Source organism: Oxyura jamaicensis, chromosome 26 (assembly GCF_011077185.1).
Source record: "Oxyura jamaicensis isolate SHBP4307 breed ruddy duck chromosome 26, BPBGC_Ojam_1.0, whole genome shotgun sequence".
NCBI classification, from domain to species: domain Eukaryota; kingdom Metazoa; phylum Chordata; class Aves; order Anseriformes; family Anatidae; genus Oxyura; species Oxyura jamaicensis.
Window position 1 is genome coordinate 5,742,551 of NC_048918.1, and position 56,401 is coordinate 5,798,951.

The following is a 56,401-nucleotide window of genomic DNA, read 5'->3' on the forward strand; positions in this document are numbered from 1 at the left end:
AATTTAATCAGAAAACCCTTAGCAGAACCATAAGCAAGAGAATTCCTGGCCCAAGGGACACCTAAGAGAAATGGCAGCATGCTGAGCTCGGGGATGAGAAGATGATGAAAGGTGGAGATCTGCCCGGACAGGGGGCTTCAGCCCAAGCACCCCATCCCCCTTGGTGCTCCTGGGGCTGAGGGTGCAGGTGATGCTATCGAGCCATGGGCTGAAAGGAAGGCCCCGTAGTTCAAGGGCAATCTAGACGGGGTCCTTGTGTTGTAAAGGACCACGTATAGTCCACAACTGCCCTGCGTTCATAGCAAGGAGAAATTCTCAGGAAAGCCTGGACAACTTTCATGCCCCAGGTACCACCCCCCCACCCTCCCCAATTAATGGCTGGGTGAACCTTCCCTCAGGGGGCCCAAGTAGGGGACTGTGGAGCCCGAAAGCCCAAATGTGCCAGCCCTGGGAAGTCCATGTTCCTTCCCAGCGTCTGTTCTTTTCCAACATCTGCCTGGATAGAAGTAGTTGAGCTCGCTGGCTGCTGCTCTGAGCAGACCATCAGAATTAACCCCTTCCTCTCTGCCTTGCAGGGACCTTTCTGCTCTCACAATGCATCCCAGAACAACAAGTTTGTAATTAAAACAGCAGACAACCATAAATCACACCCTGTCACAGCAAGATATTCAACAGCTGAAGAGATAAGTGTAAATATATCCTGACTGAAGTTCGCAGCAATAGGCAAAGGCAATGGGTGAGGATAGTGCCGTAGACAGTGAATTATCTTTGCCATCTGCTTTCTGCTAACACCCATTTATAGAAGAAACTAACATTTGGAAACACTGAGTGCTGATTGTTGTGCCTGTGGAATAATTTTCCACTGGATATAATCAATCATTAAGCCAATGGAAGACTTACCCTAGCATTGCTCCAGCTGCATCTGAAACACCTGCTGGAGCTCCAAGTTCAGCCAGCAGCAAGTTCTCAGAGGCTCAGCCACTTACGTGAGGCTTCCCAGAAACTCCAGGGTTCCCCTCAGAAGTGGAGAGGGGAGCTGGGATGGCAACGCGTGCTCTGCAGGGAGCGGAGAGCTATAGGGAATTACAGGAAAAATGCCGTGGTTTCTGCTGGTGTGGCTGGCTGATATATCTTGTCCCAAAATTTGAGGTTGGAAGAGGCTTGGCAGCAGGCTTGGCTGGGCAGGGGGTGCAGGCAGCCCCGCACACGAGGCCCCAAACACAAGAGGAACAAACCCACCTCTGCTCTAAGCATCTGGAGTACACCAGGCAGGCCTAGGAGCAGCAAGCGGTAATCACAATCAATTACAGTTGATTAAAAGCCTTGAGAATCCAATATATTGCAAAGCAAAACAAATAGCAACTCTGAAAAAAAGGTAATCAATAGCTAGCCAAGCAGCAAACAATTAAAGGGGGAAAACATCCCAGATTTGTGTCATGTCCTTTCTTCAGCTTCTCAGTGAGTTTAGCAGTTCCCAGCATTAGGGGCTGATGTGTGCGGGCTGCTTGAGGAGAGCTGGGGCCGGGTGGTGGGACAGGAGGGCTCCTGCCTGCCCTGTGTTTCCAGAAGGCTCCTGGATGCTTCGAGGAACAGAAAGAAAAAGAAAATCTGTGCTCGTACAGCCCAGAGAGAAAGAAGGAAAGGAAGATTAGGAGTTTGCTGAAACACTTCTCAGAGAGAGCTTTCATAGCAGAATCTTGTCTAAGATTTCTGATTTTGGAATCTACAAAATAAATTGCATCCTCGCCAACGAGACCCCAGGTTGTTGTTGGAGGCTGCGCTCAGCCTGGTGTGTAGGTGCAAGAGATGAGGCTGCACAAAGCGTGCCCACAGGCTTGGGTTGAGCCCTTTCTACCCAACAGCCTGGGCTGCCTGGCTTAATTAACGTGATGGAGGGGTTTAATCTCTGCCATAAAATGACAAAGAGAATTTTCTATGAAGAAAACTGAAAGTGAACAAGACATTATAGAAACCATTTTTTATTTTTATTTTTTTTTCGTTAGCAACAGCTTCTGGCAAGATGAATAATTTGGAAGTGGAAATCATATTTTGAGACAGAGCAGGAGCCCTTGATCTGAAACTAATTTGTTGTCAAAACTGGTTAAGGGATTTTAAGTTGGGCTTTACCCTGAGCAGAATAACGCAATGTAAATACGTAAAGCCGCAGAGCTTCTGCACTCTGCCACAACAACTCTTTGCTACTCCAAATCCTCTTTAAAATGGCATGAAACCAGTGAGACAGGTCCAGCATGCGTTCGTTCCTTTCAGCTCCATCCCTGAGCTCCAGCTCCGTGGTGAAGAACCACAGAGGTGACCCCAGGCAGGTTTGAACAAGCACAAAGCCACGTAGTACAGGGGTCTCGGTCCGCAGTGGGGTTGCACTGGGCTGAATTGCGGGGTGAGGATTAGAGGTCCAGCATGCACGGAGCTTGGCCATTTGTCCAGCCGTGGGGCAGCCCTCCGGGGCTGCAGACCCTGTGCTCTGTTCACCTGGGGAGCTGTGTGTGGACCCCCCCAGGCTGTGAGGGTGGGGGCTCCCCCGCCTGAGCTGCCTCCGGTGCCATGGTTTGAAACCTCCCTAGAATATGAGCAAAGGAATTGGTGGGGGTTTGCCAGGCTATTTATTGCCAACAGTTAACACAAATTATTTTGATATTTTTTGTTCCATACATTATTTGCAATTCTGTTTTTTTGGTCATTATTTGTCCAGCCATATAAACAGCAGCATAACGCTCAATGATGAATTCAATGTTCCCCACCTTTCAGCCTCAGCTGTACATAAGTAAATGCTGCCCTTGTTCCCTCACTTCTGTAATGAATATTGATTGACCAGAGAGTCACCTGCATCTTTATTCACAAGCAGCAGAGCTCCCATTTGGCCGAGATTTCCAGGAAGGAAAAACTGATTGCAGAACCAAGGCTGAGATGAATTTTTCGCAGGCAATGAATACAGCCGGCACACACTTCTAATCACATTCAGTCCCCTCTTAGGATAGCACAGCAGCATCGTAGCTTGGGCAAGTCATTTAACCAGCGCACGCTGCCTGCTAGGGACGTTGGTGGCCGAGGGGTGTCCTCCCTGTCCTCATGCAGGCGGATCCAATGGACATCGGGGCTCTGCTGGGCCGAACGGTGTCTCTCCGCCAAAGTTACTGCAAAGGTAATGCCCAAGCGCGGAGCTCCTTGCCTGATGGGGATGGATAGTGCTTCGCCACCCTGCCTCGGGTACAGCATCGGCTAGGTGTCAGGGTTCCTCTGCTGCTGAAGTCGCCGCTCTCTTTGCCTGGAGCCAGGAGCTCCGGTGCTCCATTGCAGGAGCTCGTCCTGTGAGGCTGCTCTGCGGCGTGAACCCTTCCTGGGCTGTGACAGAGCTGTCACATCCCTCTGTGTGCTGAGTAAACAGGATCACGTAATGACGACTTAATTATAAAACCTAATGGTGTAAGTCTATTATGATTTGTGGAAAATTGGTCATTAACTGCGGGAGTTTAAGAAACAAACATTTCTCCCTGACACTTCCACTCAGCCACACTGAACAAACACATGCTGGAAAATTTAGAAGTGTAACACATTGTTCAAAGCGGTTAAACATGAGGAGCTCAGTTTTGCAGGGCTGACCTGAGTTTGGCTGACAAATCTCAGCCCCGATCACCCTGCAGATCCAAGCAGCTTTCCACAAGGCGCAGAGCAGGGCACGTGGGCAACCTGTCCGAGCCCCAGGCACCCACGGCTGCCTCCACTGCCGTGAGAACGGCTCCCCACCTCTCCTCCTGCTTTGAAATAAAGCAGAAAACTTCCCAGCTGGCATCAGCTGGAACGATGCGTGCTGATGCTCCCAATTAGCCTCCCAGATTCAAGTTTGTATCCAACTAAACATAGTATTAATGAGAATTAGGTCACTTTTAATTAGCTGCAGTTAACGTAGTTGATTTTCCTCTCCCAAATACATCCCTTCTGATATTAACCATCAAGTAGTCTTTCTCGGAGCAATAATTCCATCAAAATTGGTTGCTCTCATGGTTAACGGTTTTCATAGTAATGCATTAATTGCCCCTGGCTTACCCACTGTCTAATCAGCAAGGTGGGTATTAGTTTCTGGATGTGATTGATTTCAAGGGACTTAGTGCTTAATTACATTTTAGCAAAGTCTGTTTTGAATCCTTAGAGGAGAGAGACACTTTCTGTTTGGCTTTGAGCTTATCATGTTGGAGGGATCTAAGTAACTAAATTATTCCATTCATTCTTAAGCACTCTCGTCACCAGATTGTGGAGTTTTGTCATTTCTGATTCATCTTGCCCAGAAGAGCTCACCCCAATTGTAGGGTTTGCATTAATAAGTAAGTTTGCTTTAAAAAATAATGATTACATTATATATATCTGCATGTCAGGGATGGATGGAGCGATCTCTCAAAATGTAATTTGTATATCAATCAGTTAACTCAATGGTTTGGGATGAAATGTGCTATATAAATGCAAGACCATAATTTATCTTCTTTCTTCCTGTGTCTCAACATAATTGCACCTTTATTGCCCACTCTCACTCACCAGAAACAAGAGCTACAAGGCTGGGTCAGAGCAAGTGTCCATCTAACGCGGGGCCTGTCCCTGGCAGTGCTCATCAGAGGAAGCTACGGAAACCTTGTGGCCAGTTGGGGAATATTTTTTTTAAAAATCAAGGTACCATCACAGTGGTTGTGGAGAGTCTACTTTCCTCCTAGTCTTGTGTGCCACTTGTATTTGTCAGCCCCTGGGCTCAGTACCCCCTTGGTAGTTGGTTTCTCTGCACAGCGTGAACTCATTTCTTTCACTCCGTTTTGCCACTTTCTAATTGCATTGACAGTTCCCATTGTGCTTGTATTGTTGTTGTGGTACAAGGAAGGACAAATATATTTCCCTTGACGGTCATTGCTGCTAGTCCAGATGTAAGTTCCTCATACACAATCTGGGGTAAAAATAGATAACTTTGTTTAAATGAGAAAGCATACAAGCCTTTCAGGACATTTGGTTGAGAGAGAGTACATGGGGGATTTAACCAAAAAATTCCTTACTACTACAAGGACACAGAAAGGCATCTGTGACCTTCTCCTCCTTTACTCCTGCTGTTCTGCTAGCCTGGGGTTGTAGCGGCGTGTTGGAAAAAGGCTTGCAGAGGATGGCATTGGTGCAGCCGGTGTTCTGAGGCTGTTCCGGAGCTATCTCCACCACCTTGCTGCCTCCCTGAGGAGCCGTGCTCAGCGATGCCTGTTGTGCTTCCAGGCTCTTCCCCACAGAGAGCTGCTGCTATGAATTTTCCAATAGCAGAAACTGTCCCAGCAATGGGCAGGCATCAGTTTCTGGTTCTCCTTTCCTGCTTTTGAAATTAACTTTTGCTGCGACTAGAAGTATGTTGGTATTCCTTACCTGCAGCCCTGCAGCAAGAGATCTCCAGCTCACGCCGTGATTCCTAATGACACGAGCAGCTTGCAGAGGGGGTGAGGGACGTGGGGAAGCGAGCGCACTTTTGTTTACAACTTGTAGGAATTTCTTTACAGCTGGGGCCTTTTATGAAAGAGGAGAGGAGTACAGACAGATCTCTCTGTTCCTGTCACATTTCTGCCACGGGCTTATTATTTCTTCTTAGAAATGGCCTCGTTAATCAAATGTTCTGGGAATGCATGTCATCAGTGGTATCAAAATCACTGATCTTTATTAAGAAATGATGAAAATTCATTTTTGCCCACAATGTGCTAGACCTTACATCAGATGACATTCTCCCCATCTTCTGCCTGTTTCTAGGCCAACCTGCTTTGAGCAGAATTACATAGGAATCAGGTAAGAACATCAGTGTGTGCCAAACGTCCTGACAGGGACAAAGCCAAGGTCTGTGGAGGCAAGCGTAGAGCTTGAGAGTCTCATTTCTGCTCACTTGTACTTGAGGTATCAAGCTACTTTCATCCTGGAACAGGGGTGTTCAGAATTAGTCCGAGTCTGTGTTGAAAACTGGGATTTCCAACTCTGTGCCGTTTCTACTCTGTGCCATTCTGGGTGGGTGCTTACACTTAAATTCTCTATGGCTAAATTGCTTCAACTAGTTTTAATTTACTTGGATCAAGCAACTAAATCACACAAGAGACTGAGGCATACAAGAAATTAAGCAACCCGTGGCAAAGGAAATCATCCCTTTTCTCTGCACAAGTACACCTATCTAAAGATTTCTTCTGGCAAAGGCCAGGAAGAGACTGCACTGACTGCTGTGCCGACCTCTGGCACTCTGCGTACCGTGGTGTCGAAGCTACATGCTGGCAGCCCGGCATCACGACCATGAGGGTGCTTTGCCCAGCCCCAGCACCGTGCTCCACTGCTTCCCGGTGGCCACGGCAGCCCCCAGGGACCTGCGAGACTGCGCAGGTGGTGGCCAGGCAGTCGGAGCTCCCCGGATGAAACGGGCTTCAGAAATTCAAAGTGTGATCATCTCCAACCCTCCCTCGTGTAATTACTAACAGGGCTTTAGCTCTCATCTGCCATGCTTGAGTTGTCAGGCAGTCAAGAGCTAATACCTGATTAAACAACACTCAGCACAGAGAGGCTCATTATGTGGAAAGGAACGGAGGGATACCTGTGGTTGTCTCTGCGCTTTGACTGCATTTTAAAGAACCTGTAGAAGATGAGGGGCTGGAGAAAATGTTTTCGTACTTGAAAAATGATCAAACTTTGATAACTTCAAGCCAGCTCAAACAGTAGACAGGCAGCTCAGACAAACGTATAAAACATCAAAAGATGTGAAATGGCAAGCAGTGCCTGGGAGCTCCAAATATAGCTTTCTGCAACATAACTCATTCCTGAAGCAGAAAGGAGAAACTTCCATAGCACCTTGTGCCACAGCCTTATTTCTGCACGTCCACGTGCAGTCACAGACTTGGTAAAACTTCTCCTCTCCCAAGGCAGGCAGCAGATGGAGGCCTGATTCCTGTCTCCACCGAAACACGTGCTCAGTGGAATCTGAGTCCTGTTGACCTCAATTACTTAAAAAATAAATAAATCAGCAGAACTTGAGAATGTGCTCACAGCTCCCTGTGCCCTTACAGGTCCTGCTCTTTTTTTTTTTTTTTTTTTTTTTTTTTTTTTCTCAGCTTGGACTTTGGCCCCACAGAAGGGCCCCGGGGAGCGTTGTGTGATGCCCAGACCCCTCGCTGCCCCTTTTGGATGAAATTTGCCGCTATGACAGTGCTGACTGCAACTCATTAGCAGCCAGGGCAAGCAGCAGCATTAGAGATTTCCCAGGCAGAGGGAAGAGCTTGTGCAGGGTCCAGCAGCAGCAGGAGGAGCCAAGAACTGGATAGAGGACCAGATACCCTATGGTATGACAATTATACATTTGACTTTTCTGGAATTACCAGCTAATGTATTCCGTCTGATTTGGGCAATTCTTTTCAATAAGCTGTAAATATTACTAATTCATCTGGCTTTCATTTCTGTATCATTAAACAGGAGAAGGTCTCTGGATAAGCAAGTGGGTGTAGTAAAAATCTGATTATTAGTTAATACTAATTAATGTCCACTTAAACTAACTATTAACCGGGATTAATAACTTGTAATACTGATCTCACTAAATAACCAGAAATTATTGCAGGGAATGCTTAGCCGAGAACTCAATTAACCATGTGTTGCATAGGTCTTCCATGTGCATTGCACGGCAGTATCCTATATGCTGGTCATAAGCAGCACTTCTTTGCTAATTAATATCTGTATAGCTGTTATTAAATTGAAATTAAAGGTTTAATTAGGCTGTTTAAAACACTGCAATGTATCGCTACCCAAGAGGCAAACATAATGAAGACAGTTTCTCAGTGGTTTGCTTGGGAAGAGCACCAGGACAGGGCAAACATCTCCTTCAGCACAGGGTCCTGTCATTGGCAGCCCCCTGGGCTCACCCCCCCTCAGAGAAGGTTTTCAGAAGCGTAAATAGGCCAGGTAGGACTGAGGCTGTATTTCTGGAGTAGCCTGGGCATTTCAAACCTGGTGCACAAGCACCAAAGCATTTGTTCTGTAACATACCCAGTCTGGACTTCACAATGGTGAGGTTATCTTCACCGAAGCCATTAGGATCACGTAACAGGGAGTTAGGGAGCTCTCATCAGCGCTGTGGGGTTGAGGAATAAGCGTGCACCTAATCTGTAAGCAGAAAGCTTCTGCAGTGATCATTTCTTGTTCTATCGGCATGATTGTTAAATATACAAATTATGTGAAGATTAAAAAAATCATTAAAATGCAATTATTTCAGCAATGTAAGTTTATGGCTATATAAGTACATTAAAAGACCAACTTTGTAGGTCTTTATGTGCTTAATAAAACTGAATAATTTGCTAAAATAATCTTTGGTGGCAGTAGCAAGTAAATTTTGTATTTCTGTTGGACTTGAAGCATATTCCAGGTATATTAAAAAAAGATTACTGTATTTCGAACCATATGTCCCCATACTGGGTGTGAAGAACAACACTGCTGGTGCAGGAAAAAATAAAAAGTAAAGTAAAAAACGAGAATGATGAGTATATAATCTCTTCTGCATACCAGTATTACAGGTTGAAACTGCCGCCAGTGGAAAGTTGTTCAGCCAAAGATGGAGAAGGGCAGGAAAGCCCCAAAACACACCTTGTCATCAGGCTGTTCACAGCGTTTCCTACCTCCGCCCTCCTGCATCACTGAGACACGCAAGGTGCAAACTAGGTGAGCAGTGGTCTTAGGAGGCTGAGAGCAGCACCGCTGATGGGAGCTGTTGTCTGTGCCATCCAAACCAATGGAAATGATCGGGTCCAGGTAATGGCGACAAAAGCTTGTGATTGTTTTTAAAGTAAAAAGCAGAAAGAAATCATAACTCTTGACCTTACTGTGTGAGGCAGAAGCATGTGGCAAAAGGAAAAGTGCAAAAAAAAAAGATGTTTTTATTTCTCCATGCAGTATTTTCAGAGAAGTTGGCTGGAAATTTTCATTAGCTGTTAATCATTTAACAAGCAGTGTGGCATTTCCAAGTCAAATGTAACCCAGGATAAATAAATACATTGTGGTGAGACTACAGCTTTGTGTTCATCCTTGTATGAAAGGCAATTATAAAGCATTCACATTGCCCCAATATATAAAACCTGCAATTCACCACTGTTAATAGAGATTACAGTGTGTTCTCTGGTCATATTTTAGAGAGCAACACCAATCCTGGTATTTATTTCTGCATACCAATGTGGGTGTAAATGTAAGGATCTGTCTCTTTGCAGCCAACTGGAAGAGGAAGAGACAAATGGAAAGTGATGGAAAAGTGGAGGTACATTAGTGCAGTAAGAAAAAACGTGCAAGGGCCCACGCTCCTCTTTAAATTGAAATGGGATAAAAATTGGCACAATCAAACCTTCCTCTTTGCTTTTTCCCAATGTGCTGACTGGGAAATGGACGTTTCAGATCCCCTCCCAAAGCCCCCGTGCTAAGCACTTCCTCAGCACCTGGCCTTACTCCTCATTTTAATCCTTTTTCATCCTCCTTCTCCCAGGATGAAAGAGAAGAAAAAGTTCTCTGATCAGATTCAAAAGAGAAGAAAACGTTCTCTGATCAGATTCATTTGTTACGAGTAGAAGTTGCTCAGATAGGGCCCTATTTTCGAGAAAGTGGGCCCTGCGAACGTGTGTCTCAATGTCAGTACAGCCATTAAAAGGCCTTGTAGCACAATAGAAAACATTCATTGCAAAATCCAAATGTTCATTAAAATACTGAAAGGTGCTTAACAATCTGTAATGGCGCTTCTTGCACTCCTCTGCCAGTTTCAACACTTACTTTGACTTCTCTCTGTCCTTGTTCCTTTACAGTGAGACAACTCAGGACATTTTACCACCGCCTGCATTACCTTGTGATGGCAGGTGTTGAACGTGGACAAAGCTGATGTTGGGGGCTGCCTGGAAGCGAACAGGGGTGAAGATACCCAAACACACTGGGGTATTTATCCCCTTCAGGAGATGTCCTTCCTTTTCCATTCCCCATTCAGCACTCTTTTCCCCACCCAGCTCGTCTTTGACTTCATTTTGTTTATATAGTAATGAAACCAGTAAGGCATGGTTCTGAGATGATATATCGAATGTCCCCATCGTTAAGGATTAGAGAACTTTATAGTAAAGCAGATTATTACTTAAATATCAGCGTGTTTGTGGTTGAATAATTGCTATACCTGAAATCCTTTTCAATCAGCAGCCTGTGCTGGAAATGTCGTGCATCATAAAGAGAGGTTTTTAACCTGGCTCTTTTGCCACTGTCCCTGGAGATGGTACAAGGAATCAATAATAAATTTAAGACCTGGCAGGTTTCAGGCTGCTTGAGCTCCTGAAATTAGAAACCCACATTACCTGAGACACAAAACTCTAAGAATAAGCAAACGCCAATGAAAATGTTGTTTCCACATTCATTTCACTTGAGGATAAAAGGCACAAAAGGCTGAGATTAATGTCCCACTTCTCGCATCCACCCTTGCAGGTATGGAGGTGCAGACTGAAAGAAACCTTTTCAAATTATGATTATTCTGGCTTGTCTGCAGAAGATAAACGTGCTTGGTACAAAAACAGTTCGAGCGGCTGTCAGACAGGCTGTCAGACTGAGGGCTGGCAGAAATGAAAAGTAGAAGGGCTGTGCCTTCCAAACGCTTTAGAAAGGACTAGGCACCTCAAAAGCCATATTTCCAAGTCCTCAGGAGCTCAGGCAGGTATTAGATATATATTTAGCTCCATCTTCATAAGTAGACTGACATTTTATGCAGGGAATCTCGTTAAGCTTGAGGAAACGAGACCAAGTACGTGTACTTGAGCACACAGAAACACTGAAGCAGTAGTGCTTAAAGGCACAAGAGGATCCGTGTGTGTGAGCATCAGGGTATGGCTCCAAATAGAAGAGAGATTTATCAGGTATGACTGTTTAACAGAAAGGAGGGGAAAAATGAGAGAGATGCTTAAGACTGGGGATCAATATAACTCTCTGAGAAGTGTGCGGGTCTATGCACGTGACAGTAAATGGGAGCTGGCAGCCAGGAAAGCACAGCCTGTTTGTTTCAGCAGGTACCCATTTTCCACTCCTTTTTATTTTCCTTTATGCTATTTGTGGTCTCTTAAACCTGTGAGACGATCATTCAAAGCTTTTTTTCTTTTCCTAACTGGAACACCTGAATTCTTAATACATCCCTGTTAGCTCTCCCGCAGGTGCCACTGGTCCTTTCCCTCCCCGCTGCGGGTCTGGGCAGCTCCACCATGGCCATCATTATTCCAGAGGGGCATTTCTCCTCAGGTGCCATGGGCGTGCTGAAGCCATACCCTACCTCAGCTAACCCTCCTCTGTGGTCTCTGGCCGAGGAAGGGACCCTGTTTTAAAGACTGCCTGCCTTTCATTCCGCTGTCCTCTCGAGAGAAGTGCTGTGCTGAGCACAGGTGCCCTCTTGTCAGGTGCTGGAAATGGCCGCGAGCAGGAGCTTCTCCACTCGCGTCCTCCCCGGAGGTCAGTGGTTTCATTGCATCCCTGGAGCTCACCCAGGGATTTCAGAGAAACGTCTTAACCACTTTAAGCTATTTTAAGAATAAAGGGAAAAAACAGGAGCTACAAGTTACTAATGCAACTCATCCAGGCTGTAACCTTGATGGTTAAAGCCGAGGTTGCAGCACGCAAACACCAAGAGCCCATTCAGCATTGCTAGGAGCTGTTTCCTCTTCCTCTCTTCCTCTTACTGATTTACATTATTGCTGAGGAATGAAGTGTTAAAAGTAAATCAATAAATTGCAGCGAGGCTGTCTGTGGCCAGCAGCGGCTCTTTGTCACGTTGCAGTGTAGGGGCATGCAGCAGCCCAGGACTAGCCTCTATGTGTGCCAAGCTGCTGGTGCGATGCTGGAGCCGTGTGGTGCTGGAGCTGCAGCTTCTGCTTCATCGGAAACCCGCAGCCATGTGCGTGCTGCGCTGCAGACAGCAGAAAAGATCTGAAGGCATCTGGAGTAGTGCTTCCAAAAATAGCTTATTGACATTAACAGGCCAGATCAAAGCAGGAAGGGCTGGAAAACAGCCCAGATGAAAGAACACGTAAAAGGTAGAGTGAAATAAGGCTGGTCAGGGAAGGACGAGTGGGCAGGCAGATGGGAGCTCACCAAACACAAGGCGTTGGTACAGGAACTGCTTCGGCTGTGGGGAGCAAAACACCAGCCCAGGAGAGGTGAGACAAAGGCTTCTGATGATGCCTTTGGCTGGGAGAGAGGCTTCTCAGCGAGCCCACAGTGTATTTACTGCTGCTGCCTACCTGCTGCTTTCCAAGGGTGGGGACAGAAAGTCATTTTGCAAAAATGAGTCAGTAATTTCTTCTTCTTGGAGCCCATCCTACTCACAGTTCAAAGGCTGCTGCAGCCCAGCTCTCCAGAGTGAGAGGTGCCCAGTGGCAGCATGGGCACCTTGGGAGCTCCCCCAGCATCCTCACAGTCATCCCGGTACCCTCCAGCATTCCTCTCACTGCTTTCCTTACCTTGTAGCACTGAGAAAATGACCTTTAGTGCTTGACTGTACACACTCAGCAAGGGCGTTGGTATCCTAGGGGCTGTGGAAATTATACAATGGTTGAAAGCTTGCTCTTGCCCCTCCTTCCCCAAAATTCCTGTCCTTTTTAAACCCACAGCAAAACAATTTAAATAGATCAAGACTTGCTTCCAGCATAGCTTGCAGTGTGACTTTCCTCAAAATAGAGGACGTTGCTTCAAAATACATTATGCCGTGTCATTTGTTCAGATTCTTTTCCATTGACAGACGTCAGCCTAGACAGATAGCCCTCCCTGCTCCATCCGCTGGCATCAATCTGCGCTGAAGTCGGTGCTGCACGCGGCGGTGCAGCCGAGGCTCTGACCTTCACCTTGCAGCACCACGGAGGCATCGACACCCAAGCACTCTGATTTCATCTGAGGAAGGCAAAAGTCATCTTCGTTTCAGATGTATGGAAAGGTAAGCACAGAGAGGTTAACAGTATTGCTGACACCCTGTTCACCAGCAGAAATTGGCACAGGTAGGATGCTCGGACACACGGACACAGCACTCAGACCTGCATCCCCCCCTGCGTGAGCTCAGCCCTGGGCACCGGCACTGTGAGTCCAACCCCGAGCTGGCTGTGGCACGTTGCAGGAGACAGACATTTCCTGCTTCGGTGTGAAGATCTGAGTATTTAATTCTTGGGAGTTAAATGCTGTTCAGGCCAAGCTATTGTTGACTCCTTCCACCCAGCACGGTTTTCATTTCTGTCCTCCCCGATTACTTGAATTTGACAGCTTTTATTCATCCTGTGTCTGTGGCCAGAAACCTTGGCATCTAGCTCAGTGCTTTTTCTCCAGAGGATGGTATTAATTAGACACCAAAGCTGAGACTGTGTCAGGAAATCTTCCCAGCCGGTGACCTGTGCTGGCCCTGGTGTGCCGTGACCCCGGCAGCTTCGCTGTGCCCGCTGCTCTCGTGGCGGCCGGGGACAGACCAGACCACACTGCCAGGGAGCTGCAGCCAGAGCTGTCCCTGCTGCCCCGGCTGCAGCACCAGGGTGGCCAGAGACATCAGCAGGTATGGGGTTTGCAGACCTCTCAGGACAAGAGCAGGTGCTGGTCCTTGCCAAGCCCGATGACACCGCTCCCCTGTTTGTCTGTGTTCAGATGCAGCTGTGAGCCCCAGCGGGTGGTGTAACCGAGCCAACACAGAGCTTGCAGCAGTCCCTGGGCCCCAGAGCTGGTTGTTCAGCTTCCCCAGCTCTGGCCGAATTCAGCCCTTGTTCTGATGCATCGCAGCCTTCTTGAGAATTACAAATCCAAATGGAGTTGGAGACTCAGTGATCTCATGATAATGAATGATTACATGGATTTTCAATCAACTTTGGTATTTCTTTCGATTAATTACAAGCATACAATAGTTTAGCTATAGCATGCTCAAATCCCACCATTATTTTCACCTTTAAAAAAGAAAAATAAAAGAAGGCTGTGAAAATATTTTCATTTTTAACAATGTTTCTTTGATATTTCAGCTCTTCGCATCTGTAAATCAAAAAGAAATGCTCAGCTATATTCATCTCACTGTATTGCTTGAGAAGAGAGCTTAGTTTTACACACAAGTATTCTGTTAAATGTACCAAAAAAGAGGCAATCCAAAGCCTTTTCTCATTTGAATCATGGTCCATTGTCCTTTGTTACAGGGAGCAAAACCATAGTATGAGTTGGTGACTAATACAATAGTAAATAAAAGGAAGGAGGGGAGAGGTACAGCAAATGGGCTGTCAGAGATGCGGTCCTGTTTCTGCCTCATGCAGTAACAAACTTGATGCATCCCGCAGCGCTCAGTTAAGATCATAAGGGATGTTGCAGCAGAAATCACAAGGAATGAGTGCCAGCTGGGGAACAGGCATCAAGAACTGTATAAGAATGAAGAATTTTCATTTCCAATTTCATAACTGTCATAAAAATAGAATATGTACAGACATCTGAGGGACTTAGGGTGGTCTTATTGCTTGCCACAGGCAAACAAAAAGATTATTCCATATAACTAGATTCAGCTTGGGATGTCTGTCTGTTTTGTTTTGGAAATATTCCGAACTTTTACCCAGCAGAGTACTTTAGCCTTTTGTATTTGGTGCATTTGGAAAATCAATTGACTACATTTCACAAGGCAAACACTGTTGTGTTTTTTTTTCAATTTGTTTGCAGGTCTTCCTCAGTTCTTAGAAACTGAAATGCATGCAGACTTCTGTTTTTTGGTGGTGGCTGTATACACATGCACACCCATACTGCTCTGTGCAGAGGCTATTGCAGGTACTGGGTATTCGTGTCTACAAGCAGAACACATCTTTAAGCAGCAGAGCTTGTGAAGGCACACCAGGAAAACAGTCTGATCTAATCAGTTCACATGGCATCAAGTTTTTGTGTTGTTTAATATCTCCCTGAGAGGCATGCCCCTCATAAGGCTCAACAAGTCTTGGAAATATAAAGACAAAGCCCTCTCTTTCCTCCAGCAAGATGTTGCTGCTATTTAAGGTCTATTATCCTCCCTCTGCTCACACATTGCTACCATTAGTGTTATAAATGGGCCGGGCATACAGAGAAGAGAAGAGACCCCCAGGGTAGCAATTACTAGAACTGAATTGTCTGATGCAAAAGGCAGCATTACCCTGGTGTAATTTGATCATAAAATAAATTGCATTGCCCATAAACTTGCTGAATGGTAGAGTTTCCCCCACAGTTGTTTCCATGCGTTTGGAGCCAGAAGTACTGCAGGGAAATAGCCCAGCTCTGGCCTGCTGTGGCCACAGCAGTACCGAGACTCCAAGGAAAACCGTCACAGAATATGAACAAATGAATATTCATAATGAGATTAAACTCATTGTTGACTTGGTGCCAATGCTAATCTTCCCCAAACAGGCCTGGGTGAAAATCATGTGGAAAAACGTACCCGATCACAACTCCTGGGTCTCCTGCGTGAAGGTTTTTGCCAGCTGTGGGTGCTGGGGCTGCTGTCCAGGAGCCCCCACACTTGCAGAAGGTCCCCGTGAGCCAGAGAGGAGCAGAGCATCCTGGTGGTCCAGCCCAGCAGCCCCGGCCCCTTGCCCCCACCCACCTAGCGAGGCACCACCGTGGCGCTGGAAGTGTCGGCTTGTTGGGGTCTCTGTTGGCCAGGTGGGCAACGGATTTGACCACAGAGCTCCTTCCAGGCGGGTAAGTAACAGGCAATCAGACCTGGCTGTGTGTTGCTACAGATGACATCCGTGAGGATGCTGCACTGTGACCAGATACTGAGGTACTAAATAGTAGGGAATAGAGCAGGATAACTGCTGTAAAACATGCAGCTCTTTAGTGCAAGGCCGGGCTTGCTGTATCTTGTATCATAGCATCTCTCTGAGTTTTTTCTGTGCTCTTCTGCACCACTCCCTGCCTCCCTCCCTGGTGTGGGACCAGGGGCCCGTTTGTGGGTATTGCTCCTCCCATGTTGAAGCCAGGCTCTGTGGTGTGCTGGGAGACACGGAAGTCAGGGGACAAGAAGTTGGATTTGTTTCCTATCTAGGGCATTTGACAATTGAATCAAATTGGTAACAATTTCAAAATATATCTTACATGCCAGTTCCCATTGTGGGGACAACAGGCTCTGAAGATTTCTGTTTATGGCCTCCGGATCTATGTTAAAAGAAGGATGCCTGCACTCGCTTGATTGAAAAAAAAAAAAAAACAGAGGAAGAGGTCACAGCAGGAGCAGTGATGAGGAATTTACTCTCAGACATGCAGCGGAGCTGTAAGTCTGACCACATAACAGCCCCATTTCTTGGAAGCAATATGAAAAATCACATAATGCAGCAGCAGAGAGAAAATTACAGTCCACAGAGAGATGTAAATCCTAGAAGAGTTTGATATTGATACCACTCAATGGTGAGATTTTTAAGTAAAAGCAGTCATTGTTGATGAAGTTTTGCTGCAAGCCATGAAAAAGGAGGGTCAAGAGCTTGCCAGGAGAAGATATCATCATGAATAAATAAATAAACTTGAGTGAAGCCAAGAGATCTAAAGCATCTGAAATTTCCGTAGCACTGATCATAGGGCTTCACTGTCATGTGCTTGATCTGCCAGTATAAGCTTAAAATGAGAACAGCCTACAAACTGAAGAATACGCATTTGCCTAAAAAACTATGTCATGCATTTGAAAAGATCACACATTTTAATGTCTACAGCTTCCTTTTGCAGAGTAGGTAGAACTCTTGTACTGAGCTTTTGTTGTAGAATACCCAAGAGTTAATGCCCCAAATGCCCACTGCATTAGCTTGGTGGCTTGAATGTTAAAGGTAGGAAATCCTCCCCATTCTGCCTGATGCAGGCTCTCGGAGATGTTGCTTTCTGTGCTGGTTGCTTGTGCTGAGTGCCCGGGGGCTGGATGGGTCACTGGGGGTCCCAGGCTGCTGGCAAGGCCGTTCCCATCAGGACGGACAGCCAAGGCTGTCCTCTGCTGAGAAGGAAGGGCTGTCCCTGCGATGGAGAGGAACAGATCTGACTGACAGAGAAAAGGAAAGGAAAGTAGGGGAGAGGCTAATTGTTAGGAGCGGTGTTTTCTGCCACTTCTCCACAGTGCTGCCCCTCTTCCTGGCTCGTCTCTGCTTTCATTGCACTCTGCCGAGGTGCCCGTGCTGGCAGACATCAGCGTGGCCGGGCAGCAGAATGGCTCGTTTGTGAGAACACCAATAAACAGCTAGGTTTAACATGAATCCTATCTGTAACGCAGCAGTGAAGGAAGTTGAAAGGGGATCCAGCTACCATCCCATAGTTGCCAGAAAGGTCATTTTTTTTCCTTCTTTCTAGGTATTCCAGGTTGAGCGTGGGGACCAGAAACCAGGGGTGTGCGTCCCTCCCGTGCACAGCCCCTGGCTTGCAGCAGCACCTTCTCTTCCCAAGCTGCGACTTGCCCTGACAGGTACTGGATATTACACTACGTTTAATTTTCTGCTTTCTCATCTGTAAAAAGCTGCTAGTTTGGGAGATTTGGAAGCACAAACTTTGTATTTTTTTGAGGTTTACTCATTACTATTTTACAAACACCCAGCTGCAGGTATCACTTGGTGCTGTAATGCAATGCACAGTTACCGTATCCATGAGCAAACTGAGCAATGTGTGGAATAAGCAATTTCACACAGAATGCACATACACTGCACATTTAATAACCGACAGGTTGTTTGCTACAGATCCAGGCTAAAAGCTCCCATGTTGTACCACTTGCCCCTCTTCTGACAGTTGAGCTACACAAACATCCCATCTGTTGCTGTGTAATTATACCTCGACGCACACATTTTTCGTAGTTTTGTGAATGTTTTCTACATTGAACTGAAAGCCCTTTATTTCAGCAATTAGCTTGAACCACTTAGTTTCTTTTATAATGCCAGCCTACACCTTCAAAGTGCCAGGCCATGAGCTGATGGCAAATCAAGCTGCAATAAATTAAAAAGACATGTAGCTTAAATAAGAAGCAGAATGGCAAGAAGGATCTTAGCTGGGAATACAGCAAAAGCCCCAATCCTGACTAGCGTTTTCTGTGGTTTTCTCCAACAGAAGTGCCCGTGCTTATCACTTCCCAGACTCAGGTATTGTCGTGACCCCATTTTACAATATGTGCTAAATTACCAAATGTTTGTTCCCAGTGATTTGTCCAATTTTTCTCAGAAATGGCAGCACAATATCCAGGGAGTGTACTCCAGCCACACGGTGCTGAGCTGCGGGTCTCAGCCCTCACCGCTTGCAGTCTCGTGGCCGTCACGGAGAGAAAACCTTCAGGAGGGAGGCAGCGTTCTGCTGGGAGCCAGGAAGAACCTGTGAGGCCACCAGAGGTTGCCGCAGGAGGACAGGAAGGCTGCAGGAAAGCAGTGCTTTGGTAATTCGAAGGTCCTTTGGTGACAGACTAACTCCCTAGGGCTATGGGGAGCTATGGGAGAGCTGGAGGGATGATTTGGGGAAAAATTTCATCATTTTTATAACCAACACTCCCTTCAGTGGGGGCAATAGTATGTTTGTCTCCATTCCCATATTTGTTTATTTGTCACAAATTTAATAAATCATCAGGATTAATAAATTCACTCAGAAGTTACTTCCAGGTTAGCCACATGATAAACTAAGTGGTATTGGAAATCCAATTAGAAACAAAGATGCAATAATTATATAAGAACATAATCCCATCTTTGCAGAAGCAGGACAGGTGCAGAATTTCAAACCTTTTTGCCATGGTAAACCATTAGATTACATGCAGTCAAATGGGATTTGCAGCTGTAAATTTGTGCATTCATACTTATCCTAAGGTAGTGGCGGAATAACGATTGCTCAAGACAAGCCCAAAGATAAACACGCTTTTGGGGTCACAGGCAGGAGACCTGAGCTTATTAAAGTATGCTCTAATACTTTTCAAGTTATTTTCCTTTTTGTGGTACACTGTGTATGGCATGAATTCAGAGGCTTAGAAATTCTGTTATTTTTATAGAGATGCTACTAAATCTGTTGACCCTGAACAGGTACTGTTCAAAAAAAAAAAAAAAAAAAAAAAAAAAAAAAAAGTAAGAGAAAAAGAAATGAAAAGGTTTCAGATCTTTGAAAATAGATCATGGAAAATCTTCTAAGAGCTGAGTGTCTCATCTGTCGCAGGCCTGTGTATAATAAGCCCTGGCGCTGAGCACACCTCACTTGCCTGCTGGAAATGCTGCTGTGCCATGGGGAGCTGGGTGGAGGTGGCACGTGGGTGCTGCATGAGGCAGCTCCCATCCACGTGTGGCCATGAGATTTCTCTGCATCGGGTCTTCGGGCGCGTGGAGCAGGCAGGCTGAGGGGGCTGCCCCGGGCAGACCGTGCCTCGAGCTGCTGCTGGCACCAGCCAAGGTTTTGGACGGCCATCCGGTGAGACCTTGGCAGCAGCCAGAAGGTGGAAGAGTTGTTGGCTGTGGTCTGGCTTCAGTAATCTGAAGGATGAAGGAACTGGGAGAAGCTACTGCTTACTTTACAGGGCTGGCAGGATGCCCCATATTTTTTTTTACTGTGGTTTTGACCCAAAAATATCTGTGCCTTCTTTTTCCTCAACTTTTACATCCTTTCTTCTTGAGGTTGAGGAAACACAATACAATATTTTGCCACAGGTTGCCATCATAATGACAGGAAAATAACTGGGAGCAGCTGGTTTTTGTAGTGCCAGCAGGCAGTGGTTTGCCTTGTCCGCCCGGCAGCTGAGAGGCAGGCCCCAAGCACTGCCCGGGCCCACACGCAGCTACTCCACAAGAAAAGAGCGGGCTCACTGCCGCATTATTACCTCCTGGTCCTTCATGCCAATTTTCTGATTAATAACATCCCAAGCCACTTGATGCACTATTGAGTCTGAATTCAGTAAGAACTGGTGGCTGCTGGCAAGGCCGCTTCATTTTTCCCCAGAAAAGCACGGCAGCAGCACGGGGCCGTCCCTCGGCAGCCGGGCTCCGGCGGCAGCACCACGGCGGCTGCTGGGCACCCTTAGGCTCCCTTGGGCCGGGTGCTGCTCCCAGGTGGCCCCGTGCCAAGGGGAAGCCCCAGCTCGGTGCCTCAGGGACCCGAGCGCAGGGGTTTTGCCCCAAAAATCAGCACAGCGCTGTGGACCTTTCCTGTGGCAACCAGCACAGTTGTATCCTGAGTTCTGAAAGCAGAGCGAGAACAAGGTGGGGTTGTTTGTTTGTTTCTTCTTTCCATGGAACCTGGCTTTTCAGGTTCTTTTCAGAACATGGCGTTAAAGCTTTTCCCATAAAGATAGTTTGTGGGTGTTTTTAGGCTCCAGTAAATCTAATGCCAAGAAAGAGAAATTGCTGGTTTCCTCCATCCCCGCTGCATTGAGACTCATTTGTGGAGAGGCCAAGGCACTTCAGTGGGCTGTAGGGAATAGGAAACCCAACCAATAAACAAAAGCTGCTCAGTCCTGCTAACAACCTAGGAAGGGAAGGCAATAATGTAACAGTGAGCAGAAGGCAGCTCAGAAAGAGCGGAGAAGCCAAGAAATACCAAGATTTGATCCGGCGAGAATATTTCAACAAACATGCAATGCTTTGCAAATATTCACTGCTTGTAGTAGCCAAAACACATGGCAAGGGAGGGGTGAGGAGCACATCCCCGGCACGCCTGGGTGGGCAGCAGGAAGGGTTGGTGGGCTTGCAGAAAGAGAGCACAGATCTTCTGGCTCGTCACGCAGGCACAGGCATCATTTTCAAAGTCAAAACTTGAGCTAAACACAGCTTGCCACAGGATCTGTCTCCAGTGGCACCTCTGAACAACAGCAAGGCAGCTCCGCAAAGTGTTATCTCTACAACATGCACCTGAGCAGGGGAGAATATGAGGCATTTGCTTCTTATAACAAGGACAGGAAACAACAAAAGTGTTGTTGTTTTTTTCCTGTTTCTGGTAGAGAGCTGCATTCACTTAGGATTTTCCAAGAGCAACAAAGCAACAGTCGGGAGAGAGAGAGACGAGGCTTGAAGTGCTGCTGTGGACGAACCCAAAGCTCCGAGTGTCCTGCACAGCGAGGATGGATGTCGCCCAGGTGTGCCCCCTTTGCCTGGCTACACGGGTGGGAAGCAGCAGACCCAACCCTGCCCCAAGTTTCACTGGGGCTGTGAGGGCTTCGCCCCACACACCCTGCACTGAGTGGGCAAGGAGCGCTGGGGTATGGGCATGGACAGGTCTGGTGAGCTGGGAATTAATAAGAAAACAAGGAATGAACATGCAAACAAGAAAAGAGCCTGTGGGCAGTTAAGCAGTGGCCGGGGCAATGTTTGGGATAGGAACTGTCCTGCTGGGAGCAGCCTGGGCACCAGCCTCACAAGCATCCTCTATCAGAAGAGAGCGAGCAGTTGTCTGTCTGCTCTGCGGAGACCTTCACATTTTCATCTTAATGGGACATGGTGCTCGACAGATTGAGCTCCACTGAGCAGCTCGTTGTAAATTCAAATGCAGACTCTGGGGTTTATCTGAGCCACTGAGCCTATTTTCTCCCCTTGTTTGCTGGCAGAGCAGGCTCAGCCCGCGTGATGACTGTGTTTTGTCAGCATCGCTCTCCTGCGCAGCGGGCTCAAATCCCCCGCGGCCCTGTGCCAGCCTGCCGCCCGCCCCGCAGCGCTGCTCTGAGCCGCCTGGCTGAGCAGGGCAGGGCCGGGGGCAGCACACACACACAGTCCCGTGCACGTGGACGTTCACACACACACTCATGCGTGTAACGGGCCCTTGGGGTCTGCCAGCGCTGGGAAGAAAGCGAGCGGGCCAAAAGGGGCAGAGGCAGGGACACGCGCAGGGGGGCAGCCACTGGCGGAGCTGGCAGGTGGGCAGAGCTGGGGATGCTCGGGCGTGCAAGCACCTGGAAATACAGCGGTGTTTTGCTCATGCTTAGGACACTGAAAGCTGCCTTGAGAAATTACTAGAAACTACTGGAAAATGTGCAGCAGGGGAAGAACCCAGGCAGGAGATAAGACTATAGGGAACCTAATTGGCATTTCTGCCTGTGCCGTCTCCGAGTCTGTTTGTTCTGAGCCTGCAAAAGGCCCCACAGGTCATAGATTCTTTTCTTTCCTTCTCCCCATCTCATTAAAACTAGTCCCAGCTTTCTGAGCACAAAAGACACATCAGTTCTTCCAAAAATTTGAACGGAAAAAGGCAATTGTCTTTTACTGGTTGAAAACGCAATTCTGCCTGTGGTTAGATTTTTACCAAATCCAGCAAAGAGGGGCACGGTGCTTTTCTTTTAGATGTGTTCTGCCTTGCAATAACCAGACCAAAAATACAAATTTTACTGCCTTATTTATTGGTCCTGATTTTCAGCAATCTCTGAGGTATGAATTATGTAGAAGATGCAGAGCAAATGAGTTGAAGCACAGGCGGATCCTCGCCCAGCCAGAGCAGCTGCAGTGCCTGAGCCTCCAGCCCCCTCCATGTGGAGCATCCCCACAAGCATCTCCTGGGCCCATCAGCCACGAGCATCTCGCTGGTGACCTGGGAGCTTTCTGAAACCCAAGAAAACTCAGAGGGCAAAGGGGGGGGGGAGAGGGGATAACTTCTGTGAGCCTCCCTGCAGATGTAGCTGCTAAAAGCCAGAGCTCAGAGAGCTGGTGGTCTTATCAGTGCTCAGCAGTGGGGATCGTTTCTGATGGGCTTGGATGTGAAGCCAGGTCAGGTATTCCACCCGTGTCTTAGGATCAGGAGCTTTGGATCTTCCCTGGCGTGCACTATGTCACTTGGTGTCATTACAGCTAGCTCTGTGCTCCAAGCAGGTAAAGCTTCCTTCGGCACCCGCATCCTGCTGGCCATGTCTCACGCCCAAAGCCAAACGTGACCCCGTGATATAGCTCCAAGCACAAAAATGAGAGCATGGCTTCTCACCTAAAAATAAATGCTTGTTTGTGACTTGGAGCCTGGAAGCTGAGTGTCTGCCTCAGATTGCCACCAGGTCTCATGGTAGTTGGCATCTTTTACTTGCTTTCAGTTTTAAACCCAAAATTCTACCATTTTTTGTAAAGCCACATTTAATGTTGCATTTGTATGTGCTAAGGGATAAGGGAAAGGTTTTACTGCTTGCATTATTTATGAATGGTATAATTTCACGGTATCTGTATTAAAATAAGGTTCCAACTGGAAAATAATATTAAACAAGATAAGTGTGTATATTTGTTTCATAAATCCGTAGAACCTGATTAACAATGATGCTCACGATGCTTGCTCCATGTGATAAATGTCATTAACAGACTTCCTGTATCTGTACCACAGCACTGAATGCTTTGACGCATTAGAACAGTGCCATGCAAAGCTGTTCGGTTTACACTGAACTCTGTACAGAAGAATATGCTTCATTTTATGGATTTGCTTTAAAATATATGTATATATCTATTTTTTCTTTGTCTATGAATTTTTGAGCTCATTAACAATACAGGAGACTGAAACTTTGCTGTATTCTGCCAACACAGCTGCTGGCTCCCAACGCCATGAGTAATGCTTGCTGTTTACTCCTCAGGTTTTCTTACAGGATTTGTCACTGTTACATCTAGCTGCTTGCTGGGAATGCTTTCTAACAAACCCCTGCCCCTTTTCTTGATGCGAGTCAAGTCAGGTGTGCTCTGGGATGCATTTCTTGAAGTGCCAGCAGCTGACAGCCCACTTGGCAGTACAGAAGCCAGAAAATAGAGTTTTCTATCAACTCGCCAATAGTGTTTGGTAACAAAGGCCGACTTCCAAACTAAAGCCTGAAGGTTAAGGGCAGGCAAGGACATTTTCTTGGGCACAGTTAATGAACTGCCAGCCCCCTTTGGGTCTCGTTTCTGTACTGAGTGCTCACAATTGATTTCCCGGAGAACAGCATTAGTCGGGCAGGAGGGGACAGAGGCTGCGAGGTCTGGAGCTTCCTGGGAGCCCGCGTGGGGGAGCGCTGATGTTCTGCATCTTGCAGAAAGCTCCTGCCGGGGCCCCGCCACAGGACTGCAGCTCGCTGCTGGCACTCAGCGGAGTTGATAAATCCTGCGTGGTGCTGGGCTAGAGCCTGAGGAGACAGCAGGCTCCTGGGTGGCTGCCGGTGGGGGCTGCTCACAGAAAGAAGAAAGTATTTCAGATAAGAAAAATAAAAGGATCTCAGGAAATTCATATGCAGCTCTTCCTTAGCGAAACAGCAAGTGTGTCTCCCTTGCAGTGAGACTCTCCATATGGCTCCTCCACAAGTGATATTGAAAATTTTCTGCTGAAAAAATAAGCCCTGGAGGTGAAAACTTCAAAGGGGCTGAACTCTGAATCCAGCAAGAGCCTTATGCACATCCAGGAGCTGAGAAGAGCAAGTGTTGATAAAGGACTTCAAAACCTTGCCAAGCCTCTGATCAGGTTTCTCCTGCAGCTCAGCTGCGGTGGGAGACCAGGCTCCGGCCAGCTTTAGGAACACCAGCACCAAAGGGGACCAAATGCAAATCAAACCCTTTGAAATCGCACACACATTGTGTGACACGAGCTCAAGGGGATGATGGCAGAAGTGGCCGGCACGGGGCAGGTCAAGCGAGAGGTGTAGGCTCGCCAGCCCTGGAGCCTTGCAGGGTGTTCGGAGCTCCAAATCGAGCAGGAGATTTGTGAGAGATCTACTTTATTTTGGGGTCTGCATGAAGAAACTGCCTTTCAATCTCAGTGGAAGATGCCAGCTGCGAGGCTCCCAGATGGTCTGCTGGAGAGCTCGGTGCGCTGGTGGGCGGCACCTGGGAGCTGCAGGGGCTCGGCTTCTGCAAAAGGCCACTTCCACTTGGCCAGTACATGGGAACCTCGGGGATTTGGAGCTGCTGCTCTCTCCATGAGGCAGAGGACATGTGTGAGGCCGCATCCAGCAGTCGCTCAGCCTCGGCTGCCGCGGGCAGCTCCTGGCACGGTGCAGCTCTGCTCGTGGTGCTCCCTGTAGAAAAGTTGCATTGCCATACTGCTGGCACAGGAAAGAAATTGGAGTTTTCTTGCTGCAAGCCACAGAAAGCAGGCTTCGTTCAGTTCCTGAATAATTTAGAATACAAGCCTTTGATTAATTTCATGAGAAAAAGGAAACAAAGTTAGCTATAACTATAGGCCATTCAAAGTATGGATTGCCAGCAAAAATGTGCAAAGCGCTGTCATGAGAGGATTAATTACATAGATTAAATATTTTATAAGTTAAATAATGTGTATTTTTTGGAGACAAAATGGAATGTCATTTTTTCCCCCAAGACAGGGAAGGTAGCTGTATTCACTTCCATTTAGCCCACAAAGCAACACAGACTCCAGTGACAGAGGAGGGTAGATCAGGGCTGTAATTCCCATCTGGCACCAAATCTATATTCTGAGCAGCGTTTCGTCTTCTCCCTGAGAGCACAGCTCTAAGCTTTCAAGTCTCTGTCAGTCATGAGGCTCTTTTGGGGCTAGAAGAAAAGGGTCCTGGTAATTGTTCTCCTGCCTGTTATATTCTTCCAAGGTTTAGAAGGAAAATGGACTGCGTAGGGTGTTTTTAATTATTGTGTTATTGTCCTGAAGGATAATGGCTGAGTCTTTCAAACTATCTGCCTTTTTTCTGCGTACTAAAGAAGACCTGGAGCCAGTGTCTGGCTCTGAGGCACCCAGCCCACCTCCGAGCAGCCATTCGCTCAGCTCCCCAGTGCCGGGGGCTCAGCGCAGGCAGTCTCCCGTGGAGACACTGCTGGAGGTGCGGGTGTAGACGGGGTGCAGGGGGTGCACAGAGCACTTATGTCTGGCCCTGTGGGCCCCCCCTGAGCTCCAGCCCCAGGCAGGGCTAGCCCCAGAGCCTCAACCGGGACCTGACCTGCTCTGTGGGGGGCTCACCAGGCTGCTGAGCCTGGGCCATGGGCATTGATTGCTGCTGAACCATCAGATTTGGAGCTAGCAGGGGTGAAACCCCACAAAATATTGGGCAGGAACAGGTTAAAATGATTAACACCTTTCCTAATGGCCAGAAAGCTCACAGCTGCTGGCAGTGAGCCTCCAACTGGGTTTTAAGGAGGCAGTGGGACCTGGGGGGGAGGCTGGGGGCTGGCTGGGTGGTGTTACCTGCTGCCCCTGAGGGAGTAAAGGTGCAGCAGGGGCAGCCCTGGGGAGGTGTTGCAGAGAGGATGGCAGAAGGGGGCTTGCTGACTGTGCCTGGCATGTGAGTAGTGTTTACTTCTGTATTTCTATTACTTGGTGCCATTTCCTGAGGGTTTTCTCATGTTTTTCTACCTGTTCCATTTGGCAGGGAATGTGTTTGGGAGCTGGTGTATGTGGGCAGTGCTTTGTGTCTGTGGTGCTTCTGTTAGTTTGAGGGGTTGCTTCATAGCTGGTGGAGGTGTGCTTAGTTTAGCACCTGGAACTGCCCATGCTGAGGGAACAGGGTGCTTGCATTGTGATTCCCTCTGCTGGGAGGGGAATGTTTGTTAGTACAGGGACATCCAAGAGCTAAATAATCAGTTAGCACTGGAATCTCTCTGCTGTGAAAACAAGAGGGGGAAGCTCCTCCTGTGGTTGCAATCCAAGCACAACTCAAATCCGAGGCTCTGCGCACGGTTGGGAAAGGTTATTCTACTAATTAGCCTGCGCTACCTCGGTGGGCAGGGTGGAGGGGAGAAGGATCCTCATTAGGTAAATGAGGAGCTAATGCATAGAAAAACTGAAGGCTGTTCACAACAGAAACTGTTCACATCAGAGGCAAAACATCCTCCAGCCTTCCCGTCTCCCTGCTCTACAGGGCTGGTTTGGTGCCCTCCATATGCACACCCTGAAGAAAACCTTCCTTGCTTTCCCCTGCCCCTTTTCCATCTCTCTGGTTGCTGTGGTGCCAGCACAGCAGCCACTGGTGAGCTCCTGAGCTCTGCCTCGCCACCAGCCTGGGCTGAGCACGGGCCGTGAGCCTGCCCTGGGCTGGCCTGGGACATCTGCTGTCCTGCCTGGTGCTGGGGCTCCTGGCTCGTACGGCTCTGGCTGCATGCTAATGTATCTCCTGACCTGAGAAGGGTTACATTCTACTGTAGTTATCATTTCCTCCTGTTGTTTTGATTTGAGGATGGAAATATTTCCATCCCAACCTGCGCATTAATCTTTGTGTTGGTATTTATTGCTTGATTCATGTCCAAAACATGACAGTTATTACATTTTCTTCTTATCAAAAGTCTTTTACTTCCCAAAGGCTGAAAGATGAACAGGCACCCCCCACGCCTGTGTAATGCTCTCTGTTTGGAGCTGGTGTGCGGGCTGGCAGCACTGGAGGAAATCACCCCTGTGAGGCAGAGGAGATGGAGCCCAGCAATGAGCCTGTGCAGAGACATGCTTGCTGCCTCTCTTTATGCTGATCTGTAGGAATTAAAGTGCAGTATCTTCTGCTTTAAGTGGAACAAGGAATGCTGCTACAGAATGGCGATGCAGTCCTGGGTACCTCTGTGAGTCTTTCATCTTCAAGTATTTCTTCTGAATCTTGAAAAATAACTTGTGTTTGTGCTCTAAGTGCTGAAACAGGAGGTAGGGCTTAGTTTTATAGAAGGAACTTGTACTGAGATTAGTTCAAAATGTACTATGATGGAACTCCTGATGGAGCAGTGAGGAGTGTTCTTTAGTTTTCCATGCTGCTGGGCAGACTGGGGAAGCCCGCTTTGTGGGCAGCCTTCTCAGACAGCCAGAGCAGCCTGCTGTTTTGCCATCTTTCACATCAAAGATTTTCCTGTCCTGCTACTGCCTGCTCCATGCCCGTGGGTCCTTGTGCCTCCCCGGCAGGTGCTGGCACAGCGCGCACCCATTTCCGCGTCCCTCTCCTACCGTGGGTCTCTGCAGAAACTTCTGCAAGGTGCGGAGCCCCCAGAGGTGCTGTGGCTGCCCCTGAGCTGCTAGGGGCTGTGGGGCAGTGGGCAGCACCCACCCACCCAGCCGGGGCTTGGGGACGGGTGGGCTCAGCAGTGCTGCCCCAGCCCGTGTCCCCTTTGTGCTGCTCTCCCCTTCAGAAAAGGGAGTTAGAGGCAATTTGCTCCAGAAAATTAGAATTATGATACTAATTGGCTAAAAATGAGCTGCATTACTAAACCTTACAACCCTGAGTGGTTTTTACTTTACACATATCCTATTATATGGATATTTGAGACCACCCCCAAGCTTTGCTGCTTTTACATTTGCCCTGCAGTCTTTCGTGCCAGTTGACTTTTCATTTCCAAATCCCTTTTTACATTAAACACAGACCCATGTGCTCTGTCCCATTTTTCTTTAAAAACTCGAGGTGTTCCTCAGAATTTGTAAACAGCACGAAGTTCTCGAGGGAAGTGTCACAAAGCGTTGGGCTGCATGTATTAAGGAGTTGCTCCGCTGTGCTGCTGTGTTCTGGATGCTGCCTGCAGTGTGCGGACCTGTGCAGGGGTTTGGAGCCCGGCTGCTCACCCAGCCCAGCTGGGGGCTCCTGCAAGCACGTGGAGAGACCAGCGGGACTGTAAATGGGGGGAGCTCTGTGGCTGCACAGGTTGAGCTGTAAAACCTTGGGGACCCAGGATGTACTCACATGCTGAGGCTGGAGCACTCCTGCTGTGGTGAGCACTTGTGGAATCTTGGCAGCCTGGAAAGCATCATGCTTTAACGTATTTTCTAAGCCTAAATATTCTAAATGCTATTTTTCCTAAAGGAAGCCAGTTTTTCTCCTGTTTAAACATTTCTCACGTGTATTTATGTGCACAAGAAAGACAAAACAACCAGGCAGCTGTTTCTTATTAAATAACAAAATCAGATTCCTGCAAAATAAGCAAGTGCATGTTTTTTTGCAAACTCCAATATGCTGTAACTTATGAAGTGTCTTTTCCTGGCTCAGCAGGGAAATGGTCCTTTATTTGAGATACTTTCTAGTGCCCCTAGATGAAATGCAGGTCAGAGAAGACAGCGAGCCACCTGCTAGGAGATGCCTGGATAGGTTTTAGCACATTTTCCCTAATCTCTAGGCCTACTGACTTGTTTTCGTAGACCATTGGCTGGACTCCAGCCATCGCTATAATTAGCAGTGTTAACGGAGGAGCAGAGGATTTTGTAGCTACACCACACAGCTTCCATCGAGTTCCTGATCCTAATTCTAGTGCTGGCTTGCACCAGCTGCTTAGAAGGTGTAAGAAATACTAAGTAGGCAATTCAGGCATCAGAAGGATGTGTTTCCCATTGAAGCATGTTGGACATAAAAGCAGAACAGCTTTTAATTAAAATTTCCTCCACCAGCCACGTAGGGCCTAAATGACGAGCAGGAACAAAAACTCCCAGCACTCCACTGTAAGGAGAGAAAAGCACCTTTGAAGTCGGAGTGGTGAGTGTGGCAGCGAGCCTCACGCAGCGTGGCAGTGGCACGCGGTGCGGGCGGCTCTCAGCAGGGCTATGCTGGAGCTGTGGCTGCAGGAACTGCCCCAACCCTGTTCCAGGGCCCTGAGCGTCTGCTTGCTGCAGGCAGCAGCTGTGGAGTCTTGCAAAGAGTGGTGTGGGGGGCTGGAGAGAAGGTACAGGCAGTCGGCAGTCCAGCTTTGTGCTAATTTAATTTTCATTCGCTGTAAATGTGCGCAGATCCCAAAAAAGATGGCTCAGTGTGGGTACTGGCTGCTGAAAGCAGAAGTAGCTGGGGGGAGGGGGACGGGGGGGGGACGGGGGGGCGGGGGGTGGAAGATGCTGAACTGCAACTGAAGGAAGAGAAATTAGAAGCACTTTGGCTACACTGGAAATGGCTGTACTGCAGTAGTACGATAGCACAAACAGCTTGTTAAAAGGTCATCTTTCATTATAAGGTAGATGTCATTCCTGATGACTTGTGTTAGTGTAAAAACTAGTTTCATGGCAGGTGGGTGTGAGATGGCAGCACTGATCCTCTGTTTTTCCTGGGAAGGGTTGTACTACTAGCGTGGAACTATTAATACTTCTATTAAGGCAATGCTTCAAGCTGTTTGTTGGGAATCAAAATTCCTTCAGAGTTTATTATATCTGCCTCTTCAGTTTCCAAAGAGTTTGACCTGGCTTGTAACTAGCTGGCAGATAAATGCTGCCAGGCTCTCCTGGTGTATTCAGACAGAAGACATCTGCTCCTGTGCTGCTGAGTGCTTGGCAGCATCCAGGCTGTCCTGCCAGATGTGGTGGCACCCTGTGTGTTCCATTCCAGTGGGTGATGCCAGTGTGCCTTCACTGCTGGGATCGGGCTCTCGTGGGACAAAGTGCTGAGCCCTTGGAGCTGCTCCTGCTCCAGGCTTTGCCATCCGGCTGCCCTTGAGGTGCTTCCCTGCTGCCCCAGGAGAGGTGCACCACTTTGAAAGGGGCTCATGCAGTGTGATGTACTGGTAGTATGAGGGTGAGCATCTTGTGGCAGCTCTACTCCTGCAGGAGCATCCCTGTGCATGCGCAGGCACATCTCAAGCATAGCGAGTTCCTTAAAGTGCATGCTAAGTGTAAATATAGAGCACTGTTGTTTAGAATGGCCCTCCAGAGGAAACCTGTGTAAATATTCCACAGAAATCAAGTGAGAATGGTAGCGGAAATGTTAAAATATTGCCCTGAGGGCTTCAAGACTGAGTGGGAGGAGCTAGCAGAGGGTTTGCTGCTGGCTCAGGACCGTGACCATGATTAGTGGCTGCGGTTATGCAGCGAGAGGAGGAGAGCTGGTAGGGTGGAAGGGAAGAGAGTTATGCATGATCAGGAAAGCGTGTCAGGGTTAAGTACTGCTCTTTATTTTGGATGTACGTGTTCTAGAGGAGTTTGTTAGCAATTGCATTACAGCAGCACCTGAGGCTTTGAAATAAATGAGGTCTCTGCAGTGCTAAACAGTGCAAAAGCCGACCAGGGCTGCAGGGGGGCCAGGCGGTGTTCGCTGCCCTTCCTGCTGTGCACAGACAGGCTGGTGGTAGCTGGTAGGTTCCGCTTTGGGCTTGTGCACCGTGTGCTGGGCCTCTCTGGGGAGGTGTAGCTGCAGGATCCCACCTGCCTGGCACAGTCAGTGCTTCGGGGGAGCATGCCAGGGCTGAGGCTGGTGCCGGAGCCTCACCAATGTGCTAGACCCAAAAGGGACCCTGTCCCCTGGGGCAGCGTCCGACCCCAGCCGCACTGGCATGTGTGCAGGGTAGCTCCCTGCTGCTGCATGCTCATAAAAGTGCAGATGTTCACAGCCTTTGGGATACTGCAGCCCCTCTCGCAGGTCAGTGTGTGGCTGTGCCAGTGAGGGATGAGCGAGCCCCACCAGGGCTGCTGGACAGCCAGGTCACAGCCTCAGCCGCTGCACCTCCTTCCCCAGGAGGTGTGTGATGTCCAGCAGTTGTCAGCAGGATTGAATTCAGTGTCTGGGCAGGAAAAAAAAAAAAATCAAAGCAGAGGAGCCTCTGTTCTCTTGGATTTAATGATAAGTGAAATGAGCTTTAGCTGACTTCTGTCACTGATATATATTCCTGGAGCAAACAGTGTTTCTGAAGCTCCCCTGGCTACACACCCCAGCTGTTAGGTGTGCATAAAATGGGTTCATCTTGGATGTGCATGTGTGATTCCCAGCTGACCAATTACCAATGGCCTGAACCCCAGATCCCTTGCTACGGGTTGAGTTCAAAGTCAAACCAAGCGCTTTCCTTGTGGTCTGAAGAACAGTCTGTGCCCAGCCCCAGGTACCCCTGCTTGCAGCAGCAATGGCAATTACAGCATTTAGGGGAACAAGAGCAGCATTTTGCAGGGAGTGGGAACCAGCCCCACTGCAGCCTGCACAGCAAAGGCAATGTGTGCGAGTCCATTCGCCTCCCAGCGTTGCTCAGTCCATGCAGACTCTGTTCAGTTTTCTTCTTTGTTCAGAGCACCAATTATTGCTCTGTAAGACAGCTTTCAACCACCCCAAATTGTCCTACACTGAGCAGAATCCTTAAACAATAGAAGTGAAAAGGGCTGTAAGGTCCTAGGTTTGTGCAGAAAAATCCATTTCCTGCTGACAACCATCTGTGGTGTTCTCCCTGCCTTCCTCTAGTTGCTTTGCCGATGAATTTTCATGCTCAAATTAATTGACATTCTGTCCCTTGTTTTCGGTCTGCTCCCAAGATAAGCTTAATAATGCCAAGCTGCCTTATACAGGGCTTCTTCTCAAGTCTTTTTGGCTTGTTTCAATTTATCTGCTGTTGGCACAGCTAGCAAGTGTTCCTGAGCTGAAGTCCCATGTTTCCCTTCCTTCCCTTAAGGCCTTGCTGCCCCTGCACTCATGTGCATGCCTTTCATCACTTGCTCTGCCTGTTTTTGCTGATGTTTGTCTGTTACTGCTGTTTCCTGAACTAATGTCTGCCCTTCCCAAATGTCTCTTAGGGGTGAAAATTGGCTTCAGAATTGCTTTTATATACATTTGACTTTTTTTCCCTCACATTTAGCATATCCCAAAGCTCAGATTTGTACCTGACACTTGATATCCAACAATACATGTAGGAGCAATATAGATTCTTGAAATAATAATAATAAAAAAAAGGCTTAAGGGGAAAGCTGGAGCATATGAAGATGTGCAGTCTGGGTAGAGCACAGGCTGAGGAGACATAAATGCCAGCAGTGATCTGGAAGATGGAAGCACTGAGGAGAGGAAAAGAGGCCAGGTACACAAGGAAGCAACCCCTCAGTAAGGAAGCAGGTTCCGCACCTGCGCACCTCAGGCTGCCACGTGTCCCTGCTGCAGTAACCGCACCAGAATAGGCCTGGCTCCACCAGGGAGCCTTTTTTTTTTTTTTTTTTTTTTTTTTTTTTAAAAAAAAAAACAGCAGAGAGATATTTCTGCATTTTAAAGATAGTTTTAAAGCAGAAGCTTGTGTGGTGTGTTCCCAGGGCTGGTCTGTGGCCCTGCAGTGCCCCTCTAGGCTTCCCAGGCCCAGCATCCCATTACGGACGGCGGGGCTGGCTCCCGGTAAAGCAGCCCCACAGGCTGCAGGGCAGTGAGGGCTGCTCATGCTGACGTGGTGCTGTGCTCTCAGGACAGCATTGAGCCCAGGCTCTGCTGAGAATAAGAGCAGATTTCACTCCTAATTTAGCTTTGGGCAGCCGCTCTGTGCTTCTCTTAGTAGCTGCCGCTCCATCTGTCCGGCCTCCTCTGTTCTCACTGACTGCCAACTCGGTGGCTTACATGAGGAGCCTTCATTAGAGGCTGTTAGGGGCCTTTAAAAGGTCTCTGTGGGTAATGGCATGAGCTTTCCATCAGGGCCTAAGGAGCCAAACTCCTGGAGCAGACCTTGGTGGCACTGCTGCCAGCGCACAGCCCAGCTCCAGGGGTGAGAGGGTGGGCTTTGTGCCGCTGTGAGCACACCAATGAAGGGAGATGCTGTTACCTCAAATTCTTGACTGTAAGGTCTGTTTCTGCTGCCAGGAAATAAGAATTGTAATAGAACTGTTCTTTTGGCAAGGGAGGCCTTTCTGCCCGTGACACTCAGTGCCCCATTGTAGGGCTGCACCGGCCCTCCAGGGCTCCCCACCTGCCTCGGCTGCCATTTCCAGCTGGCCTCCTTCCAGCACAGGCACCCTCCCAAACAAAGATGGGAGAAACAGTCTGTTTGGTGCTTGTGTTACATGGGAATTAATTTTAAAACGTGGCTTATCATACTTTTGACTTCAGTCTCCCTCAGGGTAAGAGAAATCATGTTCAAACCAATTGCTATTCACCCAGGAGCTGCTCCACCAGTTTCGTCCCATGTGGGTATTACTGCTTAAACAACAGATGAGTGCCTGGGATAAGGTGGCGGACTTCTGACATTTAGGTCTGATTTGTACAGAGTGCGTCATTTACATTAAAATTGTAATTATATTCATCTTCTTGGGCACAATACTCAATGATAAACTCTTCAGTCTTTTCTCCCCTTTTCCTACTCCTCTAAGCAACACAGTGCTCCCAGTCCCTGCTGCTTTTTTCAGGCTCCAGCGCCCCTTGATGTGCATGGTGGTTTATTCTTTTTTAATCAGATGTGCTATTTCAGATCGTTTTATTTTCTTAACCCATATAACTGACAGAGATGTACTGTCTGTCTCCCAAACATTGGGATTCATGATTGTACTCTGAAATGTTTGCTTTTAGTACGCTCATAAAAACACAGGACAAGTCAAAGTGGAGCTGTCCTGGGGCTCAGCTGATCAATAAATCACAGCTTACGGGGCCACTAGCATCACTCCTGATCTTCATGCAACAGGGTTTCTTCTCTGAACACACGTTTTTCCTTGTAGCATAATACAAAGTATTAAACAAAGCTTTCTAGATGGAATCATATTTATACAGGATCAGTGAGAAATAAACTTTTCACCCTAAATCATTACTTCAGAAATCATTACTTCAGAAAACATAGTAATCCCAAGAGCAACAAGATTCATAAGTTTATGCCTGCAGTAGATCTGCAGACACCCTCTGCTATTATATTAATGTGATATATGATGATGGGTGATGCAGCATGTACTTATTTTTCTCTATTTGTACTAAACCAGCTGCAGATGAGCAAGGAGTGGGTCCGGCAGTTAACTCCTTGGGCTCTGCAGGCCTGCAGGACCCTGATGGCTGGGCAGGAGCTGCAGGGGGGAGTGTGGGCACTGATCCCAGCCACTGAAACTGCTGCATCTCTTCTTTTTTCCCATTCCACTGTAAAAGATTTGGGTAGTCATGATCCTGCAGAAATTTTCTCAGAAGGCAGTGACTTCACCCTGTGGCTCTGGTCTGTCCCATGGTGGTTGTGTGCTTGCGCAGGGCTCTGCAGAGACACCGCGTTTGAGTCCTTTCCTTGTGCTAAGCCATGGCATGACTCTGCCTTGATATTTAATATGTATTGTATTGCACCAAGGCAGCAACAGGGTGCCAGTAGATGTGGAGTAACTGAGGTTCACGGCTGTTTCTCTTGCTCAGAAGTGTAGCAGCTCCACATCAAATAATGTCAGCAAAGCCCTGAGCAAGTCCTAGACAAAAGGTCTGTGGAAGCAGAGAGGGGATGAATGAATAAAAAATGGGTGCTAGCGCGTGTGGTTTTGTGAATGCAAAGTGGGATTGCAGTGATGACAAGAGATGCACAGGGTTTTTTTGAATGAACTTGTGAAGAAAACCCTTGTCTTCCTCTGAGATCCCCCACCCAGCTTCGCCAATACATCGCACAAGTTCATTACACAAACGGTGCACAGACTGTTATGGCTGCCTCTTCTGGGGGCTGCAGGGGTTCAGCTCCAGAGAGCTGTTAAAGTTTTGGGTAACTTTTCTGACCAAAATGCAGACTGAGGTGTTGAAATCTCCAATATTTTTTTTCAAACATCCTGAATTTGAAATCATCTTGTTTATAGTTTGATACTTCAGAGTATTTTAAGCTTCTAGTACTAAATGACTACAATGTTTTTAAACTTGGAAGTTTAAAGCTGCCCTAGTGGTACACTAAAACAACTTCCAAATGTTTGCTAAAAATGTTTTAAATGATTCACCCCTCTCGTGCACCCTTTGCAGTGGGGCTGGTCCTGACCCCTTGGTGTTACAGCAAGAGCATTTGGGGTGAAATCCCTCCTGCTCCACTCTCTGTGACCTGGTCAGCTGCCTTCCCACGGGGTGCAGGGGCTGTGCTTGTGGGTGCAACACGGCACAAAAGCAGCCTCCTAGAGTTGGCTGCACCAAGCCCACCAGCCCAGAGCAGGGTTTGCCACAGCATCTTCAGAGCCTCCTGGAAAGGAAAGGAGGAGAAGTCCCCAAAGGCCATGCTGTGACAGCTTTACTTGCTGCTGCAGACTGCTGTCCTGGCTGCAAGGGCACCAGCAGGGTATTTTGTGCGTTGTGCCCTGAAATGATTTTTATAGTTATGCCTGTACATAGAAGATGAGAAACAGGAAAAGGCAGCAAGCATGGCAGGATAAATGCAGCGCTGCCTCCTGACAGTTGCTGTGGCATTACTAGACACTAATTTAAAATTCATATTAAATTCAAACCAGCTCAGCAGTGTGCTTGCTGCAAAGAGCCATAGCTCCTAATATTTATGATGCCCAAGTGACATGAAGAATGCTGCCAGGAGCTCTGACGCTTAAAGAAAGAACCAGATCCCCAAGGAAAACAGCCTGACTTGCTCAAAGCAGAGGATGCGGGAATCCAAAAAGCCAATTCACCTATAGTAGCTTTGCTACTAAATGACTTTATCCCTGGAAAATCTGTTTCCCTCGTCTGCTTTCCATTCCCTCCCAGTAACGTTATTCTAGTTATGGTTTATGTTCTGATGCCAATTGAGCAGTACCTGGAGGAGGGGAAAAAAAAGGCAACCAACAACCTGGGGGGCCTGTGCTGAAGTAACTCATGTGCTGAAGTAATTTTAAGCTTTGGTACAAGCCTGGTTGGGCAGGCTTTGTGAATGCTGTAGTTTGTGCCCTGCTCAGCTGGAGGTCTGCTGCCAGCAGCCTGGCCCCAGCTGAGGCTCCCCTGGTGCAGGATGCGTGCGGCCTCCCAGCCACCCAGCGCTGTCCCGGGGGACGGTGCTCGTGCTTGTCTTGGTGCAGTGCCCCCACTGGCTCCTGATAGCCAAGTGAGCTTTATGAGAGCCCTATTTACTTAAGTGTCTCTGAGATGCTCTGAGATATATATTTAAAGGAAATCAATTGCATGGAAAAGAGAATGGCTTGTGGCTGCTTCACCCTTCTGTGATTTCTAATGGCAGCTTGGAGGAGCTGCACTTCCCAGCTTGATTGAAAGGGAAAATCCTGTGTGCTTGCAGCAGCCATATCCTTGCTTTCTGAGTAGAAGATAGGCTCAGAGGCAAGCAATCGCTCATTTCCTAAAGAAAGCCAATTTATATTTTGAGCACAGGCACAAAGCAATACAGAAAGCGAGGAGGAAAACATCGAGAAGCCAGGCCTGCCACAGCAGGGACAAGTCTAACAGTCTGTGACTGATCAATTCATGTTTTGCACTTCCCCTTTCTAACTAAGCATTACCAAAGCTTTTTGTTATTCTTACAAGCTATCGTAAACCCTTTTTAGAAGGGGGGCTGGAGGCAGGTGAGTGGATGTGACCTGGCGGTGGGACCCCTGCAGCCCCCTCGCCTGCAGCAGCCTCACACCGGCTGCAGACCTCCCCTCACCATGGAGCGTGCGGGAGGCAGAAAAGGGCAGGAGCAGATGTGAACTTTCTGCTTCTCATTCTGCTGCTTTTGCTCATCTCTGGAATGAGGTGAGATGGAAAGAAAGGTGATTAACCCCATTATTTCTGAACTTATGACTGTTTTATGGTTGGGTTTGGATTGGGTCTTTTTTGTTTTTAATCCAATCTAATTTTAGCAAGCTATTTTCTAACCCAACCAGACAGAGCATGTTCTAGCTCCTCGCAGGTACAGCTGAGGCTGGTGCTGGTGTGGGATTTGAACAGTGGTGGGGACTGGCCCCGTGAGCACCCATGGGTGGGCTGCTGGCTTCAGGCCTCCCAGAGAAGGCAGGACAGAGGGAAAATACTTGCAGAGAAAAACAGAGATGAGGATGTCGTCTTTACAGGGTGTGCCCTGCATTTCCTTGAGCTGTGAACAGAATGGTTCCCATCCCTTGTAGCTCTGTCTTTCTTCCTCCCATGCTGTCCAGAACAGATTGGCTGCAGCAATGAGACATAAGCAGGAAAAAAGGGGCTGCTCACAGCAGAATCCAGTATGTGAAGCGGGAAGGAAAAAATCAAAGCACCAAACCCCCCGTATTTCTGAAACTTGTTTTCCTATTTGTTTTACCAAGGGAAATTTATGAGATGTCAGAACTTGTTAATGTTGTTGATGCTGGAGGAGCAACAAGCTCCCTGGACTGAAAGGCTCCAAGAAAAAATAAAAAACAACGGCGCGATGGAGGTGGTTGCCCGAGGCCAAACTCATTAGCTCTGATCGTGTTCCTCTGCTGGCGTCGGGGTGGGCTTGGCTGGGCAGGGGGCTGAGGACAGCAGCAGGGCAGGGGCTGGGGATGCTGTGGGCGGTGGGCAGGGTACGGCCGTGCCCATCCCCGTCCCCTTGTGGGGGACGTGTCTGTTCCCCAGGCAGAGAGGTGGGGAGGAAAGCGAGAGGTAGAAGCAGCATGCGCCAGGCTTGCTGAACATCTAGTTGGGAGCTTCGTAAATAATTAAAGTCCCTCTCAACATGAAAAATAACATCGTTAGTGCTTCCTGTACTCCAGCTGGACTTGGGCAGGAGCTGCTTGCTGCTCAGAGCTGGGTTTTGCTGTCCATGCGTGGGCTGGAGGACAGAGCTGCTCCTGAACCCTGACCAGGGTGGGCTGCGGGCCCTCCTGGAGCCCCTGTGCTGGTGTCCTCATGCCACCCGCAGCCCCGGCTCTTCTGCCACCCAGGGCAGCACTTCCCTCCTGGCCTGGCTGTGGGGAGGCGAACCCGTCAAGTGCAACCTGGCCCGGGAGGGTTCTTCTGTGGAGTCAGGGCTGAGAAGTATTGATTTGGCAGTAATTAAAAGCTAAACAAGGAGAAACTTACCTGCAATGATAAGAATAAGCCAGCTGTCTCTGAGAAAGGCCATTTAAGTAGCATCAGAGAGATGAGTTGTCAAAATTGCTCCTTGCCATTAAATTGCCTGATTAATTTAACCATTATTTTGTCTGTGATTGAGACCCGTTTCTACAGATATTCAGGAGAGTCCTAATAAATAATGAACATATTTCAAGCTAACAATTTTGTCCTGCGTGTACTTGCAGCCTGTTCTCTTCCTTCTTCCTGCTGCAGTGCATGACTCTGGTCCTAGCAGAACTCAGCAGCGTGGCTCAGGAGAAATGTGACCTCGGGGCTGAAAACTTCTGCAGAACTTTATCTGCCCTATTCCATGGGAGTGTGAGGATTGTACCTGAAATGATGATGATCAATTGCACAGTAGGCTATTAATAGGCAAACAAAGTAACCAGAGAAACAGGGGCATGTAAGGGAATCAATTTTCTTTTTAATGCATTTCACTTCTTGTATCTGTGTGTTACGATAGATGTTAGCTGAAAGCAGATTGTCAGAAATAACAACTGATAGGATGATGTTCTGAAGAAGACAAATATATTATTGCATTATGGCCATGGCACTTGGAAATGTAAAACTATAGCTTTGAAATATAGGCTTCATTCCAATGATTTGATTGTTTTTAAATGAAACTTGAAATCTTGAAGCTAGCAAATTATTTTGCATAATGTATGCAAAGTTTCCATCACTTTTATTTAGCCACAGTTACCCAAAACATCAGGATTCTTCAAGTGCATTTATTTGTGTCTACAATGTAAGGGGAAAGAACAAATATAGTAATACAGGGCTTTCTTGTAGTGCTTCAGTGAAGCATATTTCCAGATGTGCCTGTGTGGTGTGTTACAGCCAGAGCCCTCCCGGGTCAGCTATGGGTGGGTTGGCAGCAGTCCCCAGATACGTACCCCCTCTCTCCATGGAAAGTGGCAACATTCAGCTTCTGTCTTTGAACAATAATATTCCATACTGTTCTGCATAAGACACTGCAAGGTTATTTTTTGGAATGGTTTTGCAAGCTGGTTTCAAATTCAGCAGCACACTAAAGGGCTTCCAGCCATGACTTTGCCTTAAGCTTGAATTAAATACATTTTCAAATCACAAGTACAAAACAAGTGCATGTCCTAATGTCACTCAAAGGCTGTCATAACACCGCCACTATAACACTTGGAAGCAAATACCTCCAGGAGTGTTTGTGAACACAGTGGGTGCAGTGTGTCCCATGCCAGCTGCATGTTGCCACAGGACATTTGTAAGAGTTGTGGTACACCTAGCCAAGAAGTGCAGTGGTTGAGTAATTAACTTGGTACAAAGGCTGTTCCTGTGCTGTATTCACCCAGTGGGTCTGTTTAAAGTAGATTCGGGCTGTGGGACTTGGGTTTGCACATGCGGACAGGAGTAGGACACCAGCATCTCTTGCACACCAAGGTACTGATCTGCACTTACTGAGGCCACGGCTCCGTGAGCTGCTCAGCCTCCTGCCAGAGTGGGGCTGCAGCCAGCCCAGTCCTCCTGTCTGCCAGTGCAGTAAGAGGCATCAGGGTCCAGCACGGGACTCCAGGGCTGCACTCTGCATTGCTTTCCATTTGTGTTGTAGCAGGGCAGAGGAGTTACTGATTACAAACCTCATACCTCTGTTGTGAGGTCTCCCTTGGGACTGAAAGATTTGGCTGGGGGTTTAGATCTTGGAAGAAAAAACGTCCAAATGACTTTTCTTTCCACTGTTCCTATTGTGAAATGAAACTCCTTGCTGTAATACTGCTGCAGTGGTTCTTTATGCTAGTAGTAAATCAGACCATCTCAGCATCGTTTTTGCTGGCCACAACCAGTGATTCATGTTAGAAAAGCAATTCTTGTGTCAGTGGCTGTGAAGGATGCTGACATTGCCAAACAGGAGCATGGAGGCAGCCCAAGCCCTGCGCTGAGACCCCAGCTCCATGCCCAGCCGCGTATAGTGCTGGTATTTTGCAGGGCAGGACGTAGAGGAAGTTACCAATCATAACTGCTTCTGGCACCTGATCAGGCCATCAGCAGCACCGCAGATTTCTTTTCCCTCATTTCAGGTGCTGCCTTCAGCTAAGCCAGGAGGAAGGCTGGTGCCAAGCCTGCTCAGTGCCCCTGGGTCTCCCCTTTTCATTCAGATCCCTTCTGGATCGCAGTAAACCCAGCCAGAGTCCGTCCTCGCCAGCGCTGCCTTAGGCTCAGAAATGAGGACATTTAACTTTAATTCCCCAGATAATATGACAAGTTGGCTTTGATGCAAATAGAGAAGTCAGCACAGATCGGTCTCTGCTCATTATGGGGTGGCTGCAGGGCTGCATCCCCCTGCCCGCCCCGGGGGAGGCTGAGGCTGCCTGCTCTGCTCTGGGCTGGCACCGGGACAGGGGCTCAGGGGTCTGAGGTTTATCCTGGTAATGGCTTGGTTTCTGAAAATTATATATATATATATATATATATATATATAATATTCATCATAGAGAACCGTTAGAAACACAACAACATTCCTTGGCAAGTTCGTCCTTTACTTTTGCTTTCATGAGTAGCTCTGTGAATTCACAAGCTGTTCCGGAGGTGGCGCTGGAGATGGAAGGAGCCAAGCGCCGGGGTTCAGGTGGCTCTCGGGGTCTGCCCGAGCATCCCCAGGGAATGGCTGCTTGTGAGCAGGAGGGCACCCCAGCAAAGGAGGCACTCGTGTAGTAGGAAGTGGTAATGGAAATCTTGGCCGTGCTATGTGTAGGGCTATCCTGGGGAGCCCAGGGAAGTTCCATGTATCTATGTGAGGTGCTGTATGTGTTTGGGAAGGGGAGTGACTGCCGCTGGGCACAGCTGCTGCGAATTGTTGATCAGCCTTCACTCTGAACCTGCAATTCAGAAATATACATGGCAGGAATTCTTACACAATGAGGAAAATGAAGCAAAGTCAGATGTGAGGTTTTTTTCCCTGGGGACCAAAACCACCGATGAGCTTGGATGTGCTGAGTTCGGCCATCCTTCCCTTCCCTGAGCCACAGCCTGCAGCTTCCAGCACTGCTGGCAGCTGTGCCGGATGCTTTACCACTAACCTGGTACCCTCCTTCCCCTGGCCATCAGCACAGGGCCGCAGCTCGATGACGGATTCCTTTCCACCCTGTAACACGTCTCCAGAGAGCTCTCTGCTGAGCATGCAATCTCCCTGGAGTCTCATTGGCAAAAGTGGACATTTCTCAAATGAGAGCTGAGCCCAGGTGACGTTGCAGAGAGAAAACAAGGAGGGCTTGTCTTGGAAATTACACTAGACACACACATCCTCATCCTTCCACTGCTCTGAAGTTGGAAGTTTTCCCAAAAGATAGAGATTTGGGGGTGCCCAGTCACAGAAGGTCATTGCTGCCCAAAACATGAAGCGATACTCAGTTCTCCATGATGTTTCCCTTTTTGAGAAAGGGTAATTTAATTAAAGAGAAATATATATATATATATTTAGGAAATATTATTATTATTAAACAATTCAACTAAAGGGGGGAAAGGGGAAGAGAGAGGGGGAAAGGGAATAACAAAACAAGTAAAGGCTATGTGGAAGTGCAGAGGACAGAAATTACTCTCTACTTCCCAATGAGCAATGCTTGACCACGTCCTTGAAGCAGGGCCTCAATGCACATAGCTGGTGTTCGGGAGGAGGACAGACGTTTTCGCAACGAGAGCCCATTCCTCCCCTCTTCTTCCTTTTTCCACCTTTTATTGCTGAATGTGACATCATATGGTATGGAATATCCCTTTGGTTGGGTTAGGTCAGCTGCCCTGGTGATGTTTCTTTCCCACTTTTTTGCCCACCCCCTAGGAGGGTCAGAGAGAGTCCTGATGCTGTGCCAGCACTGCTCAGCAGCAGACACAGCACTGGTGTGATGCCACTGCTGTTCTAGCTACAAGTGCAGAGCACAGCACTGTAGTGGCTGCTGCAGGGAAAGTTAACATCCCAGCCAGACCCAGCACACATGAGCACTGCAAGATGGTTTTGAAGGTTGTCAGTTTATTATTATTATTATTATTTTTTGTCCTCTCTTTCTTGAGGTCTCACCCCCCAGTTGAACCTTTTCTAAATCCTCCCCACACACACTCCCCAGGGGAAACAGAAGTTCTCCAAGGCACTAGGGCAGCAGTATTTCTACAGTCCTTCCCAGCCTGAGGTCCTGCTCCTTCCCTTGGCCACCTGGGCACAGGGGACCGGGGCCAGCACCCTGCGGGCTCAGCTGGGGTGCACCAGGCACGGCTCTGTGAGGGAGGGCAGCCGCTCGCTGTGGGCACTGCCTGGTGGTGCCGCCACTGCTGTTGGCCCCAAGACGGGGAAATCCTCAAGTTGTGTACCTCAGGTGTAGTCCAGAATAAGTTGATCTTTAGCATCAGTGTCTTGGAGCAGTGCAGAGGCAAGAAGGAAGAGCATGTGGGAGTGTGAGATGCCCTGGGCTCACCAACACGAGGCAGTGGGGACTGGGGCACGGAGAGCACATGGGGATGCGAGGAGAGGCACTGCTTAGTGCAGCATGATGGAGCACACCGTGCGTGTTCCTGCTCTGCGCCCATCTAGCTCGGCATTTATCACAGTAATTATGGCGTGTGTCTCTGCATAGCACTTGTCCTTGAAGGGCATTCTTGCTGCTGATACCTTCGTTTGTTTGCAGCAGGACGAGACATGAGTGATGACTGGGAGGGAAGCAGCCTTCCCTGAGACAGCCGGGGAAGCCAGAGGCATGCGTTACCAAGGTGCTCCACAGTGCCTTCTGTTCCATTATTATTTCTGTATATGTTCATTTTGCATCTGATTTTTGTCTGCAGAGTGTTTTGTTGTCCGAGGTCACCAGTGTCAGCAACGCAAACCTTTTTTTCAGGCTTTGGACCTTGTTCAGATAACTCCTGAGCAAATGCTTCACGTCAGGAAGCTCCCTCAATTCTACCAATAAAAGATTTATTATTAATAGCAACGCTTGGGCTGCAGCAGCCTGCAAAGGCCCCTATCACACAGCCAGCATTATCCCAGGCCGTGCCCTCGTGAGAGCAGTGCCTGAGCAGATGCAAAAGGCAAGTGGTGGGTCCTGGAAAGACCTTGGGAAGGATGGAGGGTCAGTTTGCACATTCCTCTCAGGCTGTGTCCACTTTTTTTTTTTTCCTCTGAGAAAGTTAAAAGCTGATGGAGGTCAGTCTGGCTCAGTTAAATGCAGAGATCCTTCTCTCTGTTGTGGATCAATCTATCACGGGTCTATCTGTCTTAGGAGCTATTCTGCACGTCGCTCAGAGGCAGAGCAAGGAAATAACTATGTTACTCTGAGGGTGAAAATAATTCTCGACTTGGTTGTACAAGAAGCACTTTGGAATCCTTTGGAAATGACGAAGAGGGAGCAATTCATGGTATTGTTTTAGCAGAAGGTTTTCAGTGATTTCTTTCTGAGGTGAGGCATCTGAACTAAGTAGTTATTGCTTTCCCTTAAACAAAGCTGCTGGGGCTCCAGGAGTGTACTACAGAGGTAGCAAAACGAGTGCTGTAGTGGAGACAAAATGGGACCTGCACTTCCTGCATGGCAGGCTGGGAGCAGAAGGGGTGATGCTGCGCTGTCAGCTGAGCGCAGGCTCCAGAAAGGAGAAAATGTGCAATCTCTTCATGGACCACAGGACCAATTCTCTTTCCACTTATGGCAATGCAAATGAATAGCAGTCTCTGTGCAGAAAACAGTAACACCAATGTAAAAGAAAATTTTAAAAATGCTGCAGGCAGGTTTGCAGAGCTGGGAATAGCTCTCAGAGTACTGCCAGGAAGGACAGTGCAAGAACAAGCCTTGGTCTGGTGAGAATCGATTGCATTGACCTCCTGAAGCACCGCGTTTTCCATGCTGCCTGGTGAGTGGCTCCGCAAGCAGGTGGCACTGGGACAGCCCGGTCAGTCCTACACTGCCGCGGCTCAAGGCAGTGTTCTACAGCGGGATGTGATCACGGGGGCGTTTCTGAAAGATGTTCGGGGAAGGGGCAGAGAAGGAGATAAACCAAGGTTTTACAAAAGGTTGAACTCAAAACAAGAAAAGGATTAAGTTTTTACACAAGCTGCTTGGGCAGCAGCAGCCTAATTTGTGCATGCAGCTGGATATAAAACTGGGAAGCTGAGCGTGCAGATGTGCAATTGGCTTGCAGAAGTAAGTGCGTATGTAAATTTGCTGGCTGCATAACTATTGGTTCTCTAAAACCAAGTCTTTGTCAGGGCTTTAGGTCAAGATGTTTTGCAATGAAGCACTGGTAACTGCTTCATCTAAACTCCGTTTTAAATACTGACAATAGAAGTTACTGTGGGCTATGCACCAGAGAACTGGTACAGTTTATGCAAATATCTAACATTGCAAATGGAGCTCTGCTACTGAATGTACAAATTAGTCTTAAAATTAGCAAATTAGCCACTTAGTTTCTACTTGCATACATTCAAGCATACCCTATATTCATTAATCAGGGAAAATCCTCATTGAAGCCACTCTGCTTGGAGCTGCGTGGCTAGCCTTTCACCCCCAGCAGCGTGCTTGCAAAAGAGCAAAATTAGCAGATAAATGCTCCCCCTCTTCCATCCCTGAAACTTCTGCCAGCAGAAATGTCAACACAACGTGCAAAATTATTCAGAAAACACTTGTTCCTACTGCAGCTGTACGTTCTGTTATTAATGCTGCATCCCAAGCTCACACCTATGTATGTCCAACAGACCATTGTAGCTTGAAATCAAAATCAATTAAACCTTGTTTACCATTTTGAATTAGTGAGCTAATGAATATCATACCTCTGAGGCATCCATCTTGGTCAAATACATTGTGTCTCACAGCTGTTGTTTTTCTCTAGATTAGATTTGCTCCCATTTTTATGAAGACGTCTACGAAGTAATAAGCCCTACACTTATCAGGCTCAAAATTATAAAATTTTTATTAGCTTCCAAGGAATTGGGTTTTCTACTTTTTACTTGGCAATAAAAGTTGATTTGCTCTATAGCTGCCTGATAGAATACTTGGGTGCTGGCTATTACTTAAATCTAATGACTCTTCTTAAAAGACATTAAGGTTGTCTCCTGTGAGCAAACATACCGGGTTTGTGAAATTACATACTGATTACTCTGTTATAAATGTGGTCACACCTCTGCTATTAAATCTTACCTGCATAAACAATTCCAGCAGACAGACACACTGTTCTACAGTTATTTATGCCCACTTTATTAAGGTTATTTTTTCGGCAATAGTGCTGCTTTTAAATCTGCCGTGGTTTATTTAGTACCAAGTGACACAGAAATCAGTATGTCATGCGGAAGCATCACTTTCACCCCTCTATCTCTAGCCACCTGGCTTTATTTAGTGCTGCGGGTGATGACAGAGAGTAGAGAGAGGCGACGTAGCAGTCTGTCTCCCCAGATACCTTTCAGCCGCTGCTGTTTCCGGCAGTGCACATTTTCCCAGCAGCCTGCAGCGCTGGCTGGGAGCTGCATGGGCACCCACCTTGTTGTCAGACACCCACCTTCCTGCTAGACACCCCCCTTTCTTCTTGCCCCACAGCATGCTGTTGTGTGCCGAGCGGCAGGGAGCTGTGGAGGGGCCCTGCTGCAGCCCTGGTCAGGGTGACAGGGACCAAAGCGGGCTGCCCTTACGCACAGGCTGCTCTTACATGTGACCTGCCAGAGCATGGCTCCATTCTAGATGAGCACCCGTTCCAGATGAGCACCCACCTCAAGCAGGCTCAGATGAAGCTCTGCCACCAGCCCCTCAGAGGGGCAGTGCCTTGGCCAGGCCTGGAGCCCAGGTGCCCTCAAGCCTGCGATGGCTGCACGTTCGCGGTGCCTGTTGCCACTCCACCGGCGAGCCCCACGCCCCATGTCACGCTGGTGCTGCACCAAGGAAAACTGCCTGGATTTGGAGCAAATGGGCTGGTTTGAACAGCACAAAGGGAGCCAGAGCGAGAAGCGCAGGTGTAAATTCACTCCTGGAGCTTCCCAGACCCCAGGAGCAGGAGGGAAGGAGCGGAGCGCTGTGTCAGGGGTGTGCTTAACTGTGGATGGGACCTTGCTGTGGTTCATCTTTCCCTTTGAGCTCCCCAATAAATCAGACACTTATCTCTGCTTATTGCTTATTTATGACATCATTCTGCCAGCAGTGCCAGGGATGTGCAGGGTCGGGGATGCTCTGCTGCCCCTTGCAGTTGCACATAGCTCAGCTGCTGAGCATGCACATGCGTGTGCATGGCTCTGCACCACCCTGACAAATCGCAAGAGCAGTAGACAATAATAGGCCCTACTGGGGACCTGCAGGCTCAGGCAGCAACTGTTACTCAGCCATCTGCTCAAACCAGTTGAACTCCTCTCCTTTCGTGCATTTTGAGCAGACTTCACACCCTGGCAGGCAGCTGGTGCTGACAGCACGCGCCCCAGGGCTGCACAGCGGCTGCAGACCCACTCCTGAGGGCACTTTGCCCTCTGTGATCCATGCGTTGGGCTGTGTCCTTGGCATGGCTGCATCCAGCTCCTCTAGCCCCCTGGATGTGAGCCGCCCTGTCCTGCAGGGTTGGCAGAGAGCACCGAGATGCTGTGGCTGCATTGGGATGCTCGTGGCAGCTGTGGGCGCTCCTGCAGCACGCAGCCCCATCTGCATCCCACAGCAGCACCACATGCCACTGCCACACACAGCCCATGCTCTGCGAGTTCAACACCACTGAACCTTCTGAGACTAGGGAGCCTGGACTCTGGCCAGGCAGGGTCCTGGCTCAGGCAAGCAATTAAACTGGGACACTATAGAAGTCACAGAATGGTTCCTCTTTGCCCAGGGTTCTAAATGGGCGCAACCCCTCCTACCCCCCTGGTACCACTTAGTGGAGTCAGGGCTGAACTTGGGCAGCACTTTGCTCCCCTGACAGCTGAGCTGTGTGTCACTGGCGTGGCCATGTGTGAAGTGACAACCTTGGCAAGCTCACACTCCAGTTTTGACTTTAAGAGTGCAGTTTGTCCAGACAGGAATTAATTCCAGCAGTCCTCTGCCTGCCTCATGTGGGAGAGCAGACTAGATGATTGCAGTGCTACTTTCTGGCTTTAAAATCTATGACTTTCTTGGTTCCCTTTATGCTGGATGTAAAGCTGATGAAGCACTGCGGGATGCATGGACCTGTGGATAACTGCTGGGTGGAAGCAGATGGAGGCAGGCTCTGTGCTGCTGTTTGTGTTGCTGTAGCTCAGGGTAGGAATACACGTCCTTGTATTGATTTTCTGTCCCAAACGTTTCATCTGGAGTTCACAGCACTGCCTAAAATATATATCTAGAATCTTGCATGCTTCCTAAAGAGGAGAAAATACAAATCACCCCTACACAGCTCTCTGACTCACAGCCAGTGTAAGAGCCAGCCCTCAGTCTGAGAAGAAAGACGCTCTGTGATCGTGTCACCAAGCGAGCTGGCCACAAGCCCTCCCAGCCTTAGCATCATGCCTGCTGGCATGGCTCTGCCCCCAGGTCCTGGGCTCTGCCCCCCAGTCCTGGGCTCTGCCCCCTGGTCCTGCACCCACCGCCCCTGCCTGTCCCTGCCACCAGCTGTGGGGCTGGTGGAAGCCACTCCTGCAATGTTACCAGCACCAGATCAGTCAAGATACTTTCTTCCCTGAACCCCTTTGGGGTTTAGCTTGAGCAGTGGAGCAGACAAGCTACATGTGGTGAAGGAGCCAGGCTAGCTGGCCCTGGGCAAGCACAGTGTGAGAAAGCTGTGGGTCAGGCACCAAAGGACGATGTCTGCGCTGCTGGCCGAGGGACGCCAGCCCCGCATCACCTCCAGCCTGAGCAGCGTCCCCTGGGCTCCAGCTGGTGCCGGGCAGGGATGGGCAGGGTATCTGCCCTGGGATGTCTGGAGAGGCTGGAGCACCTCCAGGTTCTGGTACGAGAGTGTGAACCTCTTTGCTGGGTGGTTTTCTCCTTTACCATAGTTGGGAAGGAAACCGCACGGGGCCCGCTCGGGCTGGGCGCTGCACGGGTCTCTGGTGGATGCTGCACACTTGCGCTGGCACGGTACTCAAACCCCCTCTTCGCCTACACACCTCGCCTCCTTTTTGGCATCAAGCTTACCATAAAATCTGTTTTAAAGAACAAAGGTGAGGTGCGGTGTCAGCAGAGCGCCCGTTGGGGGGTGCCGCTCCCCTGCCGCAGCTGGGGTTGCCGGGGGCTGCTCCTTGTGGGAGATTATCCGAGGGCTGTGGGAGCAATCCACAAAAGTGCATAACCAAGCTTCCATTTAAATCCTAAAGCATCACTTTTATGATCATTATTATTTCAAACTCCCTTAGCTTTTCCTGGACTCATTTCCATCCAGAATAATGAGGGCCATATTAGCAGAAGGTGATTTAATTGCAAGAACTTTTGTGAAGCGGGGAGTCTCGTTTTCTTTAATCCAGAGCGCTAGCAATTCCCCCCACGCTTATGTTCATTTTAAGAATCAATAAAGCAAAAACATGTCTAATTACCCTAAAATATTTTGCAAAATCAGAAGTCAGATTAGATTTTGCTTAAGCATCAAGTAGAAATTTTAATGTCCACCAGAAGTGGTATGTTACCCACGGGTCCTAAGATTTTCACTTATATGCTTAATCATACATTATAATGAAGGTTTGTAATAACATTAAAATCTTCTTGACTACATTCTCTGTATAATTTACTTTTCCCCTCTCTCTGTACCATAGAGATTCAAGTATAATTACTTGGAAAAAATAATGCACAGCTGCTTTTCTTGTCCTGTATTCTGAATTTACTTGCTGATGAATGTCAGCCTGAAATATTTGGACTACTTCATTAAGGTCTTACTAAAAACACCTTAGCTGTATTGTAATTCTTCCATGAAGGGGGAGAATCATACGCCTGGCCTACCGTTCTGTGCAGGGAGGGTGGCTCTCCCCACCCTGCCCCCTGTGCAGCCACGGCTCCTGGTGTGGGGACAGCGCTGCCTGGGGCATGCACCACTCACCTCACCTTTGCAACCTGTGTTGTTTTCCCCTGGATGCTCTGCCCGCTTCTGCTTGACATTATTAATCAGAGAACCATAAGGCTCCACTCAGCGCCTCGGATCCCTTTGGTGTCCCTGTATATGGCATGTGACATAAAAATGCTAATTATTTAAATTCGATACACTTGTTAATAAAGGACCATTGATTTTGGTTTAACCCTTCCTCGGGGATCTTCCTTCCAGGAGGCTGTGCGTGGCCGGGGGGGGCAAGGAGCCTCCATCGGGCCCAGGAGCAGGCTGGGGCTGGAGAAAAGGGAGGGCTTGGGTTTTGTGTGGCAAACAGTTTCAAGTAAAGAAGAAAAGGTAGCAAACAGGAAGGGAAAGAAGACAGACTAGAAGCTTTCGCACTCAAATCTGCCCCCTCCTACCCCATGAAATAGCAGCGGTTTGGGACCAGGACGGAGAGGCAGATCCAGCAAGCCCAGCACAGCCTCAGCTCCAGCCTGGCCTGGAAGCACCCCGCAGGCAGCAGCACCTCATGCTGGAGCCAGGCCTGCAAACACAAAAGCTTCTCTAGCACAAGGTGGAAAACGTCGGCAAGTGGTTTCTTCTCCGTCCTGGTGGAAGGAACTGTCCCTGCCTGCTCTTCTCCCCACAGGCAGCCATCCCTGCTATGAGGTCTGAAGCTCCTGAAGCGTCACTGGGAGTAGACTCGCAAGCTGTTGTTTCCAAACAGTGCAAACGAGCCACGAACACCACTAATCCTTAGGTCGTTTTTATCATGCACACAAATCATGAGAAGCTGAAGAAGTCACCAAATGGCTCCATGGACACTTACTTGCAGCCAAGACTGGAACCTGCAGTCATGTGAATTTATGGGGTAGCTCAGTTCACCACTAAAATTTTTATGAGTCAGTATCTTCTGGAAAAGTAATGGGGAAATTAAGCCCGAGAGGCCCAGAGCCCTATCCTGCAGCAGCCGGAGGAGCTGGGACCTGCAGGGATGCAGCCGAGGAGCGGCCAGCAGGCGTGGAAAACAGGAAAGTGGCTCCTGACGGATGCGACCAGCACAGACTTGTGTTTTAGGGTGCTTCGTTAGTGCTGCCAAGTACCTGAGTATGAGTCAAATTTGTCACGTTGCTGCTAGTCTTGGGGAGCAGAAGGTTGTGATTCATGTCTCCTGAATTTTTGCTCTGAATAAGATTAGTGCAGCCCAATTATCACCTAATGAGTTGTAAGCAGCTCTTCCAGCCTGATGCACAAGCCCATAAACTTTCAGGGCTAAAGCTGCAGCCACAAGTGTTTTCTGTCATCACCCTCAACATCATTCCCAGAAGGAAAATAGAAGCAGTCACGTTCAGGGAGCCTCTGCCTCGCTGTCCTTAGGACTCACCCAGCCCTGAGATAACTGGCTGAAGAGATAACCAAATGTTGTGCTGGGTTTCTATAAAGCACGGGTGACCCTCATTTCCACATGCCTCTATCCCCTTAATTGCTTCTTCTCCTCCAACCTCTGAGCTTGTTAAGCCCAGTGGTTTTGCTCGGCACATCACAAGCTGTTCCTGTTCTTGAAAAGATTCAGTTAAATGCCTTTTGCTGCTTTTGTATTGGAAATTTATGCAAAATTTATAAACAAAAAAAGTCCTGAACAGAAATCTCACTTTTTCTTCTAAAAATATTCAGAGCAGGACTTGCGGAACATCAGGAATAATGACTCAATCCAGCTAAATTTTCAACAGTAAGGAGAAAAAAAGAACCTCTTGAGAACGGCACATTGAGAAATGACTACATTAAATATAAAAAAGAAAAAGAGTGTGTAAAACATCCTAACTTATTAAATTTCCTGCCATGGGCCCATTAAACGGGATGGAAGGGAGCTGCAGAGCCCTCGTGAATGCCAAGCGGGGCCCCCCACCCTCTGCCCAGCCCCGTGGTGGGGATGTGACAGGGACCTGCGTGTCCCTGCCACGGGGCCTCGTTCTGTACCCATCGCAGATCAGCCACACGGAAGCTCATACCAGCCCAAAGGGAGAAGTGCAAGAGGGGAAACTTGGAGGGAAACTCTGCTTTGGTGCAGGGCCAGCACCCGGGAGCGCCAAGCCACGCAGCAGCCAGCCGGGGGAGCGAGCTTTCTCTGCTCGGCTGCTGAGTGCTGGGCTTGGCATCCCGAGCTGTGCGTCGCATGCTCGCTCTGTGCTCAGGGCTTCTTGGTACAGGCTCAGTTAAAGCAAGGGATGCCTTTGATTTGTTCAGAGCACCTCTACTGGTCTCCCTAACCCCACGTACATCACACCAAAGAGAAATGCACCTAGTTGTGTCATTTCCAAGGAAAGGAAGGCCTGGAGAATTGGTGCACTAGGAACACTTGATAATTCTGCTTTCGATTTTTTTTCTTAATTTTTTTTTTTCTTTAAATGTTCTTGGCATTTACAACCTTTGCCAAGATCAGGAGGTATTTCTGAGCCTGCCCATCGCTGAAGATCCCCTGCTCATCCCGGTGTGCATTGTGCAGAAGCATCGATCGCTCCACGGTGAGGGCACCAGGAGAGGATGCAGCTGCAGCCAGTGGAGCGTCTGTGCCGGGGGCTTGACACCAGCACACCTGGGAACCACGTCTGGACACTGAGAGTGCCAGGAGCAGCACCGCGGGGCCAGGCCAGGAGCTTCCCTGCATGGACCAGGCTTCGCTCTGCTCTGTTTGCTGTTCTCTTGCAAAACAGGCTGCCTTGTCAATATTCCCAGCAGGTGCCACACACAGGATATGGCAGGTTATTTATAGCCAGTTCATTTTCATTTTCCTCCTAGCAGGGATGAGATCCTACACAAAGATTTCACTCCTTGGGGAACCTGTCTCATTTCTACCCCAGGAGAGCTTGGTGCCTCCCGCCAGCGAGCGCCTTACGGAAACATGAGCCTGCAGCGGCCTGGGGCTCACGGCACACTGAGGGTTTGTGCTGCTGCCGCTCCTGCACCTCCTGCAGCTCCTCTCCAGTTCCCACCGCTGCACACACCACGCCCCAGTGCCACCAGATGTGTTGTGGTGGCACCACTCATGTCCCTGTAACTGCTGGGGACGTGCAGCTGGGCCCTGGCCACTCGCTGAAGCACGGCACCCAGAGAGCATCCTGCACGCTCTCCCAGAAAGGTGCTCCGTGAGGATTTGGGGTTTCTTCACCTTTTAGTGGCCGCCATGAGGCCACCCAGGCTGTTCACTGAGCCTCTCCAGCTGCCTTTCTCCTGGCCAAGGTCTGCTGCAGCTGGCAGCGATGCCTGAAGGAAAAGGGACCCGACTTTCTGCTGCCCAACCGCAGCAGCAGCATCAGTGTGACCACACTGGAGGGGTGCCCAGCACCCCCAGCACCTCCACCAGTGGTTCTTCTCCAGTTACTATTAATCTGTTAATTGAGTGCATTATTTACGGAAAATATGGCAGTAATGGCTTATTAATTATATGTAACGTCTCTCAATGGCAAATTATTTTATAGCCTGTAATGTGGGGGAGATGTTTTTCAAACATTTTAAAGGTCTGATTCCAGTTTTTATCCCACAGCCAATTTAGGTTTTAAAGGGCTGATGCTAAAACAGGCAAAACATGCAAAAATGGGAGCAGGATCGCAGAAAAGCCAGTTAAATCCTTCATAAGTAAAAGACTGACTGCAAAATCAAATGTCACCAATCAATAAGATGTTCTTTGAAAACCTGAGCTGTCGCAGTGACATGGAGGTGACACCCAGCAGTCCCTACCTTCCCTCCCCATCCCCTGACCTCCAGGCAACCTCCACAAGGGCGTGGGCTGGGCCTGATCCTGCAAAGCCTCTGGGCAGGGGCAGAGCCGGCCACAGGATCAAGCCCAAGCTTTGCAGACCAGCCCGGCCCCAGCTCTGTGTTTGCTGGGCAAAGGGGACAGAGGCTTTCACTCTCCTGAAGATCTTGACTGCCCTCAGCCAGGGATGCCTCGAGCTGAGCCCCTCAAATGTCAGAGATCTCAGCCCTCAACCTGAGCAGTGCCCTGAACAGCTCCACTTGTAAAACAGCAGGAGGTTCCAGAGCCACAGGACTTTTTCCTTTGTGGTAAAGTATTGCCTGGGACCAGATTTTTAAACTTCAGAAGATGCACACAGGCACCTAATGGAGTTTTCAGAAGTCCCTGACTCTCATTGATTTCATGCCTATCTGCACCTTTCAGGGCTTAAATATTTAGGAATCTGGCTTCAGGATCTCTGTTGCAGCATATTTTGCCAGGGTTTTTATTCGAGTTGTTGGGCCAAACCCTCCGATAACATAAATCACTGACACAAGAGGAACTATGCTGATTTGCACCAGTCACAGACTTTAAATTAAATTTTAATTGAAAACTTAAACTGTCATTAATTTTAAATGAATGGCTTTTGCAAGAATGCAGCCAGATCTCCACCAGTTCAGTCTCCTGTGTGGCAGGCTCTAACAAAGGAATAAAGGGATGCTTATTACAACAGCCATGTCTTGGTGTATTCTGATCCCCTGTCTTTACCTTTCCCTTCAGTAACTGTCTGCTGGCACATTCTGTGTGATCCTTTATATCGGGAGATCAGTTATTTCCATGCAAATCTCATTAGTTATCTTCATCCTCTCCTACAGTCTAATTGACTTTCTGGGCCCTTGGCTGTATCATGGCTTGCCCAGCTGGCTTTCTATTATGTCGCATCTTCTATTAAATGTTGCCCTAAAAATGAAAGCAAAAAGCAATAATTTACAAGATAGGTGGTGTGTGTGTGTGTGCCTATGCCTGTATGTGAAGACACACACACAAATATGTTTGTATATACCAGTGTATTTGTTTTAATAGTTTAATGAATTGCTGTTGACCTTGGACAAGGACTTCTCACTGCTTGTAACAGGTAAATATTTTGCTTGGATTTCTTTTGGAAGTAGCTTGCATTTCTGAAGAATTCCCGAGTACAAGTAACATAACGTCTGCACCTGCTTGCCAGGCTGACTAACAGTATAAATTAGGTTGTTTGTCTGGGACTCGTAGTACAGTACAGGATACTTTTATTCTATAGACATATGATTTCCTGACTTTTTAAACTGAAGCAGAATCACATAATACAACATCCCCACACATAAAACAACAGCAGAATACTGAGCATCATTATTAATTGGTTTTGATTTAAACCAGCTGCCAAACAAGAAGCAAGAGTCAATAAACTGAATACCAGCAGCAACGCCTGGTGATGGTCACGGAGAGCCTTGGGGTCATCAGCATGCAGCAGCTCTGCTGAGATCTACGCCAGTTTGGACTGCATAAAAGTAAGTTTTGGGGTCAAAAGTATTTAAAGAAAGATTTATGTTGAATCCATACCTGTGCTGAAAGTATGATAAGACTTCTCTGTGGTTCTAAGGTCTTCCAAAATTGTTGCATCTGTGTCTGTGCATGCTTTGTATTTCTGTGCTGAGAACATACTAGTAAACCAGTTTGCTAGCAGGAGCGTTAATGGTAACAGAGATTATATTTTGTGAGGATAATTTGCAAGTGATTACACAAGTGACTACCTTCACTAAGTCTCAAGGAATTACTCCTCTAGATAAAGTTTACCTAGGCAAGTAAGAAAATACAGTCCTAAGGACCAGCATCATCCGAAAGGGAAGAGGAACGTGTCATGCGATAGAAGTGTTTCCTGCTTAAAACACGGAGATTGAGCAGCTGAGCAAGTCTATGTAAATTGTAGAAGAGAATTGTGAACTGAAATAATTTAAAAACCAAAGTCATTGCTGGAGGACAGCTCTGGTTGTTAGCAAGCAGTCTCTGAAGAGAAAGCTTCAGGGTTCAAACTGTTTGCTGCCGTCCCGCCAGCAGCGTCCCTGTGCCCTGGTGCCTGCCTCTCGCCGCCCCTCTGCAGCGCAGCTATCTGGAGCATAAAGGCACACAGAGCGCGGGATGATTGATGTAACGAATGATCTAATTTCCCAATCGGTTAATCCCAAATTAAAATCCTTGTGGTAAAATTTAGGTCTTTGCATAGCATGAAGCTGTGTTTTAAAGAAGAGCCCTTCATTATAATGAACTGACTCCCATTAGCAGGGGAAGTCAGCACACAGCACCCCTCATTAAGCACTACCACTGCTCCTGCAAATGAAGAAAAATGCTTTAGCCGGCATGTAACCGGACAAGGGAGGGGAAGCACAGCAAGGGCGGCGAAGCTGGGATGACTTCAGAGCAGTGCAGTTCAGTGCAGCAGCACCCAGCAACTGCACTGATGAGGCTTTAAAATAACACAGATAAATTTGAGCTGAAATTTTCCTAGGCAGGAAGTATTTCTCACCCTCAAAGTCTGTGCAGGACTAACTGGGTATAAGCTCCCAAGGATGGATGGATGTTGAGAGGCAGAGGTCATGGGGAAGAGCTCCATGTGCACACTGGCGATAATTGGCGGCGGGGGGAGCAGGGCCCCGAGCAGAGGCTGCTGGTGGGAAGGGCTGGGGCTTCCTGTTCAGGGGGTGGCAGGTACAGGGAGGTGAGGATCCTGTATTGGCTTGTAAATGTAAATGCTGAATTATTTAATTATTAACAACGTGTTGATTTGCCTGGAATGGCTTCCCAACAGCTGTGTTTACAAACAGCAGGCTTGGTCTCTGCCCTACAGTTCTGTCCCTGGTTTTGGCCCAGGGAGGCAGGCTTTAGGATGATCTTGAGATGATGCATTTGTGGGGAGCCAGGGCAGACAGGCTGCAGTGTGAAGGCAGCTGGCAGTGTCCTGTTAGAGGCTCAGTATTCTGTGAGAGCCTGGTCAAATCCTGTCAGGTGGGCTGTGCCACCGTGCATTGTCACCTTGATTCATACTAAATGTAGAGTGATCGAACATAATAATACCTTTAGAAAATGGCATCTCACAAACCATTTTTATCACGTTTCCTTTGGGTTCATTTTCATGCTCTGCCAATGTTAGGGTCAGTATTTTGAAGCCAGGTAGCAGCAGTTTTTGCTGACCTTTTGGGCTCCTTTCAGGCTGCTCTGCTTCTCCC

At 48.3% G+C, this 56,401-nt stretch overlaps 2 long non-coding RNA genes across 2 annotated transcripts; both read left to right on the forward strand.

Annotated features, from left to right (window-relative positions):
• Positions 1 to 20,924: 20,924 nt before the first annotated feature.
• On the forward strand, positions 20,925 to 23,156 carry LOC118178493. The gene is made up of 2 exons (XR_004756170.1): positions 20,925 to 21,064; positions 22,336 to 23,156. It is a non-coding gene; the product is annotated as an uncharacterized LOC118178493 (long non-coding RNA).
• A 2,968-nt stretch (positions 23,157 to 26,124) lies between these two features.
• On the forward strand, positions 26,125 to 51,248 carry LOC118178492. Its single transcript, XR_004756168.1, has 2 exons — positions 26,125 to 26,161; positions 50,136 to 51,248. It is a non-coding gene; the product is annotated as an uncharacterized LOC118178492 (long non-coding RNA).
• Positions 51,249 to 56,401: the final 5,153 nt, after the last annotated feature.